The sequence below is a fragment of the Rhopalosiphum maidis genome, chromosome 4 (genome assembly GCF_003676215.2).
Source record: "Rhopalosiphum maidis isolate BTI-1 chromosome 4, ASM367621v3, whole genome shotgun sequence".
Taxonomy (NCBI): Eukaryota; Metazoa; Arthropoda; class Insecta; order Hemiptera; family Aphididae; genus Rhopalosiphum; species Rhopalosiphum maidis.
The window spans coordinates 46777554-46849642 of NC_040880.1; the positions used below are offsets into that span (position 1 = coordinate 46777554).

General features: G+C 26.4%; 8 protein-coding genes across 15 annotated transcripts in view; 5 read left to right on the forward strand and 3 right to left on the reverse strand.

Moving 5' to 3' along the window:
* Nucleotides 1–4912: 4912 nt before the first annotated feature.
* LOC113558611 (protein CREBRF homolog) lies at nt 4913–12272 on the reverse strand. The gene is given in 9 exon segments (XM_026964106.1): nt 4913–5559; nt 5562–5612; nt 6422–6547; nt 6646–6719; nt 7802–7978; nt 8041–8248; nt 8317–8418; nt 8480–9005; nt 11854–12272. Coding segments are annotated over 9 exon segments (1593 nt in total). The 5' UTR covers nt 12148–12272; the 3' UTR covers nt 4913–5524.
* Nucleotides 12273–15969: 3697 nt separating this feature from the next.
* Nucleotides 15970–24422, forward strand: LOC113558612 (SET and MYND domain-containing protein 5). Its single transcript, XM_026964107.1, has 10 exons — nt 15970–16028; nt 20552–20673; nt 21445–21572; nt 21751–21877; nt 22028–22137; nt 22353–22461; nt 22528–22656; nt 22717–22891; nt 23976–24198; nt 24263–24422. The coding sequence occupies exons 2-10, from the start codon at nt 20626–20628 to the stop codon at nt 24369–24371; spliced, it is 1158 nt and encodes a 385-aa protein (XP_026819908.1). The 5' UTR covers nt 15970–16028; nt 20552–20625; the 3' UTR covers nt 24372–24422.
* Nucleotides 24423–24599: 177 nt separating this feature from the next.
* LOC113558613 (DDRGK domain-containing protein 1) lies at nt 24600–27656 on the reverse strand. Its single transcript, XM_026964108.1, has 6 exons — nt 27349–27656; nt 27169–27273; nt 26714–26847; nt 26394–26651; nt 24895–25000; nt 24600–24831 (listed from the first exon to the last, which is right to left on the reverse strand). Exons 1-6 carry the CDS (start codon nt 27434–27436, stop codon nt 24674–24676), a joined length of 849 nt encoding a protein of 282 aa, XP_026819909.1. The 5' UTR covers nt 27437–27656; the 3' UTR covers nt 24600–24673.
* A 168-nt stretch (nt 27657–27824) lies between these two features.
* LOC113556622 (transmembrane emp24 domain-containing protein eca) lies at nt 27825–30834 on the forward strand. Its single transcript, XM_026961686.1, has 5 exons — nt 27825–28090; nt 28298–28413; nt 28499–28603; nt 28663–28809; nt 30630–30834. Exons 1-5 carry the CDS (start codon nt 27961–27963, stop codon nt 30777–30779), a joined length of 648 nt encoding a protein of 215 aa, XP_026817487.1. The 5' UTR covers nt 27825–27960; the 3' UTR covers nt 30780–30834.
* A 223-nt stretch (nt 30835–31057) lies between these two features.
* LOC113559129 (serine/threonine-protein kinase 10) lies at nt 31058–44065 on the reverse strand. 6 transcript variants are annotated; one of them, XM_026964746.1, is made up of 18 exons: nt 43518–44065; nt 40835–41084; nt 40336–40500; nt 40077–40275; nt 39668–40017; nt 39504–39608; nt 39018–39108; nt 38750–38901; nt 37993–38593; nt 37522–37697; nt 37158–37448; nt 36806–37084; nt 35102–35536; nt 34779–35042; nt 34079–34192; nt 33660–34017; nt 33492–33595; nt 31058–31433 (listed from the first exon to the last, which is right to left on the reverse strand). In XM_026964746.1, exons 2-18 carry the CDS (start codon nt 40991–40993, stop codon nt 31272–31274), a joined length of 4005 nt encoding a protein of 1334 aa, XP_026820547.1. In that variant the 5' UTR covers nt 40994–41084; nt 43518–44065; the 3' UTR covers nt 31058–31271. The 6 variants fall into 6 exon arrangements, with proteins under 6 accessions (XP_026820547.1, XP_026820546.1, XP_026820542.1 ...); XM_026964741.1 differs by lacking the exon at nt 31058–31433 and adding an exon at nt 32962–33189; XM_026964744.1 differs by lacking the exons at nt 31058–31433; nt 43518–44065 and adding exons at nt 32962–33189; nt 43364–43498.
* Nucleotides 44044–48730, forward strand: LOC113559131 (rho GTPase-activating protein 19). Of its 2 annotated transcripts, XM_026964747.1 has the most exons (10): nt 44044–44516; nt 44588–44799; nt 44864–45027; nt 45101–45310; nt 45367–45578; nt 46149–46301; nt 46374–46592; nt 46663–46734; nt 47673–47987; nt 48138–48728. In XM_026964747.1, the coding sequence occupies exons 2-10, from the start codon at nt 44669–44671 to the stop codon at nt 48525–48527; spliced, it is 1866 nt and encodes a 621-aa protein (XP_026820548.1). In that variant the 5' UTR covers nt 44044–44516; nt 44588–44668; the 3' UTR covers nt 48528–48728. The 2 variants fall into 2 exon arrangements, with proteins under 2 accessions (XP_026820548.1, XP_026820549.1); XM_026964748.1 differs by lacking the exon at nt 47673–47987 and having other exon boundaries at nt 48138–48730.
* Nucleotides 48731–51061: 2331 nt separating this feature from the next.
* LOC113558470 (neuronal acetylcholine receptor subunit beta-2-like) lies at nt 51062–57077 on the forward strand. The gene is made up of 9 exons (XM_026963930.1): nt 51062–51149; nt 51252–51421; nt 52187–52231; nt 53650–53759; nt 54877–55108; nt 55579–55753; nt 55841–55993; nt 56612–56796; nt 56867–57077. The coding sequence occupies exons 1-9, from the start codon at nt 51086–51088 to the stop codon at nt 57029–57031; spliced, it is 1299 nt and encodes a 432-aa protein (XP_026819731.1). The 5' UTR covers nt 51062–51085; the 3' UTR covers nt 57032–57077.
* Nucleotides 57078–62105: 5028 nt separating this feature from the next.
* Nucleotides 62106–72089, forward strand: part of LOC113557533 — a 13568-nt gene continuing 3584 nt past the window's right edge. The window contains exons 1-15 of one of the 2 annotated variants that reach the window (XM_026963107.1): nt 62106–62561; nt 64020–64108; nt 64174–64314; nt 64379–64524; nt 64580–64767; nt 64850–64983; nt 65052–65207; nt 65285–65360; nt 65424–65639; nt 66075–66428; nt 67181–67367; nt 69114–69328; nt 69391–69826; nt 70954–71477; nt 71582–71717. In XM_026963107.1, coding sequence (XP_026818908.1) covers nt 62352–62561; nt 64020–64108; nt 64174–64314; nt 64379–64524; nt 64580–64767; nt 64850–64983; nt 65052–65207; nt 65285–65360; nt 65424–65639; nt 66075–66428; nt 67181–67367; nt 69114–69328; nt 69391–69826; nt 70954–71477; nt 71582–71717 — 3208 coding nt within the window. In that variant the 5' untranslated portion in view covers nt 62106–62351. The remainder of the gene's footprint in view (nt 62562–64019; nt 64109–64173; nt 64315–64378; nt 64525–64579; nt 64768–64849; nt 64984–65051; nt 65208–65284; nt 65361–65423; nt 65640–66074; nt 66429–67180; nt 67368–69113; nt 69329–69390; nt 69827–70953; nt 71478–71581; nt 71718–72089) is intronic. The other variant, XM_026963106.1, reaches the window with a different exon arrangement.

Sequence of the window (72089 nt, forward strand, 5' to 3'; positions counted from 1 at the left end):
TGAACTTGGGCCCAAAAATTTCCAATTCAACCAGGCGTTTTAATGGGTGTTTTAGGTATCATGAAATCTAAAGGTAAGTAAACTATGTAATATGTCACTACTATAGTCATGGTAATGACTATATAGTCCAGCCAGTACACAGTACAAAGCTCGGAACTTTAAACAAACATGTAATCCATTTATAAATTATGATTAAAAGGAAATTAGTAATAGATACATTCGGTATCGTGGGTATTCCCATATACCTACATATATGTATATTTAAAAACTTTGTTCAATACAAAAGCAATTAATGCTATAACGTGTAGGTTTTTTTTTTTTTGACATTGATAGAACAATCGATTTTCAAACTAAGTAATAGCATATTTATAACTAATATTATTAAGCATTTCATTAGAAATTTAAATTTTAAAGTCTATTTATTGACCATAACGAAATTTCAAAATGTAGGTATGAGCTTATTTGCAGAAACCATTATGTTATTATTTACGAAATTAAATTGATGACTATAGTTGTATCTTGTATGATCATTAAATAACCTAACGGATGTTGAATGAATATTATAAATACTTATATTATCATAGTTTGAATAAAATTAAGATTCTGATCTGATCAAGTTGTAATACTAGATTACAGATTAAGCTTATAATTCTATTTAGTTAATACCTTTTTATCCTAGGCACAGTTTTAATTGTTTAGCCGAACAAATTTATGTCTAACAGTTCGTGTATGTTTTGAAAAAAAATCTTATGCATTTTGAAAATATCATACATTACATTTTAGACGTCTTAATAATAATAATTATTATGCAATAAAAATGATTTTTATATGTTTCGTTGTTTTGTCATAGGGAGAATAAAGAACCTTAGTTCCTCCTTAATTGTGATCAAATTTCTTATCATAACTGTTATTGTTAATAATCGAAAAATTATATAAATTTACCATTAAGATATTAATAAAGTAACTGTTAAATTACAATAGCAGTTTTGATACTGTAAATCATCAAATATTACTGCAGATATTTAAGATATTACAAAGTTTTGGGATTAATAATAGTTACTTATTTAATAGAACTCGAATGGTTAAAATGAAAAACGTCACGGAAATGAATGTAAGATTGAATACGGTGTAGGTACCAGGTATATGGTGTGTTAGGTCCAATTTTCTTTGTTTTATACGTATTTTGATAAGTGATTTTAAGTGAAATGGTCTGGCAGCAGTATAATATATAGATGAAGCACAACATACTTACTTATTTTATCCGACAAACCTTGTGAATCTACCAATGGTTGATTTGAATAATATATATAAATATATAACTAACAGTAAACAATGTTTATGACCTTTTCTATCTAAAAAATTAACATAAACTTAAATACATTAACAATACATAACTGTACTGGCCACTGATGAAAACAACTGCAATCAAAATAGTTGTAGAAGTATACAAGTGGTGTCAAAAACTCAATTCTAGCCATCTAGGTATTACTAATGATAAAATTCTTAAGTGAAACTCACACATCAAAAATTTAATAAGATACGTTAAATAGCTTACAAATTTACTAATGAAGGAGTTGACTATTTATGACGTTACATATATTATTTGAATTCTTTGCCATTTGTTTAAAAAAAAATGTCAAAAATATCATTTATATTTGTCTGCTATTTTCAGTATTAAAATAATTAATGTTTTTCGTTTTCTGTAATTTTTTTTACTCTATGTCAAAATAATTATATAAATTACTTTATGTTTTTTCCTTCTTTTTTTTTATTATTTTATTTTCCTTTCTATAACTAACTCAAGCTTAGCTTAAAAAACATAAATAATCATTTAATTTATATTTAAAAAAATATATTATATACTTATATTATGATTTAAAAAAAAAAATCCAATATTCTTTTTTCTAGATATCATCATAAGACCAAATCAAAATTCTCACTGTGAAACTGTAGTAGACACTGAGATCATTGCTAAACAATATGGAATTAGAATAAAAATTTTAATATTTTATGAATCTATTATAATTAATATTTATTTAAAATATATAATTGCAGAATTACCTAAGGTTAAATGTTTAAAACAAATGATCTGAAACAATCGACAGTTAAATTATTAATTTATTTGATCATTAAGATATATTCAGAAGTCCATACCTAACATCAAATTATTTTAAATTTCAATACATTATTAGTTATGTGTACCTAAAATAATAAACAAAAAAACAGCATACTAGCTTTGCATAATATTTTGACCATAGACAGCTACGTCATTAAATAACACATTCTATGTTGATAGACTTTGGACTCCAGATTGTACAGTTAGGTATTAGGTGGACAGCAATAACTGATAAGATTTATAATATCAGTAATTTATTACACAATTTTTATTCTTAAATTTTTGCATCGTTTTATAATTTAATAGTAAACTCATAAATAATAAAACCAAAATAACAAAAACAACAAAAATAATATTTTTTGTTATTATTAAATCAAAACATAGTAATATTTTCCAGCATTTTTCAGTAAATTGGAAAATTACATTGGCAAGTATTAAAGTGCGTTTTAATCTTGTAACATTTAACAAAAAAAAAACAATACATTGCATAAAATACATGACAAAAAATAAACTTAACACAATACAAATTAAGATTGTTATAAAATAATAATCACATATTATAGTTTTGCTTTTGATAGAGAAATATTTTTATGTTTTATTTTATAAACACCTACATAACATTAACGACAATTGTAGTAAATATTTTTAATATTATATCTCAATCAACTGTATATAATAATCATAACTATAATAATATTATGTATAATTCCTGTTTAAAGAATACAAACTGTTTAGTTAAGTTTAAAAATAACTAAAAAAAATTTTAAGTGGTGCTGGGTTTATCACATACTGAACACAAACATGACACAAAATTTCATATTAATGTAAATCTATATTTTAAAAATGTATAATATTCTTATTTTTAATGAGCATCTTCAATTTTACAAGGGTTTAAACCTGTAAAACACTTTTGAAATAACTACTTTTAAAAAATTATTATAAAACTAACTCAAGTACCAGATTTAAAAACAAACACTAATAATTAACAACTTTTGATAATACAAATACAGTTGTAATGATATTTACTATAAAGCTGTTTTATTTTATAAATTCCCAAATATTTTAAATGAAATATATAAAATTTAAATGAACCATAGATAAGGTAAACTATATTAAAGTAAACATTTTTAATAAACCTTAAAAATCAATAATATTAAAATTAAAGTAGACCTATAATCTGGTACAATAGAATAACTAATTTTGATATTTGTTTTTAAATTACAAGAAATTACAATCTTTAATATGTTGGAAGAAGCATAATATGTTTATAAATATAATGCTATGTGATATAAACATAATTGCGAAGCCCAATTGAATGGAATTTAGTATAATAATCATAAAAAAAGGTTTTTTTATTTGTTATTTAATAAAATGAGCAAACCCGTGTTTTTATCACATTTCTCTGAGTAGGTAACTAGATTTTTCCAACAGAATCTATTAGTAACTTAACCCTTTTGAATTAAAATTATGTACTTATTTATACAGTAAAAATAATATAAAACTAAATTAACATTTTAAAATTATTTTTATGGTTTAAGAGCAATAATACATTAAAAAAATACAATACTAAAGCAGTGATCTTTAAATGTAAAATGATCACAGATAAATATTTGTTAATTATGAAATTAAACTTAAAACCTAAATAGCATAAGTTAAATAATGTTTATACTTTATATAATAAAGCAGATTTTAAACAAAACAAACATATTCAGTGCTATTAATTTAAATCATTAAAAAGTTTGTAATTTTATATTTGTCAATATTGAATTAATATTATTATATAACTTGTAGTAAGAGTTATGTTATTATTACAATGATCGATAATTAAATTATTTTAATAAATCTCAAGTATTATTTTAATTAGAAATATACTTATATTATGTCATAATCAAACTAAACATTTAACTAACTAAAAGTCATATTTTGATTTAAATTGAAAATGAATCATTTCAAAGAATAAAAAATTAATTGTTTACAGATTTGTTTCTTGATATAAAATAACATGTCAAATATCATATATAATATAATATATTTTTTTTTTTTGTTAGTTTAGTTTAAGCAAATAAAGAAATATTAAACTGTAAAATTGACATTGATATAATTTTAAAACTGAAAATTATCACTAATATTAAAAAAGTGCCCTTTTAAAGTAAAAAAATATAATTTTGATTATTTAGTGATTTACCCACATCAGAAAATCACGGTACAATGAATATAAAATTTGTCACACGATATTTCAATCAATTCAACTTTATAGTAACTTCTTTATATTTATTATTTTCGGAGTAAAAGTAAATGATATAAACTAATTAAAAAAACTAAAAATAGCAGGGTATAACTGTAATACATGTTCAAACTAAATATTGAATGTTATCGCTTTGTTAAATATAGCCATTTAATATTTTAGAAATTATCAGTTTTATATTTTATACTGAATTTAGTTATGACATTTTAATATTAGTTAAAATTGTATTAATTAAAAAATATATTATATACATGTAATACCCCATTAAGTGTTGTCAGACATAACCTTGATGTCACATTCTTATATTTTCCAAAAAAAAGTAATTTAATAAAAATAACAAATCATATACAGAAATTTTTAATGCTTCCATAATTGTTTTTCTCTAATTTTAAATAGCAATATTGATCTAAAATTATTGAGCTTTTAAATTTAAAAATATAAACATAATTCATATAAAATATCTAAAAATGTTGTTATTTAATACCATGAATGTACATTAAATTGAGTTTTTTTATATATATATATATTGTTTATATGATTAAATAATTTTTTTTTTTTTTTAGAAATTCTTTTTGTAGAAATGTATATAAACATTTTATCAACAATAAAATTATTTTAATAGTATGCCAACTTATAATGTATTGAACAATACTGTAATGAAATGGATCTACTCAATCAAATGTACACACACATAATCATGCAGTTAAACAATATGCCTTTTTTAACAATATTAAACACATAATAATTAATAAGTAATAATTACCGAACATAGTTAAACGGTGTAAAAATATATGCTCAAAAGAGACAAAAAATATAATAAAAATAATAATAACAAATCAAAATTATTTTGACAAAACAGTTACAATTTATAAGGATAAATCAAGTCATTAAGAATTAAAGTATCAGAAATGATACTGTTAATATTGAAAAAAATAACATACTTTCTGGGAAGTAGTAGGATTTTATAATTGACTGAAAATTTATAATCATTAATCAATAGTATTAAAAATAAAAACAACAGATACAATAATAACATTAATGACTCCTTTGGTGGTCAACTTAATCATAATAAGAGTTTATTGGCAATTATCTTTAATAATATCTTAACTTAATAACTTACATAAAGACTAGTTTAATGGTACTTGATTTTTGGCAACTATAGCTCATCCAAGCCACCTCGCCGTGCACCTAATTTGGTTTTCTCCAGAACTTTGTTTACAAATTCTGTAGTTTGTCCGGCAACTTTTAATCCTAAATAATAAAATAAGAATAATAATATAAAACATTATTAGTTAAGTATATTAATTTGAAGTGTTTCAGTATTAAGTATAGATAGTGGCATAATTATGGGGATAATGTAAGTAATAAATCAACCACCACTAGAAAATTTTATTTTTTATTGAGATAACTTGTTTTTCTTTTATAATATTTATCATTTTAAAACAAAAATTAATTATGAAATTTCCTATAAATTTTAAAATGTGCATTTTCCATTATAGCAAAAAATAATAAATATTACAAAAAAAATATAAGTGTTAATTTTATTCAAAGGTAAGATTTATTAGGGTAGACAACACTTTAAAAACATATTAGGGAATGTAGAAATTAAATATTATAAAAATTCAAATTGTAAAAACTGGTATCATAAAGAAAAATTTAGGCCATAAAAGTCATAGCTACTTCCTAAGTAGAATAGTCTGTTATTAATTAGAATAGTAAACTTTGACTTCTATGAGAACAAATTTTATTTTATTATATATAACTACTTAAGTTGAGTCCAACAAAGCTAAACAATTATTATCTATGTATGTAAAAAAATAAATGAATCATTAACTTTAAGTAACCAAAAATTATTTAGTCTTGGGCATTTTAACCAAAATACCAGCCCAAAAACTTTTTGTGAGAGCGCTTCAGTAAGAGACTAGCCAAAGTGTTCATACACCATTCACCGCATGATTGAGGAATTGGATAGGAGCAATGACTCTGTCAGTTGCATGCACAAGCTAATTACGTTTCCTTGCTATCCACAAAATCTTAATATAAAATAAAAAATTACTTACTAGTAGCATTTTTAGCAATTTTCTCACTGGCATTTGTCAATTCTTGACTTTCTTTAGGAAATGAGTCACTTGTTGTTCTAGAGACTAACATCTGTTTCACTTGAGCTATAGCATTAATCAAACGCTCTAAAAAAATGAATTAAGTTTTAAACATAAATATAATAAATTTCTAAGTGCTTATTATATTGATTTGATAAAAAAAAAAAAAAAAAAAAATAAATTACTGTGTTCGGTTTCTAATCCAAAAAGTTTTATTTTGTTCGCTTCATGTTGAGCTTTTTTCTTTAACCGGCATGCTCTGTAAATACAATTATTATTTTATATTAATCAAACAAGTTATAAGCAATAATCAATCAAATAAGATAAAAAAATCTGCAAAATAAAAAATTTAACATATAAAGTACCTTAATAAAATGTCAACAATTTTAAATATTAAATTGGTAAAATAAACAAATGTGTTTAAAAAAATTCTACGTTATTATAATTTATTAATATAAAATATAAGTTTTAAGACTATTATATAAAGACTAGAATATCATAATATTATCATATCTACTCAAGTTTAGTGATATAATACAAAATAATGATGTCATCCAAAGACAGAGCCACTGTAGATTATTAATTTAATTGTTCGGTTTTAAGAATTAAGATAACATACATTTTATCCACAGAATTATTATTTTAAAATAAGAAAGATTTTTTAACACTCAATCATTAAAATTTAAGACAATCACATACAGTTACAATCTTGACTGAGTATGTTCAAAATTAGTATGAATAAGCTTTCTATTTAATAAAATAAAATAATTAGCTATTTAATATTATTTAAAATTGGAAAATTACATGTTTTATTAATAAAACCCAAAAATCTAAAATCACCTAGGGTTTTTGTAAAATTTTAGGGTGGGTTTAAATGAGTTTTGTTTTTAAAAACAAACTAATTATACCCAAAGTAAAACCCATAAAAAAAGTTATTAATTTATTAATTATTAAACTTAAATTTTAGAATATTCATTACAAAATAATCGAATATATAAATATCTACCGTGACTTTATTTAATACTTTATAACGCATAAATTTTAGAGACTTTTTAAAAATATTATGGTATAACTTAAACTTAATTCCAAAAAGTTTAATTCTTTATTCTAAATAAGTTAATTAGATCATTTTATATGTTTAGAATATAGGTGAATTATAATTTATAATTAAGTACAGTACAATATACTTCATCATTTAAAATATATTATTTTTAAAGTGGCAATTGCCTGTTTGTTTTTATTTTTACCTTCAATAACGAAAAAACATTTATTTAAAATTAAAAATAATAGAATGGGCTTAGCCAACCCTGTTTAAAAACTTATTTTAAACATAAAATGTACCTGGATGCTAATTTGTTCTTTTCTTTACGTGTATTTGGTCTAACATTAAATGGCAACTCACTGACTGGTGTCATTTCAGTTATACTTCTATTCAGTTTATCCAATTCTCTACCAATTGACTGTAATTTTTTAGGATTTGGTGTTAAATCATTACCATCTCCCTTTCTTGCTTTACCACTAAAACAATTTAATTATTCCTTATATTTTATTTAATTCATAAACAAATAATTGCAATTTACCTATGCTTAATTCCTTGTATTGAGCAATTCGGACTAAATACTGGATCAGTAACCTCATTTAAGCAATGTGGATCTTCTAGCTTACATTTTAAAACTAATCGTTGACCTTTAGGACCCTTAGACTGAACATTGTACTGCCAAAAAAATCTATCTTTATGTGAAGATGATTTAGCAGACGTGCCACCACAATCGCTATCCCCGCCTGAATCTATAAATTTAAAAATAATAATGGTAGAATATTGTACTTTTAAGTATCATTATTTATTGAAATCTAACCATTATCAGATGAATAATCTTCTTCTTGTTCTGTGTCATCATCGGAATCATCAATGGCTTCATCTAAAGAAAAATCGTAAGCTTCTGGACTTAACACACCTCCTTAAATAAATTAAGATCAATATTTTTATAATTGTTTCACTAAAGTGTATTTTAAACCAACCAGTTGAAAGCGAGGAAGTAGATCCCGCTTCTACTAATGATCCAGTGGATAATAAATGCTGTCGAGGTTCTCTACGCTGCCATATTTGTTCAAGTCCAAGATGAGTAGGTGCTGAAGATGAAAGATTTCCTCTTGATCTGCTAGCCAACATAAATCCTGATCCTGGAACACTAGTTCCAAATATAGGAGGAGATAAACACTTCTGTGATTTTGTTTCTTTTTTCAAGAGTTCTTGTAATGTTATTGAATTTGTTGGACCAGGAGAAAGTGATGAACGTGAACTGCAACTATTCGGTGAAAGTTGAAAGCCAGACTTTGAAGAACTTGGTCGGTTAACAGGGCTAGTATTAACAACATGATCTATCAAGTATGAACTCATTAATGGAACAGAGTCAGGTATTTCAGATTTTACTGAATCAGGTGGTAATAATAGATCATCAAAATTGAGGTCTTCTAATAAAGATTCACCGCCATTGGCATTTAATTCTGCTAATGTTGGTCCATGAAGCAAATCGGATTGATCTACCTGCATCAGTAAAATTACTATTAATATGTATTTAAAAATATTCTAACATAATTTAGAAAATGAATATATCTTTAAATAAGAGCTCAGATCAACTAAAAATTCAATTTTAAACTTAACACTAAGCAAGACTTAAAAGAAGTTAATTATCGAATAATACTTATAGAAGTCTGATTGAGTATTAATAGTAATAAAAACAAAACTGTTTAATATTAAATTAAGTTTAAAAACAATCGATAGATACTTGATAATTTACAAGTACATAATTTATAAGGATAAATTACCAGATATAATATCTTAGTTCTATCCAAAGGACGATCCCCATTACTGCACAAATAATAAAAAAAAAACACTCAACAAAACCACACATAGATTTTGATATACCTATTAAAGCGTGGTGGTGCAAATACAGCGGCGTAGCTAAGGAAGAGGGTGGCATGGGTATGCGAAATTTTTTATTAGCAATGTTTTAATCATGATTAACGCTTAAATAGGTAATAAATACAAAGATTTAATTTAGCCCCCCCCTCTTAGATTGAACTCCAGCTACGCAACTGTCCAAATATGTTAACTAATTTTAAATTTTATTGAAATTTTATTATAATTAGTTCTAATATCACTATCGAATATTTTCGTGAAACATGTTTAAATAAAATTACAAATTTAACACTATTTAATAATTATTAAATAATTTTTTTTTAATATGAACAATTAGTTATAATTTGAAAGAATATTTAATACAAATAATTGATTATAATTTGAAAAAATTAATCAGTTTAATTAATATGTCAATTAAATTAAATAAACATAAGCTACGAGATTTAATAAATTTGTGCAATAATGGAAAGTGTTTTATATGAAATACTCAGATACCGAAAAAAAAAATATAAAAAAGTATTGCCAAATATTATGGAAATAAGAATCATTGTGTATGATTTTTAGATTATCGGTTAATTTCATCAATCTTAAATTGAATTAGTCAATAAAAAATATAAATAAACTAAACAAGCATCATTAATGATGGAAAATGTTTATTGATATTTTAAATATTTTTACTAATTTAATTTAAAATTGATTATATACTTTTTTCTAATATTTTAATATTTACCTAGTATTTTAATAAATATAGTTGGGCAGAGGCTGATGTAAGTAATAACACATTTTACTAAAAATCCCAGTTAGCCATGTGATATTTTGCACATACCACAATTTAACTTCAATGCAAGGCATCAGATAAGAAGTCCTACTGTGTCATACTTGGACTTCATTAATAATGTATGTATATTTAAATTGCATACCATATTTTTGATTACAAATGTGGTCTACTATAAGTAAGTTAATTATAAAAGAATCAACTTGGAGTGGTATAACCAAATTCATAAGTACACATGAGTACATTTTATCCTTCTTTATGTAACTTTTTTCCTCTGTAAAACATATAGCTGAATAATAGAATGAATCAGTATATAATTTGTATTTTAATAATTGAAATGAATATAATCATTCAAAAAATATAAATAGTATACAATATGATAGGCAATAAGTGATCAACAGACATAGAAATATAGAATATCATTAAAATATAATAATTGTTGGTTAATGTGCTATCTAAACAATTAACATGAATTTATCCAAACAATTAGTAATAATTAAGGCTCAAATTTCAATTTATCAACATTTTATTTATTATAACTATTATAACTTGCCACAATGCTTTATTATACAATAAAAAGTTTCAGACAGAACCTTTTTTTTACTAATTTATACTTATAATATTTACTTATTTCTCAGAATATGAAAAAAAAAAACAAAAATAATTTTAGTATTATAAAATATTATACACCGAGTAATCTGATTTAAAAATAACATGAACCTCGAATATATAGATATTCTCATGATTACTGGTGAATTACAACCAGATTTTAAATTTAATGATTCAACATGGTTAAACTTATTTAAAAAAAATAATAAGTTTATTAAAATAGATACTTGTGTTTAGGTATTAATACTATGAATAAATGTATTGATTTTTAGAACATTAAAATTTGAGCTGTTATTATAACTAATTAAATGGTATATATATCTATACTTAAAAATAATTATCTTATAAATTCATTAAAATATTAAGTTGGGTTATTTTATCTCAAGATAAATCATTAATATAGGTATATTTTGTGTTAATTTTTAATTATATAACTAGTTATTATTATAGTCAACTGAATAATTAATTGAAAAAAAAATATGAGAGATATAGTCCTTTTAAAAACTCACAAATATTGAATATAGTATAAATAGTAGTTATTAAATATTTTTAATTGTTAAGTAACCCAATTTTAAATACTTTAAAAGTATGAATTACATAACACTTATAAGATTTTGCATACATGTTAAAATAAAAATGCTTTAACAATTGTTAAATTTTTAAATGTCCTCTCAAATTAAAGAATGAAAAATACAGTTATAAAAAAAAAACAAATATCAACTACCTGTCTAATCAAATTTACCAATGTAATGAAACAGTTTAAAAGTTGTATAAAGGCTTGCTCATAACTATTTTAGGAAGAAAAAGAAATCAGTTCTATAAAAAAACATTTTGAATGCACGTTCAAGTAAAAATAATACTTTTCTTTAGTTGAAACAAAGTTTGATATTTACAATATGTAATATTAGTAATGTTGTTATAAGGTGTAAATACCTTATACAATAAAGGAATTAGATTTTTAAATTTGTTTAAATGATGGGAAAGGAGTCACCCGAAAAAAGGATAGATAAACCAATAATTTTAATTTAAAAGAAGATAGTTTATGTCAAGATAAAATTAAAAATTAACAATAAATAATAATTGTCTTACCTGAAAAATGTCTTCATCCATTTTTATGAAAGACATTTCATCAGATCTTCCTATCCATCCAGTATCATTAGTGAAAAAATTTTGATCAGCATTATTGACTACCATAGGATCTTGAATAAGATCATTTGTTGTATCAAACAATTCAAATCCATAATCTTGTAATGAATTAAGATCTCCATTCTTCCTTATTGGTATAGGTACCCCTAATGATGAACCTTCTGTAGGATAATCAGCTTTTAATACACGTTTAGTTTCCATTGTGCCGAAAAAGTTTGTATACTCTTTGTTATTCATTTTATCTTCTTATGTAATATATACAAGTGATTTATTTTCAAAAATTAAAAATCCACTTTTTACTTATTTAAGCATTAAAGAAATTAAGTAATAGAATTCTTATTTTTTTCTCAATTTTTATTTGTCTGAAAAAAGAAAAAGAAAATATTATATTAAAACTAGTATCAAGAAAATCACAACAAAAAATGTATTATTTAAACATTTTAAAGTTTAAGTAGTCGTCTCAATATGCTTAAATACCATAATCATGATTAAAACTAGTTTTTTTTTTTATAACTTGACATTCTTATTCCAACCCTTAGTTATAAAATGGGTATATTACATTTTGAAACAACAAGTTTTGTTAAGATTTTATAAAATTAAATAAATCTATGTTATATATATATATTATTACAAACAAGACATCAAAGGTACTTGTTTGTTATAGCCCAACCACTTGGGTTTGTTATCTCCTCGCAATCCATAACAATAAAATGAATACAAAATAATGAGTTTATTTATTGATTTTTATAAATCTAATTATTCTAATAATAAATTACAAGACCCCTTCGTTGACATCATCATCTTGATTCCTTTTAAAACATTTTGTGGCCATTTTCACATGTATTTGTCATTTTAATAATATTTTTGGATTAGAGAAATTGAATTTATATAGGGCACTTGTGTTAACAAATCCTTAAAATTCATTTTAATGATAATATATGAAACATGAACAAATATGTTTTGTGAAGTATATCGGTATGAATGAAATTGTAGAGTAGTATATTAGTGGAAAAGTATTATAATATTAATGTGGAAACTAAAATAAAATTTCCAAATTTTATAGAATTAGCCGAAATTTGAAAAATCATCACATAACTCTTTTAAGTTGTTTAAATTGAACAGTGAATAAACAATTTATTTATATAAGTAAATACACTTATAATTAAGCAATCAGATGTTTTATTTGTTCATTAATTTAAAAATATTTATATAAAAACTTAATGTTCACTTAACCACAATATAATGCAACAGGTACTGCACAGTCTGCAGATGAGGACAATATTTTTAATAATTATTGTAGGCAAGTGTAGACCTACACAATATTGATGATTAAAAAATGAATCATGAATACCTATTTTCGTTCACAACAGATACAAAGTAATAAAATATTTAAGTGTGTATGTAATAAACATAACATTTTCAATTTCTATAAATATTTTGATTAGGTGTCATAAATTAAAGAAAAATGACACAGCTCGTATTGATTTAAGTGACATGTAATTAGATAAGTATATATTATTTATATTATACATACTAATAATGTTGAAAAAATAAATCATAAAATTATGATTAAATCGGTACCTAATTATTATTATTATTAGATATTTCAATAAATACCAGCATGCATCATAATAAGGTTATAGTTCGCGTATACAACTGTTGTCTACTAGTCTGTTGGTATTCACACATAGTGCATACCTCGCGGCGTAAAAATAAATAAATAATAATGTATTACTATAGTATAAAACACATTGTCGTTAACAATTGAACAGCTGTTTATAATTTATTCACCGCTGTCCACGACAGTGCATTAGAACACGAAATAACGTAGTACAACCTACTCTATACACAACGATCGGGAAGACAGAAAAAAGGATTAATATCAATCAATGTATACTTTGTGTAGCGTTCGGGCGAAAAACTTCGTTGCACGTATAAGTACTGTCCGTTGTCCCGGGGGTTATTACTACGTCTACGTTATAGGTATGTCGTCGGGGTAAATATGGGGTGGTGTACGTACCGAATAATATCGCGGAGTCTGCACCTACCTTGTAGGGTTCGGTTGGTCCTGCGTTCGCAAAAAAAATTAGCATAGCGAGCACCGCGCAACAAGTCGAGCAGGCGAAAATTATCGCCAATCATAGCGGACCGTTTCGCGCACACGGGTCCCGTCGACGTGCACGACCGCACCGCTACCACCCCGCCGACCGAAGCTCGTAAATAACCCACAGGTCGCGCGCGATTAATAAATTTTCGACAGCAGAGTCCGCGCCGAAAGAGTCGAAAGGCTATCCGATTTAAAGTTTAAATCAAACAAGGCACACACGCACACGCACACACACACACACACACACACAGACACGCGTGAAGTGCGCGCGCACTTACAGCAGCTCGGCAAACATGCACACACGTAAATACCAATACGGACACGGTGATAAACAAAAGTAGTTTACACAATTATTACTATTATAATTTATAAACATGAAATATGTATATACAAGCGCACATAATAAACGCAAGCACGCGCGCGCGTACGTGTATTTACATGTTTTACATTAGCATTTAGGCCACGCCACGGGCTCTCGGACATGACGCGTGCGTGTGCGTGCGCGAGTCGGGGCTATTGGGGGGTTATCAAGGACACGCGATTATGATAAGAGGCCACGAGGATGGATAATGATTATTGCACTACTGCAACACTACAGGCACAGTGTACAATGGTATTATATATTCTTTGTTTATATTTACCTTTTGTCGACGGGCAACGGACGACCGCGTCCAGCAGCAGCGGAACCGCAACGGCGGCAGTGGCGACGACGGCGCACGGCGCTCTAAGCGGTAGTGGGTACTCCTTTAGCGACGGCAATGACGATTCGACGCGATGACGACGACAGGCGGACGACAAAGAAACGCGCGCGGCCATGACTTTCGACGGCGCGACGTTGGCGAGCAGGTGGGCCCCCCCGCGGAATTTTTATCCGAATTCGGTATAGCACGGTTTCCCAGGGAGTCGCGTTTACGGGCACTGCGTTCGGGACGAAACACAAAAAAGGTACACACCGCGTGTCGACGACGAGCGCACAACACAACTCTCGATTAATAATAATATTTATAATTGTTCGCGGCGATGCACACTTGTTGGGCACGGAGTCTCGGATCGATGAAAACCGTTCGCGGCGACGGTCACTGTATTACTGTAATACTGTATTAATAATAGTAGTGTATTACTCAATTAGTAACAACTATAATATAATATTAACGATTAACGGTGGAAAACAAAACAAAAATATCACGCGATTGACAACGATACTATTTTTTATTGTTGTTGTTATTATTACAACGGTCTTGAGCGCGCGGGCAGAAGATTACGACGATAATAAATGTTCGTGGCGTGCGCGAGAAACCCGTTGGCCCGTGTTTACATGCATCTACAGTGCACAGTAACTAGCGCCGCATTGGCCGTGAGACGAAAGCAAAAATAATAATATTGATGATGTTAGGCCACCATAGTTTAATGTATAATTATAGTGCTTATGTGTACTGTGTGGGAAGGGAGAAACGGTTTGAAAAAAATAATAATAAACAAACATCTTGTTGGTATTTTTCGGACAAATGAAATCAAAGGTCACATGACGAAAACTCGATCGATGGTGCCTCACTTGTTTACATATAACGCCCAGCCAATGGCGAGCTTTGTCTCGGTCCTCCCCTCCACAACTATTGGTGCGGAATGTTTTCGATTTCCGAACCGATCGACGGCCAAACCGCATGGACTCATGGCATGCCTTAAAATATTGTAATTTCTACGACTTTGTCTGACAAGTGGGTCGCGGACTTGCGGGGGATTACGGGTTTTTTTCTAATCGTTTACTGCGTCCCGGACGTCGCGAGTTTTTTTAACGCAAACTACGATTTATTTTCTAATTTTTACTGTAATAACTATCGTTGCCAACCGTATCATAATATATTATAACCATTTAGTTTGTGATATGTGTTTCGTACAGAAGATTTGCAGTATGATATTGCACAAGAAAAATATACGATCTGATATTAAATTTTTTATTTTACAGATAAAGCTTTTATGATAAAATAAGCAGACCGTAGCAAGCTGAGCATAGGTAATTTATATCCACAAATGTATATAATTATCGTAGAAATAATACATAAATTCGCAACCCCTATACCAAAGAATTCCCAACTTAATAGTGCCAATATAGTTAGAAAGATAACTGTAATACCTGTGCCCTGTGCAAATTACGTATCTTTTGACTTTTTCCAACAAAACAATGTCGTTTTTGCTTGGATGATTTTATCATTATATTATGTCAGCGATATTTATTTATATATAACATGGTTATACAGTTATATTATTTAAGTCCAGGCGCGGGTCTAGAAATCTTAAATGGGGAACAAATTTAAAAAAAAAAATTACAATTGTAATAATAATTATAATATAATATGATAGTTTAATGTATAAATATATTTTGTCATGGATAAGATTTGATAACTATATTAATAATTTTGTTTATATTTTAAATTTTTGGATTTTACGATTTATGAACCATTTATACACGAATCAATAAAGAAGGGACTAAAGTCTTTACACCCCCCCCCCCACACACACCATTAGGTATCCGCACAATCATATCATAATCTATGATAGAATCTTATTGATTTTGTAAGTAGTTAGATAAAATAGAAACAGAGCCTTATCACCCACCGCTTATAGTTAGAGAGATTCTTATAAAAGCGTGGGTGGGGAGACATCATGAAGTATAACATAATATAACTCAAATTTAAAATTAGCTTATCTGTTGTTATATTATACCATTCATACCAGTTTCGTGGTATATTTTTTATGGTATCAACGGAATGAATGTAACATTAAAGATAATAAAAAATTGTATTAATTTTTTACATCTGTAATTATCACATTATTTAGCAACGATTTTAACAATGCTTATCACGCGTGAATTTAGTGATAAGCATTTAAGAATTGAGACCTATTATTTGCAATAATTCCATTGTTTAGTTTTACTCGTGGACTACATCTTAGATTCTTAAACCTAGCTTGGACTAAGCTATTCTTAAATGCTTATCGCTAAATTGCTTAGTCTATGGTTTTACTCACGATCACAATTAAAGATGTCTTTATTCATGGTTTTACTTTTTATTACATAACCGTTAACCCTAAATAGATCCATATTCCATATTGTTAACCCCTTAAACAAACGATAAAAACTGTCCAATTATCTCTCAAAAAAGTCCACGACCTCAAACGTAGTTGACAATAATGACAATAAATTAAGCTTATATTTTGCAATGGTCCTATTCGTTCTTATATTATTGATGTTTAGCTCACAATATTGAGTGTACTGTACGTGGATATAAATATTAAACTAAATTACTCTTAATTACGGCTATAGGTAAACTGGTTGCGTAATGAGCACGATTGTATACATGTATCTTAAATCGTGTTAAATAGTCTACTGCACGTCAGCCTATATTATCCTATACCTACCTCGCAATGTTTGGTAGTGACCGTATGACTTGTATGAGACACGGACTAATAAGATATAATACTACATATTATCCATTATAGGTATATCTCCCGATCATTGAATGAAAGTTTAAAAAAAAGTTAAGTTTCTTACCTAAAATTTGAAAAATTGTAGAGTTGCCACCACTGGTAACTGGTAAGCGTCCCTCATAAATGTGAAGTAGAATTGCATAGTGTATACAAAACATTGTTAATATTAAAGTACAGCAAGCAGGTCTTTAAGACATTATTTTCAGACTTTCAGTCATATTCGTGAATCATAAGGAACCTAGATGGCGCCAATACATAATTTTTGTTATAAATCACAGTAAGAAACTAAGAACCGTGGTTGTAAATAACATATGATCTTTCAATTGACTATTGAGATTAGAGTATGATCACAAAATAGATGAATTTCTTTTACCTATCAGACTTTTTTTTGGTATTCGTCTCAAAAACAATTATTCAACTATTTCAACTATCTTATTAAAGCAGGTGTCCCAAAAGGAAGTCACTCAAAAATAGAAATAAATCAAACCAAGTCCACTTATATAACTTTTACATTGCTTAATTCTATCAATCTATCTATCATATTCAATAGCAAACGAACTCAAATACCTACTGAAGTACTTAGGGCTAACATTTGATAAACGTCTTCCGTGAAGCTCGTATAGTCGCATCTAAAACAAAAATGAGAAGATAAAAATTTTAGACTGCACCTCCTAACTCCTAAGATCCCTCTTAAAATCAAAACACTATCCTGAATGAATAAACTTTACAATTTACAAGTTGATAAACCATCTGGTTTGGCTCTATGGCATATTTAACTATGGGGAGTTGCAAATCCGTCCAAGACTATAAAACCCTTCAAGTATTTCAGTCAATAAGCATACATCGCCTAATTAGGTTCACCTCTTCATAATATGTTATATGTAACTAACAAAAACTTTCATAAAGTCTTGAAATTACCAACTGTTAACGATCTAGTTAAATTCTATTGGTCCAAAATGTTTTAAAAATTAAATTTTTACTCCAATTCCTTAGATAAAAAATTATCGATTGCTTCACATTCCGAGAAAGTTAAAATGCAATCAGTCAGGGACCTATTCAACGTATACAATCTATAATATTCTTGTCAAAAGATACTGCTTAAACTAGAATCCTTTTTGTACTTAATATTAAGATTAAAACGCCATTTGTGAAATTTAGACTTACTCAATTACCCGTTATTATACCAATATACAATATTGTTTTATAATTATGGTTGTATATACAAATATAATTAGAGGTAGGTAATTAAAAAAAAAAAATTACTAGTATTTGTAATAGCGACTTATTCAATTTTATATTTGTTAAACATTTAATCTCAAGTAATATTATTAGATATTATGGCTATCTAGGGATTGAGAGGGGCAACACATAGTTTGTGACTAGTGGCCACGAATTAAGATATATCTTTATTCGTGCTAGTGGCTATTGGATAATTTTATATTTCCCTCCAAGACAAAAACGTAAATACGTTTCTGGTAACCACGCATTCAAAAGTTAGATTTATTCTGTGGGTATACTGCAATCGGGATTTATTCATAGAAATGTGTTATCTTCATTTAACGAATATAAAATATAGCAAATTTGAATTCAGCGGATTCAAATGTATGCTGTTAGCTTTAATCTTATAATCAATAATTATCAAACTTAAAAGTAATAATATTATCTAGGGACCTAGGGGCTAGGGCATCTCATAGGCTTTTATTAACAAATAGTTTTTAATTTTAATATTTTTAAAGTGAGTAATGAGCATTTTAAAATTAATATCTTACATAACTATAACTCTCAAATTAAATATAAAAAAACTACGAAATGTCTTAGATAATGTTATTGCCTTTAAGTTTGATTGTATGTCAAATCAAATGGCTCTAATATTAATGCCAACAGCATCTCTGATCTCCGTTCAGAATCGTTTTTCGTATAGTCATGGGTCTTCATCTGTTGCGAATCTATGATTTTTTGGTGATGGGGAGGGGGTAGAGGGAAATTTTTTTCATATTATTATATAATTTATTTATCATATAGAATTTTGTAAACATAATATTTAAGATTAAATGTTAGGTATATGTTGTACTGGTACGGTGTTTTGTGTTTACGAGTTGTGTAAATGTAAATGTGTGTGTAAGTACTATATGTACCTAGTAAATAATACTTTTTTAATTTTAATAATCAATAAATATATTTAACATTTTTAAAATTTGTTCTTTTTTTCCTTGGTCTTTTTTACCGATTACCTTTACAAATATAACAGTAAAAAAAGGGAGGAGGCTCCTCGACCACCTTCTTAAATTCGCTAAAGGTTTTCACAAAAACAAGGGTCAAGAATCATAATGATTTAACACCATAGGCCAGTGGTTTTCAAACTTTTATTATACACGGCATACCGTATACTTCAAAAAATTTTCACGGCACACTTACTTTTTTTTTAGATGAACAAAATTGTTTTGAATTAATTATAATTATATATACATTTAATAAGAAATATGTAATTGATGGGCTTACAAATATTTTAAATTCTTGGACGAATAGTTAACACATACCCGCATTTTCTTATATCACAACTCAATGCAATCGATAATTTATGGAAAAACCGCGGCACACTTAGTGGATACTCGCGGCACCTAATGAAAACCACTGCCATAGGCCATTGGTTATTAATTAATAATTAATATTATAATTACTGAAATGTCCAGTGGCGTTTATAGGTGGGTAGGGGTTCAAACCCTCCTTGAAATGTATGGTCGGTACGGGCATTGATTTTGATTGTATAATTAATTAGAATTTAAGAATATAAATTTAACCCCTCCTGAAATTAATTTCTATATACGCCGCTGAAAACATCTGAAACATTGTTTACTGTCTAGTAATCTAGTACTATAATATTTTTACTATTCCTTCAAACTTTTATTAAAGCTAATATTGTTATTGTTATCATGTCGATACTTGATATCATATTTACTATTTACACACGTGTTGTGTTGTGGATAACACCTACCTAACCTATGGGTATAGATTCCTTTATCTATGACTAACAAGTTACTATACTGTTACTAGTAACTACTGACTACTGACTTAGTACCTACCGGTAAAAAACGTGTACTTGTAAAATCGTCTCTTCGAAGGCCAAAATGGATACCGACGACAAAGGATACATAATTACTTATGACCCAGTAAAAGTAAGTAAATTTCACATTATACTAAAATGATTATCGGTACATTTATATTGATAATCAATCGCCTAGTTCTTATGTGGTGTAGCTGTGTCGACAATGTTTTAAGTAGTTATTTATTTAATCCCTTCATGATATTACTATATTAACTATTAAGTCATATTAAAACTATGTCTAAATTGATCTTAGGGTTCAAAATAAATTTCTGGTGAGGGGGTTTAAAAATATAACAAAAAAAGCATAGACAAATAGCTAAAAAGTGAAAAAAATGTATTTTTTTTAAATGAATATTTATTTATTAAATATCAATAAATTCTACTAGCATCATGATATTACGAGAGTAAAGTGCAATTTATTATACTAAGTGTGAAAGTGTGATGAAATAAAATTGTTATATTTTTTATTGTATTGGGTAGGGAAAATAGTTTATAGTTTAATACTAATTTCACTGTTTATTTCTTAATAAGTAATTACTAATTAACTTTTATTAATCATATTATTTTACTTTGATTTTTTGTACTTTTATATATGGCCTTTTTTTTAACATTTTCACCCTACATCATAAGTGAATACAATAACGCAATACTGTTGTATAAATAATATCAAACTAATGTAGTATATGTATTCACTGATATTTTTTAAGTAGATACATTTAGAAGAATGAAATTAATTACTATTTGTCTATATTCAAATTTAATATTAAACACATTTATCCACGTCTGTAAATTTTATTATATTAAAATGTAATTTATTATTAAATTATAACATTTATTTTAGGGTAAGTGTCTTGTTGCAACCAAACACTTTAAAGAAGATGATTTAATTTTTACTGAAGAACCATTTGTATCCTGTCAATTTTCTTGGAATAGTGTTTATGGATATCGTGCTTGCAATCATTGTCTTTGGTAAATATTACCATTTTATTATTTTCTTATATATATTGTATTATTGTTTTTTTAAAATGTATTATAAGTTATAAAACTATTTTATCTGGTGGTGATATTTTACCTTTTTAAAAAATAAAGTTTCCTGATAAAGACATTTTGTTTCTATTATAATATTTATAATATAATATATTATTAGCCCTTTAGAAACTACTTCAGAAAATATTACCAGATTAACAAATGCAGCAATTACAAAAATCCCTTTTGAAGAATATTGTCCCATAAAAGATAAAATACAAAATTATGTACAGTGTCAATCTTGTAAAGTGAGTATTGCTGTGTTCATTATTATTTTAAAATTATATCAGTGTTATATTAATTGATCTTATTTATTATACAATTATATAAACTGCTAACTATTTAACCATATAATAGACAAATATAAAAAATACAAGCTTATAATATTTGAATGATAGGTTTGGTATTGCAGTTCTACATGTTTGGAAACTGCATATAATCGTTATCACCAACTTCTTTGCAGACCAGACAGCAGTGATCCATTACATTGTTTGGAAGAATTATGGAGGTATATTTATTATTTACAGATTTTTGTACATGTGTAAATTATCTCAATCTTACAAAAAAGGATATAAATATTCTTATTAGGTTTAATAAACATATTAATTAAATATAATTTAAAGTATGACACAAATTTGTAAAATTAATAAAGCCATACTAATAATACATTTGTTTAATATACACATAATACTACATTTTTTTTTTGTTTATTATTATGTACAGGACAATGCATTATCCACCTGAAAGCCACAACATCATGCTATTGTGCCGTTTGTTGGCAACAATTGAATTATCTGCTTCACCACAACAGGCTAATCAAACAGTTTCTAATGTAAATCAATACTCTACAATTTATTCTAAGTTTTAACTATAATTATTAGATGTTTTTGTTATATAGTTTTGTCATCGGACTGAAAATGAAAATGAACATTTAGTACATAAAATGCTTGGAGAAAAGTTTGTTGAGCAAATCGAACAACTTCGTTTTGGTGTTCTTAAGTCCATACCAGTTAGAGAATCCAGTCAAGTAAAAATAAAATAATACTTGACTAATTAATCAGTTTATTCTAAAATAAATTATTTATAGTGGCTAACACCAACTGGCTTTAAATCATTATTGGCATTGATTGGAACAAATGGACAAGGTGTGGGTACAAGTGTTTTTCACCAATGGACAAATAATTGTAAAAAACATCTTTCTTCCAATCAATTGGAATTATTTGAACAATTTATAGACAACACTTATGAAGCAATGGAACAAGGTTATATTTTTCTAATTAAAAATAGTTGTTGCACAATAATTAGAGTCTACTTATAGCTAGTGTTTTATAGCTTCTATATATATTTTATCCAGAAATATTATGTTCTAATATTCATAGGTGTTGTTATGACTGAGTTGGGATTTAGGGGGTATTAACCTTCTAATATTTTTTATTGTTTATATAAAAAGAATATATACTTGTAAACATTACTCAAAATGGAAAATTTTATGAACTAGAACACTCATCAAATTAATATGTTATATGAGAGTAACCCATAATATAATGCTTTATTATTTTTTTTTCAACATAGTCATCTTTTACAATCAAAATTATTAAATATACATAGATATAGATAGTTCTCAGAATATGTTATTCATAGTGACTGCGGTCACTGGTTTAATTTTTACATGGGTACTTGTATTGTCAGACATTTAATTTCTATAAAAAGAATTATTAATAATTTTAATCCTCTTGATTGTGATACTATTGAAAACGTCTTACCAAACAACAATTTTCTGGTGCGTTGTGGTCCATTTCGCACTGCTTATAAAAAGAAAAGAAAATCAGCTTGTCATTATACAACAAAGCATTAATAATTAAATTATGTTTTGGCGATTAATAGACAAATGAAAAATTGAATTTACATTTACACTCTACTCAAAACTAACATACTAGGATTTACAAGTAACTTAAAATTTGAAACTTATAAAAGTATACCTCAATTAAAATAAAATAAAATAATTAAATGTAAATATGTTAAATGACGTTTTTTTTTTATTAAAATTGTGATTATGTGCTACAATTTGCCTAAATATTTAAATAAATAGTTACTACCAGTGCCAGTGGATTGTGGGCATTTGCACCAGAAGTCTTGATAGGAGAACTTCAAATTACCAAATTTTCTTTAGATGTACATAAGCATGTATGAGGAGGGGGCTGAATTATGACAGTTATTTTGCTCTGGATAAAAATATATTTGATCCGGTATAGATCACTACCATTAAAATATATTTAGCATTTGTATCCATAAATACTTTGCCAGGTTTACAGTTATTTAATTATGTATGGTTTTTGTTTTAAAAAGTTGTTGGAGTGGATTTTTTGGATAATGAAGGTTCCGCTTTATTTCAAGAACATAGTTCAATCAATCATAGCTGTTTTCCAAACGCAGCAAGTGTTTTTGATGGTAACCATGTTTTGAGATTGGTTGCCATTAGAATGATAGAACCCGGTGATGAAATAAACACTAGCTATATTGCTCCGTGCGAATTAGACCACAGCAGACATACTAGACAAAAATATTTACAGTATGTTTATCATATTATTATATTAACTTTGCAATTTAATGACTTTTTATTTGTTTTTATTCAGAGAAAATTATGTATTTACTTGTCGGTGTATTAAATGCGAGGAACAAATTAATGAACCAGACGTTACAAGTGATGATGATTCAGAAATGGAAGATGATTATAGTACCTGAATAGTTGTTTAAAATTTATTACTTCAAAATAAAATGTCATTAAAATAATTATCTTTTTCTTTAAGTTTTTAAAATATTAAATTATTTAGATTATCTAGGACCTAGATTCTAGGTCATAATATAGAAAATCCTAAATAATACTTTTTTCATTTCATTTAATATTTTATTTTCAATAAAAAAAATTAAAAATACTGAGACAAACAAAAATAACAAATTTACCCATAAATGTATTAACAATTACATTTTTTAATAAATAATTTATTTAGGGATTTTATATATTATCCAAGAAACAGTTTTTATATTTATGTTGCGGAAATTGGTTTATCAAGAACAATCAAATTATTGCTATGTTCAGCTAATTCTGTTAATGATACTCTTCCACGTTTATTGATAAATGAAGCAACTGCGTTAAGTTCAGATTGTGATATATAAATAAACTTCCCTCTATCATCAATTACTCCTAAAATTAAAATAATTATTTAATTTAAAAACAAAATAATAAATATAATTTAAATCAACATACCAGTTAATGAACCTTCTTCTAATAAACTTTGAATTCTATCTATTACAGCCTGAGTTTTTAATTTGAACTTTAAAGCAAGCTCATCCAGAATAATTACTTTATTTTCCTGAAATCAACAAAACAATTATTAAATCAGTTATTGTTCCCATTATTGATTTCATTAGAATAAAAATTCACCGGCTTCATGCACTTGGATTCCTGAACGAATATATTATTCCCCCCCCCCCCCACAGCAATGGAAAACTTTTATGATTAGTTAACCAATATTTTAGTCAATTTGTAAAGAAAATATTTATGCTGGGGAGAGCATGTATTGAAAACATTTAGGTTCTTGTTTGCAGCCCGTTGTACTCTTATTTTAAATGGTCTATAAATCATAAAAGGTTAGAAATTCTAATTGTGTGTAATATGCTCGTTTAATGCTTAGATCTTTATTAATGGACAGAAAAATATTTACACTTATTCTTTACTATAATTAATTAAATTGTAAAACATAAATCAGCAAAATACTAAACTATAAGATGCAAAGTATTGATATTTTATATACTATACTATGTAATGCATATGCCTACTTTCCTTGTCTTCCAGTTGTAGTATTATAAAATAGTTAGTTTTATTTAATTAAATAATTCAAATATACAAGTGCATGTAAATTTGGTGAGGCATGAAAGTTCTGTGGACTGAACGGCTCAGGTACATTTGATTAATTAACTGTGGTGCTGGGAATGTTATGTGTGGTATCCCTTCAAGTTCTTCTTCACTTAGACTGTAGATATTGAAGTGCGTTAATCCTTTGATTCTATTGCATTTTCTGGAAGCTGATATTCAGTCCTTCGAAAGTTGTTTTCGTAAGTGCAATTTGTTTAAGACAATACAAGTATTATGCCCTATCATTATATGAGATGGGTAGGTCAAACTTAGTTTAGTATAATCAAATTTGTGATTCTCTTTTCTACACATTTAATACATTATGATTTAGGAATAATAGTCCAAGGATTCATAAATATTGTGAAACAACATATTTCCTAACAATTTATATTTTTCTAGAAAAATGGTAACCTATTACAACAAATATAGTACTATAAATGATGTCCTATCTAACACTAATTATGAGATAAAAATAATATTTAGCTAAAATTTCTACTGATATAAAATTTGCTGTTGTATGTGTGTAAGACAGAGACAACATGCAGTTACTACGTCCTCTTAAGTTTTCCTGTATTTTTTCAAACTTATTTATACCCACTAGGGAATACATAAATAGTATACAGTGAACATATTACATTTGATAATAGATCAATTAACTAAATATTACAATTTAAATTAGGATAAAATAGTTGACCACTAATTGTATTATGTTGTACTTTTGGAAGATTGGGACAGCACATGCAGTTGCAGGGGGCCAGCCACTTTATCTGATCATAGCAATTTTTGAGTAAGTTAAATGATTACCAGCAGTATTTATACTATTAATAAAATAAATAATAATAGTTTCTAACCTTAACGTATTCAATGAATTGTAATAATGTTGCACCTTGATCTTCTAATGTCTCTTCATAGCCTTCTTCTACTACTCCAAAAGTTTCTTTTAATTGTACATACTGTAGATATTCTTGTTTAGCCTTTTCTTCTTCAATTTTCTTTTCTAGTGCTAATCGCTCTTGTTCTTGTCTCTTTTCATGATCTTCTTTAGCTTTCCTTTCTGCTTCTTCTGCTTCTTGTTTTTTTTTACGATCTTCACGTTCTTGTAATTCAACCTATAAAAATATTTATTGTTTAAGTGGCAAATTCAATGTATGCTTAAAAAGCATAAACCAACTTCTCGTTTGGCTTTTTTTTCTGCTTTAGCTTCTAATTTTGCTCGTTTTTTAGCTCCTAGTTTTGGATCTATGGCAGCTACAACACTAGGGTCAACTATAGCATCTTCATTCTCAACATTTTCATTTCTTGGTTCTAAATCAAGATTAAAATATTAATATTTTTCTAACAAGCACTAAAATATTTTTTTTTTTTTATTATTAATTAAAGATTTAACAATATTATTACAATAATACAATAATATTTATCATGGGCGTAGATAATAAGGGGAGTGTTGGGTGTTCAAACATCCCCCGAAATTAAATAAAACAATTGTATTATTTAATACATACAACTAAATTATTCATAACTTTATAATATTAATATAGATTTAGACAAAAACCCTCTCTGAAAATATTTCCTACCTATGTCCATATATATAATTTTTTAATAACTTGATATCATTATAAGACTTACCTATAACATTACGATTGTTTCGACGTAACGTGTTACGATTTTGTACACGAACTCCGGGTCTAGGTCTAACTATAGGATCTTCTTGAACAACTTTCTCAGGTCCACCTTAAAACATTTCATAACAATCTTATTTTACATCCAAATACATAAATATGAATTAGTACAAAGAATTGAACCCACTTTTAAAAAATTTATATCGAAATACAAAACCAAACAACCCAACAATGACCGATGCTGAAAATATCGAGAGTAAAACTAAAAGATCCATCGTACAAAAAAGTAATACGCTAAATAATTTAATTTAATATTTCGATTTGCTTTAAACTTTCAAATTTTAATAGTTAAAAACTCAAAATTTAACTTGTATAATAAAAAAGACGATCTAAGCTGTAAGCAATAAGCATTCTAATTTTTAAGCTGACATCTCACCTATTATAATACTTATTACTTCGGACATCCACCACGGCCATTTAGATATAAATTATGGTGACTTCTACAATATTATCACGATAAGATTAATAAATATTATTATCAACTTAGGTATACGACAACAACAGAATATTATCAACTATAAAATGTTACAAACGAGAAATAATTTAATGACGTGTATTCATTATTGTTCGACGGCCAACATTGTTTCTATGTTCATACTTTACACACCGCCGAAATTATAATTACTGCAATAGTGTTTTAACTTCTTCTTTATACATTTTACATGTCTTTTTTTTGTTCTAAGTGAGTTAAAGTATTATTCTATTTTAATTTGATGTCAAGGCTTAAAGTTTAAAGAAAATGATTTTCTATTCCTTTTTCTTACTTAGTGCGTATTTTTTGGGCTTAGTTCAATGTTTATACTTCCATATTGGCGAAACAGAACGCAAATGTTTTATTGAAGAAATTCCCGATGAAACCACAGTAGTCTGTTAGTAACATTAAAATCCTCACATTACACTTTTATACTGAGTTGTGAAAACAATCACTAAACATTTAATGAATCAATAGTGAGATAATGGCCCCTTAAATATTTAGTGGCCTATGATTGCTGATTGATGTATTAAATGTTGATGGACTATTAAATTAATCAATTTTTTTAATAATTAGGCATTAATATTTGTTCATTTGTTTACAGCACATTACAAAGTAGAACTATTCGATGTGAGAACTGGTGGTTTCACTCCACCCACCCCGGGTATTGGCATGAATGTTGAAGTCAAAGACCCAGATATGAAAATAATTTTATCCCGGGTATGTATCATACCTATTAGCTAGATTTTGTACAAAATACAATTTTTTATCTTAAATAACAATAACAATATTTTGTCTCATATAGGTTTATAGTTTTGAAGGAAAAATTTCTTTTACATCTCACATACCGGGTGAACATATTATATGTTTGTATTCCAATACAACTGCATGGATTGGAGGAACACAATTGGTAAACTTATAGTATTTTATTAATATTTCTTTTACTATATATTATGTTTTATTAAACAGAGAGTTCATTTGGATATTCAAGTTGGTGATCAGGCCATTGATTATGCTCAAGTAGCCCAAAAAGAAAAACTTTCAGACTTGCAACTCAGAATTAGGCAACTTGTAGAACAAGTTGAACAGATCATCAAGGAACAAAGCTATCAAAGAGTAAATAACATTAAATTTATATATTTTTTAAGTAGTTGTTTGTAGAATTTGGTACCTAGTTGAAATTTGAAAAGTTCAATACCAATTACAACTTCCAAATTTAATGGTTGAAAAATAAACCATTTAATACTTCTTTAGTAACCCCTGCCAAGTTATAAACCTAATTTACATAATTATTTTAAAGGTTGAATTCTGAATCTCAAATCAAATGATCATTTTTTAAATTTAAACAGGTGGTTGTAAACTCTACTAATTTCCTTAAACCAACAACTTTACTTAACTAGTTAAATATCTTATATTTTATAGTACAATAAAAATAATTTAAAATGACGTTTAAGGTATCATAAAAATAGGTCATAATAACCAATGGTCCTAACAACCAAAATTAAAAAGATAGTTACTATAAAACAGTACTTATAATATATAATTATGAACATTTTATTGTATTTTTGTTTCTAACTTTTCATCAGTTGTTGAACTTTATTTTTAATAATCAATTAGTGACACTGACTAAAGTATTTTGCCTTATCTTAAAATGTATTTTTGTCAAAAATTGTTGATAATATGACCCATATATTGCGCGATTATTATAAATAAAATATTTAACTAAATTCACCAAGAATTAACTTTTATAACATATGATCATAATAAGAACTAATAAACCAATAAGTAAAACATAAGCATTTTTTCAACATATCTCAGCCTTTAGGTCTTTAAAATATCATATCATAACAGTGTTTGATATGAGCAGCAATATGCGACTTCGGGTAGTGTCATAAACAATTTGAAAAATTGTTGTATTGCTATATCAGCAAGGGATTTTTATATGAAGAGCATATTTGTTTTCCATCTTAATTCAAAATGAATATTAATATACTTTAATGTATTCACACATTTTATAGATAACTTAAAAATTTAAATCTTAAAAGTAAAAATAACAAAAATTACAGAAAATAATATTTTTGACTTATCAATTAGTTTAATTAAATATTGTCTCGTACTAAAATAGTTTAAAACTAATATGTTAAACCCTTTAAAATATTGTGATTTTTAATTATTGTCATAAAAATTATATTTTATTTGATGATAAAAGTTAATAGCTAATAACTTTCTGTGAATACGTTTTATTTATATTGCACGTAGATCTAAAAGAAAAAAAACAAATATTACACGCAATGTCAAATTTTAAAATTAAATAAGTTATACATTTAAATTTATATTACATTAGTTGGCCTATACTTAAATAAAAAATTCTCATGTAAGAAAATTTTAAGCAGTATTACATCATGTTGTAATTTATGATTACAACATTTATTTTTCATCAATTTTTCAGGAGTTAAAGTTGGTTGTTCATATTTAGCTTAAGTCGATTAGGAATTTGAGATAATTGATTTACATATGGCAGGTTTTGGGGAATATCCCTCCTCAAAAAAAAAATCATACATATATATATATATATAAAAGATGTTATATTATGGGTCTCAAACTACCCATAAGAGCATGGACCTGGAACCAATGTAGTATAAAGGTGTAAACATAGTTTCATTGTTAAAATAAAGTAACCAAGTGTATAAATTATAATTATATTCTCAATGATAAAGTTGTGTATGAATATAGATTAGTACAAAAATAATTTGGATATATGCCATTAAATATAAGTAATAGAATTTAACTATTTTTGTTAAATAATTACTACATTTTTCAATGCTCTATGAATATATTTTATTTATTACTTTTGCTTTGTTTTATACTCAATTATAACTTATGATTTATCTTAGTTTATTTTAATATAATATTAATAACAATTTGTATAATTACAGTTCCGGGAAGAAAGATTTCGTCAAACCAGTGAGAGTACTCATCAACGAGTTTTCTGGTGGTCACTTTCACAGTTATTCATACTTTTGGTCATGGGTTTCTGGCAAATGCGTCATTTAAAAAGTTTCTTTGAAGCTAAAAAACTTGTTTAAATTAATAACTGTGTTCGAATGTTTTAACAAAAATACAAACCCATCCTTAAATGTATTTTTGTACATTTTGTAAATATTTATAAAAAAAAAAATTTGATGTATTCTTTATAATTATTATTAATTGATAGTTTTTCTGAATATATGAATAATTAGAATATTCTACGTTTTTATATAATTTTGTTTTATTAAATAAAATAAAAAATTTAACAGTTTTTTATTTTACAACAATGAATTTGTTTAATTTGCATATTAATAATTGCATGAATTAAAAAAACAAATTGTATCGTATAAACTCTTAAAAAATTATCTATAAATAGTATATATATATATATATTAACTTCATTCTGTATACAAAACTTAATATTTTTAAGAATAATGAAATATACATTGTATTATAATAGCAACAGGGGATGAGGGGCAATGTTGGCACATATGGCTAAAAAAATTTAACAAAAAATAAATATATGGTACATAATGGTATGTACAGAAGAATCAATCAGCTGACATAGATGACAGACTACTGCGAGTAGAGCTTCTATGATGATAAGAACGATGATGAGAAGAAGGGCTAGTATTAATTGGCAACATACTATTTGCCGGCCCAAATATTGCTTCTTGTTCTTCTAACTGTATAGCAAACTGCTCTTCAAGTTTCTGAAATATAATTTGTTAGTGTAGTAACATAGTTAAAAATAATAACACATACCTCTGTCCACAACTTATACTAGGTAGAAGAAAGTACTAAGAGATGTATAATAAAATTTAATCTGGTGTATAACATAAAATTGAACATTGTTTAGATTTCAGTTGTTAAATTAAAATTATCATTCATGCTATACATATTATTTTGAATTGATAAGATGCAAAATAAAAATTGATAGAAATAAAAAATTATTTCTTGGTAATAAATATTAAAACGTGCATTAATAGTTTAAAATTAAATTAATATACAGTGTTACTTACATAAAGTTTTTATTGCAGCAGCACTCAGGAATAAGCAAGGATAAAAGGATGCAATAATAAATTAAGCGTGTTTTTATATGGATTATAATAACTTAAATAATATATACAAAATATTGAAAAAGTCAGTTAGTGTCATTGTTTAAAAATAATAACAAAATATAGATTTACAGTATACAATAAAAAAAAGATACAAAGAAAAGCTCGAAATTAACTTCTATAACCATTAAAATAAGCATAATCAGTGCAAATAAATAATAATAAATGCAATAATGTGTTTCAAATGTAATTTATGTGTTGAATACTAAGCAAAGTTTTGTTCCATGTCATGCTTAAAATTAATTATCAACTATTTTTCATATAACTATAATACCTTGATGATTTACCACTATAAATTAAATTTAGAAAATTATCAAATTTTAAATGTAATGACAAGAAAAAATACATTTATTAAAACACAATGATGTATAAAATTAAATACCAAATAATAAAAATAATTGTATCAATGATCATAATTTCATTCATACTTGGAATAAAAAATATATATTTATTTTTGATAAATATAACAAAAAACAGAAAATCATTTTGGATAGAACTTTTTTTAATGCATAGATAAATTGATGCTCATTGTTTGACATTCATTATTTGTCAATTAATTTATAACAATTTTCAAAGTTTTTACTGAACTTTTTATACTTACTATTTAAAGTCTTAAGTTTTTAAGAAAGAAAAGTTAAACAACTGGTAAATCATTGAGATATATTTTTATATTATAAAATAAAAATAATACATTAGACTTATTATATAAAAAAAATAATAGTATTAAGTATTTATAAGAAAAAAAATGTATTTTATACATTTAAATTAAAATGTATATTGTAAAGTGTATTTTTTTTAAATATATGACATGTGCCAGTAATATACTTATTCAATTTATATATGTACAACACATAATCCACACAATTTATTTTATCTATAATGATAATATATATATATATATATATATATATATTCTGATTTATATTTAAAGGACAATATTAGTTAAAATAAATTTATTTTAAATTAAAAAAATACTTAATATATGGAATAACATAAACCAGGTTAGGAACACACTTTCTAAAAACCAAATGATGACATGTAAACCATTTGGAATAGTACTAAAATTTTTGTTCAAATGCCATCTTTTAGTTAGAGCTCACTCAGTAATCAGTATACAGAATTGTTACATTGTGGATTGGTTTGAATGATGAGGAAATTGATTGGCACATCGCCTAGGAAGAAATCCTGAACCAGGAGAACGAAAAGAAGTACTGGACAATCGAGGAGAAGAGAGAAGAGATGAAAACGAATATTCACGTCTGAGTAACGTGTTGCCAGGGGATGGAGGCAATGAATAGCGACTGTTCCATGAATTTCCTTTGGCTTGCCTCGCCAACTCCATCTCAAGGTTCTGATAAAAAATATAAACTATTTTGGTGGATGGTAAAATGTAGATTTCAAACTACCCTACCCTTTTTCTACAATGGGTTAAAAATTAAAAGTTATTTAAAAAAGTTAAGATAGTTAATTGAGATGATTAATATATTAAGAGAAAAATTTCCATGAAAATTTAAATAATCTACTACAGCAAATTACTAGTTATTAATAAGATAATTCAAACTCAAGATACTACTTCCATTGGCATAAAAAATAACTATACTAACTTTTCTGTACACAATAATATAAATAAATGTAATACTTTCAAAAAATTACCTGTTTCCTAGGTTTGAGATGAGCTTTCCATTCTCTCAACTCACGAGCATACAACTCTTCTTGCTCTTTTAACTTAGTTGTTTCATGTTCCATTAGCATTTTACCTATTATTAAAAATTAGATTATTATAATTAACAGAATTTAAAAGAAAAATAATTGAGATAGTACGTTTTTCATTTTGAAGCTGTTCAAGCTCCCTAATAGTTGTGTCATTTGCAATTCTAAGTTCTTCGAGCTGTCGTTGTTGCTTCATTTCAAATGCAAGTGTTTCATTGCGATATCTTTTTTTTTCATTTTCTTGAAATTTCTTAAGCCTATTACGTTCATACTCTGTATCTGGATTTGGATTAGATGCCAAACTTATTCTAACAGATTCACGGAACATCATCTCCCGTGCTTTCATTTCAGAACGAATACGTTTTGGCAGTGATCGTTTTTCAACACCTTGACGTTTTTGCATTTCCTCATCTTTACGTATATTCATTCGTTTCATCTGTTCTAATTCTTTTTCATGCCTTATTAACATCTAAGAAAAAACATAAACCATTAATTATAGAAATTTTAGTAAGAAAAAATTATTATTGTACTTGATGCCTCTGCAAGAAAAAACCATCTTTAAGCTGTCTTTTAGCTAATTGTTGTTTTTCATGAATTTGTCGTTCTTCCATTTCCCACAAAGCTGCTTCTCTAGCTCGCATCAACTATAATGTTATAAAAATATTTTTGAACATATATTTATAAAAATATTTTAATTGTATTTTTTTCTTAACACTTTGACTGGGGCATGGTTTGATCTGAGCGATCCTCCTATGATGAATATTTTTCGTAATAATAGTAATAAGTATAATAAAAATATAAAAAATACCCGGAATCTCAAACCACTATGAATTAACCAGTTTCAACCGTTTATCTGTGCGGTGGCACAAGCACAAATAGCTTGTTATATGTTGGTATTATTGGGAGAATTTAGAAAGTAATACAGGTTGTCGATGCCAGCCACATAGAACAAATACGATGTGCTGACGTCAGCAGTCAGTGTTAAATATATAAAAAAAATTAATAATTAAATAATAAACGTGTAACTTAAAAAAGATGTTTCAAAAAATCAATAGTTGATATTAAAAATAGATTAAAATATAATTCAAAAACGCAAAGTCAGTTATCTTATATGGTGTTCAAATGAATACTAACCAAATTACAGTCATTATCTTATACAAAAATACAGAATAAATAACTAATTAGTATAATTAAGCATCATTTCTAAATATTTACATACAAAGTTTATACCTGTTGTTTCTGTTGTAAATATTGACGTTCCATAAGTGCAATTTTCTCCTGATGAGCATCACTCAGTCTACTCAAGGAACTTTCATGATTTTCATTTAGTTTCTCGAGGAATAATTTTTCTCTCTCCTCATGTTCAGTCTCTAACTTCTCTTTTTTATCCTTAAACAAATTTTTCCGCCTTTCTTTAGGCTTTAAATCTACTTCTTGCTTTAAAAGTCTTAACTCTTGTTTTAAACCTTCTCTGAATTCTTTTAATTCTCGCTCCTAAATCATTAATAATAAATCAATCACAAAAAGTATACAAATATTAATATAATTATTACTTGTTCTAAACGAATTTTTTTTGAAGTCATTCTTAAATCTGCTTCTTGCTGGGTTTCAGCTCTCTCAACAGCTTGACGTTGCTGTTTAACCATTGTATCTAAATCAGCTTCATATTGTTTAATTAAAGTCATTCGTTCCTGCTCAAACTTTTTATCTTGTTGCTCTTTAGATATGACTGCTTTAAATGATAAATCTTGAAACTGTTTTTGTTCTTGTTTTTGCAACATTTTAAGTTCTCTTAGTTCTTGTTTTCTAAATATCTGATCATTATATCCATGACTGGAGTCTTCATCGCCATAAATTACTTTGCTAGTTGTTGTTGTCACAACTACCCCATCTACTTCAAATTTTCTAGTACGTTTTCTGGTCTTTTTTTTCATGTTTCTTATTTCCAGTTCTTCTTTACTTATATTTCGACTAGTCCTTTTCATTTCCTAAAAAATATTTACTTATTTTTTAGTATAGTAATAATTAATTTTATTTAAACAATTTTACAAAGTGTATATGGCACAAAGACGTACATAATAAAAACAAAAATAGAAAATTAAAACAGAACTATCAGATTATTGAGAAGGTTGCTAAATTCCTGGAAACCCTGAAAATATCAGGCAATTTAAAATTAGTTAATGAAATTTCGGTTAATCCATAGAAATATAAAAAAATGGTAGTTTAGTAAAAAAAATTATATTTTATAAATTTATTAGTATTAAACATAAAATAAATAATTGTCCAGCTTTATATTGCCACATTATCTATGTTATAAATGCATTTTGTTTTTATACATAACTAAATTATGAAGATTAATCTAATAATGTATGATAAATTATATCACGTATGCAATAATCTACTCGAGAAATAATTATTATCACAAAATAACAGTATAATTATATTAAATCTTAATAATTATTGATTGTTGTTTTTAGAAATATTGATTTACCTTGTAAAAATATAAAATACTATTTATACCATAAACTCCAATTATTAAAAAAAATTTATCTGTTCAAAATATTCATAGAATCCTATGAATGTCTGGAAAATTACTTAATTTGATTTTTTATACCAAATTTTTAGCAACTCTGTTATATTTTAAGATAAAAAAAAGTATTACAATAACAATAATTGGAAGTTAAAAAGGCGTGTTCTTTATATATGTAAAATAAATATAAGAGAATACAAAATGTATAAAACTAATGAAATAAATAGAAGCCTAGAAGGCTACAAAAATGACATTATAATCATGGATATTTGAAAACATTACACGTCTCCAAGTCTATTTCTTAAGGATTAATATCACATCCACATGTGTTTTCTCCAATTATTCATCACATAAAAATATCAAATATTTAATTATCAAATTTTACATTCTAAATAATCCATTTTGTTTAATTTATTTTTAAAAATTAGAGTGAATTGACCTTATATTAATGTATAGGAATCTCTAGCTTTTCAAAGACGTTTTGTATTTCAATTTTAAAGTAAGTAATGAGTATTTTAAAATTCTAAAATTATTGTTTATTAGTATGCTTGTAACTTGCTTTAAAATGAAAGTATTAAAAATAATCTATGTAGGCCTTGGATAATAATTTTACTCTTTAATTATTAATATATTTTTTTTAAAATACACTAAAATAAATTTTTTAAAAGTTCTATGTTAAGCATTAGTAAAGTTAAGTTAATAAAATCTACTTAAAGTTAATACTTACTCTGCTATACTCTGGTTTTTTACGTAATACAACTTCATCTTCATATTCTCGAGGAGGTAAATTATTCTCTTTATTACTACTTCGACTATCATGACTTATGGTAGTTGAAACACTTTCTGCATCTGATCTATCAAATGTACGTGTACTGGCAGCTGAAGGCGGAGTTCGTTGACCTCCACTACTGTATACTGATCCACTATCTGAATGTGAACGAGATGTAGATCGTGTTGGAGAAACATGGTGTTTATTATTTACTACAATTCCATCAGAATGTTTTGACTAAAAAAGAGATAACATGTTGTCAAAATTTTCCTTCTAAGTTAATTTCAATTTTTTTTTTTTTTATAATTACCGATTTATGCACATTTGTTGAATTATTAACGACTATGAATACTTCTGTTGGATCACTAGGTTTGACCATTGTAGCACGTCCATTCATTTTCACTTTATTGGTATCTGATGCTGTAATCACTGGTACACAAATAGGTTTAGATACTTCAATATCTTCTTTATCTTTCCATGGATGTAATTCTTTAACAGAAGGTTCTTCTCCTACTGTTATAACAGACACATGACTAGCATCCAGTTCTTCTTCATCAGCTTGTGATGAATTTATCACTACAACCTCATCTTTTTTCTCAATCTTGAAATAAAATATGAGTGAAAAATCATTTTAAGATTACAAATTACAAGTTATTTAATCTTAGATATTTTACCTGTGATTTAGTGTTGGTATCAGCAACTATAATCACTTGAGTATGTAGTCCTGGAGGATGTGTTTGAAGAACAGGTGGATGTGTGGTAGTTACAACAGTAACCTTTGAATCAATAGCACTCAAAGATCCCACCCTCACCAATGTACCCCCATTAATTGAATTTTCATTTTGTTCAACTAGAATCATAAGAAAAACAATTAATTACCTATGTCAGCGGTTCCCAAACTGTGAGGCCCGAGCTTTTGGCAAGGAAGGCGTGCTCCTGTTGTTAACTTATATTGTAATAAAAACTAAAATGTTTGTATATTTAAATACTATAAATTTGTAGTTTAATTTTTTATGGGTGGTGCAATTATTTTTTTTAATTTTTAGGGTGGCGTGAACTAAAAAAGTTTGGGAACCACTAACCTATGTCAAGTCAAAACATTAATTTTTATTTTATTTTTTATTAAAAAATTATAAGTAATTTACTATTATCTTTAGTTTGTATTAGATCAGTCTCATCTTTGTTGTTTTGAAGTCTCCCAGCTAATTCATTCATAACCGCAGTTGGCATTTTTCCTTTATTTTTTTCAACATTTTGATTCATTTGTAAAACTTTATCCAATGATGGAGGAGAAGGTCTTCTTTGATTACGATTAGAAGCAGATGAACTTCTTCTTCTAGTTTTTATTTGAGAGTCTTCAATTGAGTTTACAATTGGACCATTATTACTAGCAGCTATTGATATAGGTCTAGAATTAGATTTATCATGTTTGCGTAATTGTATTGATTGAATAGATATAGAATGGTTCTCATTGCCAATATTAATAGGCTCTTTCTCTATTTCAGAATTATTATTAATAGAATCGTTAATTTCTGGATACTCATTATTGTTTGATTTCGGAACTTCAAGTTCTTCAGGTTCAGTCACTGATTCTATTTCTTTATCTTGATTCGTTTCCTGAACATTTAATACAATTGGTAAATTTTCTGATTCTTCATTTGATACTAATTTAACAACTGAAGACGGTTGTGGTAGAGGTGGTGGTGGTGGTGCTGGACCTTTGTTTTCAGAATGTTTTTTTACCACCTATACAATTAAAAAGTTTATTATAATTATAAATATAAATTACTTAACTAAGTCTTATTAAAAAATGATACCGTTTAATATATAAATTTATACAACTTTTAAAACTTAAAAATATGCAATATTAAATATATAAATATATATATATAATTAACATACATTTTTCTTTGAGGAAATTTCTTTTGAAGAAATAATTGGTTCAGATTCGTGAACATCCAAGATTTTTTCATCTTTTTTGATTTTTTTAGTATCTGATGAATCTTCATCCATCTCTCGTTTTTTTTGTATTTTTGGTTTCATTTCAATTACATCTATATGAAAAAATCATATTTTAAGAATAACAGGATGTTATGAAATGAAAATATTAATATTAAATTTGATACTATAAAGTTAATCATAGTTTTATGTATATATTTTTAATTTTTACCTTTAGTTTCAGGTTCACTTTTAAGAGATACAGTGTCATCTTCGACTGCATCCAAGTCCAGGGGAGGTAACTGAGTAGATTGTGGCGATTCCTATGAAATTGTACCATATTAAAATATGTAGTCAACATTTTATTAAATCTCTAAATACTATATTAACTTCATCATTCAAAATAATATTTTATTTAGTGTACATGCTTAATCAAAAATGAAATATATAAATGGACTGTGCACACAAGGGTTAGGATAACTTACCACCAACCCTTTGATAGTGGTTCCTGTTTTTTCTGTACTTCCTATCACGTGTAGACTACGTAAGCATGGAAATAAATAGGTGAATACATTTAATTTAAGTCAATGTGAATACAAATGAATGCGTACACAAGGAATCAAATTATAAGAAAATGTATTTACAATTTTATAATAGACATACCCTACAGTGCTTGACTTAAGCTAGATATATAATAAGTAAATAAATACATTTTTACCTCAGGTTCTTCATCTACAACCTCTTCTTCAACCACCTCAGCTTTATATTCAAGTAATAAATCTCGAATTGGTTTTGGATCTATATTTCCATTGACAAATGGGTGCTAAAAAAAATTAAAATTAAAAAATGTTAAATGTAAATAATCGTACTAAAAAACATTACTTTAAGAAGATCATCTGCAGTTGGCCTTTGAACTGGATCTTTTATAAGGGCGTGTGCTACAAAGTCATTAAAATTCTTAGACCATTTAGATGGTTGTTCTAATTTAGGAGGATCAGATTTTTGTATTTTAAGTAATACACGCATAGGAGACATTTCATGGTTTGGAGGTTCCATTTGTGCTAATTCTATAAGTGTTATGCCTAAAGACCAAATATCGACTTTAAAATCATAAGGATTATCCCTAAAAGTTTCGCATAAAACCACTTCGGGAGCCATCCAATAAGGTGTTCCAATAAAAGTATCATGTTTTTGTAATGTTTGTTTATTCTTAGCAGAAACACCAAAATCAGCTGTAATATATGTTAAAAAATTAATATTAATATGTCAATAACTAATTTTAAAAATTTACCAATCTTAACACCAGCACTAGTTGTTAAAAGTACATTTCCAGCTTTAAGATCGCGATGTATAACTTTACATTTATGAAGAAATGCTAACCCTTCACACATATACTTGCATACATAAGCTATTTGTTCTTCAATTAATGCACGATCCAACTCAACCATAATTGAATCTAAAGCACCTCCATCACAATACTCGATCAGCATCTATTAAAAATATTAAAAATTAGATACAAACAGTAATACTAGCTTATTGTTATAATTTACCCAAAGTTTAGAGTTAACAAAAAATGCTTCATACAATTGAACAATATTTGAATGTTTACATTCAGCTAAAATGTCAATTTCAATCATAAAATCAGCTAAATCATCTTCACCTTCTAAGATACACATTTTTGCAGCAGCTAACTGACCAGTTTCTCGATGTTGAGCCTGAATAACACATATTAAAATATAAAAAAATATAATTTTTTTTTACTATATTTATAATTTATTTATAATTAAGTTAATTTTGCTTGATTAACTTAAAATTACATATAAATATTATTATTTTTTAATTGACAACTGCAAAGAATAGTAGATATCTAATAAACAATAAGTAAGAACTTAATTTAATTTTTATGTTGAAATATTTTTTAAATTATTTATTAGAAAAAATAAATATAACTTTATATTCAGCAAAATTTAAACATAATTTGTACATTTATTAAATAATTCTTATTTGGGCTATAGTATTAAGTAAATATATATATAATTTAAAATTTACCTTATAGACTTTACCAAAAGCTCCATCACCAAGTTCACCAATCATATCCCAAAAATCATCAACATCACAATCCATATGGATGTTATTGAATACTTTCTTCTTTTTCGCTTCATTGTTACCTAAGTGAAGCACTTTTTTGAGGCCACTTAAAAACGACATTTTAAAAATGTCTTTACACAATATCAGAATCAATCAGGATGATGTACTCGTAAGGATCGCATGACCCAACTGTTCTCAAACTTTGCATTGCCTTTTGTCAAAAACAAAAAAAATTTAAACAACATTAAAAAAAATAATGCAATATATAAAAAAACAGAAGAATACGGCATTAATATAGATTTACCAAGTTAGTATCAAACATTTTGATTTTTTTTAGAGTTATTTTCATTTTGAACATTAATCAAAAATACTATTTAATATTTAACAAATATTATAGTTAAACTATTAAGCTTAGGAAAAGTTCAAGGTTAGTATTAGTACAAATAGTATTAACCTATTTTATTTTTCCATTTAAAAAAAATCCAATCAATAAAAAATAAAATACATTTTAATAAAAATATGAAATTAAGATTTAAAAGTATAGGAATACAATAGGTTAAAACGGAAATATACATTTTAACATTGTGGTAGAATTGAAATAATATTAAAAAAATTAAGCCTACAGTTGCCATGATTTTATCAAACAATCCGGGACAGAATAGAAAAAAAAATTTATTGAATTTTATAATGAGGTACCTATATATTAAAAAACAAATGATACATTATTTTATAAATCCATAACATGCAAAAAATGTATATCAACAATTGTATTTATTGTTAATTAAATTATAAATTATAAAATAAATGCTTTTTTTTTAATTCTTAAAAACATTATCAAACATAAAATAATAAGTAGGAACTTAATATCTATTTCATTTTAATTAAACTTGTCAGAGGCAGTGCACACACACTTCTTTGTTGCACTCAAATTCTCCCAATAATATTATTTTATTATTAGCCTATATATTTGCCATCATTGCTTTATTCTGTATTTGTTAACAAAAACATTTTGACTCTCAATTAAAATTATCATTGAAAAAATTGTGGAAATTAAACAATTTAATTTCTTCCCAAAATTTATTTTAGAGACACTGGTACACCAAATCAATAAACCAGTGATAGTTACAATTTTCTATGGCAACCCTAATTAAGTCCAATTTAGTATACTACTTAGAAAGATCATTCATCAATTTATTATACAAATACTAATCTATAAAAATATAAATAACTTTACTTTTAAACTTGTTGCCTAGATAGTATAATTTATAACAATAGTTAACATACTACTGTATTCTTTTTTTTTTTAAATATTTCAATATATATCAATTGTTTAATAATGTGTGTGAAGTAGATAACTAAATATTATTATTTGTACGTCATAATAATAGGATATAATTTAAAATTTATTTAAAATACATATATAGGTATATAAAAAAGCAACAATTGATGTAGGTATGTGATAGTATCATAACAAATTATTATTAATTTAATTAGGCTAAGTGAATTAATGTTTGTTTATCTAAGGTTTAAGTAAGTATTGTTGAAATGATAATAATAATTAATAACTAATAAGGCAGCTATAGTCTTGAACGTATTACAGACATTTAAACATCAAACATTAGTACAAAATTGATTCTCAAGGTCTAAAGCCTACCTACCACAAATTCTTTACAAAAATATATACACATATCACTTACCAACCAACATAAATCAGAGATAGGTAAAAGAGATAACAATATACATTTTGAATAAAATATGCAAATATTAGATAATATGATGCATAATATGGAATAAGTACCTAGCTTATAAAATAATGTAAGCTATTGATAATTAATATGAAAAATATAACAAGAATTTCCAATGATAAAATAAACATCAATACTTCATTTATCATAATAATTGCATATTAGTCAGAAATACGACGAAAGTAGGCTTAAAACATATAAGAATAAAACAAATTATCGTAAAGTATAGATATTTCACAATGATAGAAACTAAATTGGTGAAAATAAAATAAAATTTTATCCACTTGCACACTATAGTGTAAACACACTAGATACAAGTATAATTAGCAAGTTTTAACATACCATGATCACTGGACAATATAGTTGTAAAAATTCCTCACCTGCAACTGGAAGGCTAAGAAAAGAAAATTCAAAAAAATTTGACGATATAGTATACGAGGAATAATCTAGCACACATGACACATTCAACTATACACATACATAAATCACTCAAATAAGAAACAAACACGATGCAAGCAATATAAAAAAAATAAACTACTACACAAATAAGTAATGACACATATCTTCTTATCTCTGTTACATTTACATTGGTCGTAATTAATATTATTATTATTAGGTACAATGACGATGTACGTAGTAAGAACCTAGGTGTTTATCGCACCTGTTTATTGGAAACGTAGATAACGTCGATTTCGAATGATATTATTAAAAAATTAAAATGTACGATAATATTATTATTAATTACTATAGGTATTATGATTTTGATTGTAGGTAATGTGGACCATTTATCTTCAGTACACGCCGGAATAACGCAGCAAAAAATAATAATCGTAGGAAAAATCAAAACATATAAAAAAAATATATCAAAAACGCAACTACAATATAATATTTGTCCTCACCACGCCTGGACGACGGTGCCTGTGAAAAATGACGTCAACAAGGTGAACGCGGCTTTCTGTGGGATGAGATTTCAGCAGTACCGGACGTCCTTGACCATGTTTTATTGGAAATCTCCGTCGAGATTTTGTGGCGGCCCCGTCGACTGTTTTTTTTTTTCTCTATTCCGTCCAGACGCGTGACAACGACGGATCAGCGACTGCTACAACACGATGGTCGTCACAGTGATGTGTGTGGGTCTGACCTCCGGGGGCGCACAGTCGTCTGACCCAAATGTCGAACGGGACGTCCGGAAAATAAGGACTTGGGAGCTTTTCGGGGGTTTATCACGCGGCCGGACCCGCCGGAGGACTTGCAGGCAACGTGTTACGGGCGGGACAAGTTGCAGAGGACATGTCGATAGGCCGGATACAAGCGGCGTTGGCACGTAAAACGTGTAAACAGTAAATGCTCGTGAAGTGTCGGGTCTCAACTGTTGAGGAAAAACGAAAAACAAAAACGAAAAACGCGACTTTTAAGGAGAAAAAAATAATAAATAATTATTAAAAAACAATAATAATAATAAAAATGATATTTAATAGACGTCCAGAAGTAGGCAGTGTGGCCAGACGACGGGAACGCTACGCATAATAATCCCACCTTGCGTCCACGATATTTTCCGTTCCTATCTTCTGTTTTTACTTTTTAGTAATCGGTACGTGAAAAAACTGAAAACATTAAAATAAAAACCGTTATAATTTTACAGATATAAAATTTAATTATTGTAGTAAATAGTAATATAGTTCAAGTGTTATAGAAATTCTATTGAAAAAAAATAAGAATGAAATAAAGTATTGTCAAACATTTATTATGCAACTCTTTTACTTGCTTGACTGCGTGTATTGTAGGATATCGATTTGTGTATTATTTATTACTTTGGAAATGTTTTAATTTTTTTTTTCAATTCATTTACTGTTCAGAATTACATAATGATTACGGTACTGTGTTCATTGGAAGTTCAGGTATTTAAATATTATTTCGTGTTTGCATTGTCGACTAACAATATATTCGTATTCTGTTTGTTACTACTTAGATTAAAGAAAAAAAATATTGGTACTGCAAATGAGTTCATAATTTCAAATTCATTTTTTTAATATTTTACAACTAAATAAAAATGGCTATGGAATTATTGGACATGAATGAAGATTGGAAACTTGCTAATAAATTAAGAATAGAAGATTCAGAACAATTTTATACATTGGTTCGAATGCATTTATCGTTTATACTAGAATCTAACATTAAAGAGTGAGTTAAACATTCAATTTTTCAATTTTATATGTGTACTTATGTATACTTTTTCATGTTCTAGAGGGGAATGTACAGTTGAAGAAAAATCAAAAATCAAACCCATTAAATGGTCTTTTATGAAAAAAGACAAATGTTCTGTGAAAGGGGTTATGGATGGAGCACCAATTACTCAAGAAGGAATTTGTCAAGTGTATCAACTTATTGATTTCTTGTCTCAAGAAGAAAGTATGTACTTTTATTTTACTTTTACATTTTTTTATTAAAATATTAGATACATAATGAATATTAAAATTTCTAGATGTTATGCAAGAAGGTATATTTCGTAGAAATGGTTCTATCACTCGTCAACAAGAACTGAAAGCACTTTTAAACCAGGGGCAAACATTAGATTTATATAATGGACAGTTTACTGTTCATGATTGTGCAACTGTTTTGAAATCATTTTTAGCTGAACAACCTGAACCAATAATGACAGAAGCATTTTACCCAGCATATTGTCAAATATCAGGTATCATTGAATCAAAAACTTGAAAATATTGAACATTTATCATAATTTTATTTTAGAATTATGTCAAAAAATGGAGATTAACAATAATAGTCAACGTTTACTGAGAGCATTGCAACTTTTATTATTGTTATTGCCGTTTGATAATTTAGTATTGTTAAAAGATATCATAAAACTACTACACTTCACTGCTAAACATTCAGACAAGAACAGAATGCCACCCGATAATTTAGCAACATTATTTACTGGTCATTTAATTGTTCCAAGAAAGGTATGTAAAAAGATTATGTCATTGATTCGGAAAATAGTCACTTTATACGGTCTATTGTTTAAACCGCTTAACGCAGACACTTTTTACAGTCGGGTAAAAATGTGTATTTTGAATGCGAATACTTTACTATCATATATATAAAGTACTTATTGTAAATATAAATTATATACCTAAGTAGTAAGTATGTATAATGTAAATTATTAAAATATTAAAATTAAATAAAGTCATTACAAATGTTAAAAATATAGTTTAATATAAGTAAAAATAATCAGTTTTTTAATTTTTTACTTCTATATTTCAATAGTTATGATAAAAATGTGTACAATATAAATTTAAAAAAAAAATTGTTTAAAAACTACATGTCATATATCATATAGCCAGTGTCCGTGTTCTGCTATCTTAAATTTTATTCAGTCATACAAAATGTCTGCGTTTTGCACTTTTAACGCTTGAACGTGCAAAGTAACCTAGAACCTATTTAATCAGAACTTCTTACATACATTGTTATTAAAAGTATTTGAGTAAATTAAATCAAAATTAATCTGAATAATGTGTTTATTCTATTTTTAGTTACCAGCTGAAGAACTTTATCAAATAACTCAAAATCTATCACACATTGTAATTTATATGATAAAATTAGGGTTTGATTTATTTAAAATCCCACCAAATTTATCAGTAGATATTAGAGCTTATTGGTCTAAAAAAACTTTACAACCTGTTAAGGTATAACATTGTTTTATTTATTTAATATTTTGTTTATAAATAAGAATAAAAAATTATATAATGCGTCATTAGGAGGAAGGAACAGTTGCTACAACAGTATTTTCATTCACTGACCGTACAACTACAACTAAAGAAAATGAAGAAAATCCAACAGTTAAAGCATTAGCTGAATTATATGCTCATGTGCATAATTTACCAGAATCTGCTGAAAAGCGTAGAATGTTTATTAAACGTGTTAGTAATCATAACTCTGTAATAACACCAAATAGAAGTCTTACAAATTCGATTAAAGTATGTAATTTAATTGCCACACTGAATACTTGATAATATTTGTATAATAATATTACATTTTGTATTTTAGAAACACATTTTTAAAAAAGGATCGAAGTTTAAACAAGGTTCAATGAAGTCAGCAGAAAGACAACAATTGAAGGTAATAAGTAATAAATTTTTATTGTGTAGTGAAATAGTAAAAAAAAATTATATTATATGTATTTTTACATAATTTAATAAGTAATAATTAACAAGTATATTTATATGCAAACAACTTTTAAATCAAGAAAAATATAGCTTACTTGGTGTTAATAAAAATTTATGGTAATTACAATTATTATAGCTAATAAGTAATAAGTGTTTTAATTTATTAGAATATACTAATTAAACTAATTAAAAAAAGAGATAAATCTTCAATATTTATTCTAAATTTGAATTATTTTTTAAGCTTCTTAAATAATTTATTCTAAATGTATAATAATAACATTAAAACTTCAAAACAGCAATATCAATGCAAACAACTAAAATTATATTTATCCAAAATTCATTAAATGTATAACAGTAACAAGACTAATAACATAATTTGAATAATTTGGTAAAGGGTGCCATGCATTATTTTATTTTTCATTTATTTTAAAACTAGTTATTCCAAAAATTCTACCTTCTATATGATCTAATTAAATATTAATCCTCTACTTAAAATAAAAACTATTTTTCTTGGCGGCCATCATATGTCTTTATAATAAAAATTATAATTTTTAATTTTTTGATTTTTAACTTAATTCTAGATTACAATTAGGTATTTATTTAATATATACTTTGAAAAAACAATTAACAATCAACAATAATTTATTAAATTACACTTTTCATCCATTGTTAATTTAAATTTTATTAATCAGCATATTTAAAATCTATATACAGTATTTATATTGGTAATTAATAAAAAATAAAATTGATCCATTTTAGAATTATCTAAATCAAAAAGCTTTAGTACTGTTTATGTTCAAAAAAATGCTTATGTGTTATGTTATTCCTATTTCTTAAAATTGCATGAAAAACACTAATCTGTGCATGTTGTGTCCATTGGTATGTGCTCAGCTTGCAGAAGAAAAATCCAAACCATCTGCAGCTACTTCTTCAGATAAAGAAAATAAGGATGATTCATTTAAGATTAAGAAAAAAGGCACAAAGAAATTACCAATTAAAGAAATGAAGTACTCAAAACTTGAAGATCATTGTTCACCCAAATTAGACATTGATACACCTGTGGATTGTTTTTCTACTCCTAATGTTGTTAAACGTATTAAACGTTGTACTAGTACTCCATCAGCAGTTACCCCACATCAGCAACACCCTAATGATGATATGTCTCCAATTACGCAGTCAGCTCAAAAAATGACCAAATCTATGCAGGTAGTCAAGATGAGTTTTTTATATGCACAAATGCCAAATACCAATGTATGCTTTTTTAAATTAACCACTGTTAAGTTATGTAAAGTTGTGACTTGTATTGATTTATATTATTTAAATCAATTTAAACTTATTACTCTAAACTTTTTTCAGGAAACAATGATGACTCCGAGAAGTCGTAAACCTGTGGTAGCATTGTCAAACTCAAACATACATAAAATGAAACCATGTAACAGTGATTCTAGTATTTCAAATTTGCCAAACCGGCAAAGTCTAACCTCTGTATCATCTAATCCCTACTATTTAATGACTTCTGGAGATTCACTATCCAGTTCATTTCGTGACTACTTATTCAGTCAAAGTGTACTGACTGCTAGTCCAGTAGATCTCAGTTTTGGTGATACCAGTTCATCGTCCACACAGTCATTGCTTTCAGATTTGGAGGATGACCAATTACAATTCTCTAAATGTACCTCATCTACAGAAAGTTTACCAAAAAGAAAACGATTAACAAGTGAAAATTTTAATGAAACATTGTTGTGAGATAATTTTATACATTTTATGTTAAATTGTTTTTATTTATATAAAATTAGAAAATGTATGTTTTCTTCATTTTTGTGTCTTCCATGTATATAATTTATAAAAAGATTCTTTTAAAAACCACAACAAAAATATTAAACTCTCAATTCCAAAAGTATATTCTATTTGAATTTGTTTGATTATTGAGTATGGTGCTTTGATTTATCAACAATTTAAAATAAAATTGTAGTTATTATATATTTAAAATTTGAACTTCTAAAGCATAAAATATTATACATTTTTATAAATTGTACGTGATTCATTTTTATTTATACTTGTACAGTATGTTAATAAAATTGTATTTTTATTATAACTATTATTATTTTTTAATTACTCACTAAAAATTCAATTTTAGTATACATTTTAATAAAAACTCTTATTTATACTATTGATTTCTTTAAACATTCAGTACCTTGATGTTAAATTTCAACAGTAATAAAGTTTAAACTGTTTGAAGTCATTTAGTATTTAATGTATTGATTTTATAACAATATGTGATTATTTTTTTTGTGTGTGTGTGTGTGTACTTGTTTACACGAAAAGTAGTTGAAAAAATTCTTTGATTTTCAACTTTAAAGGTGGTTTCTGATAGCACATTTAACGTATTTTGTGCTTAAGAGGACGTTATACCCACATGTGTAGTCTCTGTCTTACTAATGTAGATCATAGCAAATTTGTGTTCAGCAGAACACATTTTGTGATGTTAGCTTTAATATTAGAGTAAATTTACCTATTATCAAATGTAAAGGTAAGAATATTATCTAGAAAATGCCATATGCTTTTATTGATATTATCATTTTAAAGTGAGTTATACCTATATAAAATATTATAACTTTAAAATATTCATAACTCCCAAAGCCTTATTTTACTAATATTATTTAATATAATATTTATTAATAGTAATCCAACCATAATATTATAAATAATTGTTTGATTGTCTTCTTAATAAAGTTAAAGGTTTTCTTTTTTTTTTCTGTAAGCTTACAGTTTTCTACTAAAAAAATGTTATTCCCCCTTTAAGGAAAATTCCTTATTACACCACTGTGACTATCATGTCTCTATAGTCTATATAATATCAATGTAGGTATACAAAAAAAATTTTTAGGTAGTACAAATTTTTATGAAAAATAAATTATGACTATTAATTTAAAATTTAATAGCAACAATACCTATGTTCTATAAAACTTATTAATATAATAATTGTAATGTGCTTGGTAAAAAATATTCAACCTACCATCTTACTAATAGTAAAATAAATTACTACACCTTACACCTACGTAAGTGACAATATTAATTGAAATTTATAAATATATCATTAAAATAATAAAAACTATTAAAAATATGTATTTGTTTCTTTTCACCCCACCTAGCAGGTGAATAAAAACAGAGCTCTTAAAAAATTATAGAAAATAATCCATTAAAAGTACAAATATTTTGAAAACACACAATTGATGTACCAAAGACCCATATTTTTTTGGTGTATCGATACCCATTGTATAGATGTATAGCCCAAATAAAACAGTTTATATGAAAATCAAAGTTGAAAAGTGTTTCTATAAACCCCATTTTACAGTACCTATATTATAATATTATGTAATTCGTACTTAGTACAATACAGATTACACCTAGTCCAACAGTCTTAGCTCAAAATCGTTTTTTGTATATAATGATGTACCTATCATTTATCATTGAATTCATATTTAACACTTCCATTAGTGACTTACTTATTAATGACAATTTGACGGAGTACACTTAACACTTATACCATTGATTATATTGAATAGTCTATTCTATAATCAATGCTTATATCAACTCTATACCAATAAGGTTGACTATTCTTGCCCACTATTTTCAGTTAAATTATAGCAGTTGTGTTTACTATTTTGCATCCTAATTTAATTTTTAAATCCACCCCCTTCTTCAAAAATATGGAAATATAATTGTTATATTAGGTACTTATATGTATCTGACTCTTTGTACATTGAACGTTTTAGAAATATAGCTTTTCGCCCATGCAGTCTAACAATGTTAACATAGATCAAAATCGACCTTTTTTTAAAAAAATATCAATAAGTGAAAGATTTTAAATATGTAGAAAATAAGAATAGGTATAAAGTTTTTTTAAATACTTATATTACAAGTCATTATTTTAAATTATGCTTAAATTTAACTATGCCATATAGGTATTATAAATTATATAATATTCATGAATAGGTATCATTTACTAAAATAAAACATTATTTTATCAGTGATTATACGCAGTCATGCAGTATTGCAGTTGACAATTATTATTGAATATTGGACAATAAACACAATAAGTAGAATATTTAGATATAAAAAAGATTTTTTGTTGAGCCATAAGGTTTAAATTACCAAAAATGTCACAGATAAGCTATTATTACACTATAATTAATATGAATAATGATACTCCACAGACACCGGATCATGACTGATTAATATTTAAAGGGGGCGGTTGTGATATATTTTTACAGCTTTGGCTTTTATAGTTAGTGCTTAGTTTTATGTTAGTCATGATGGGTGTTTTTAAAGTGGCCTTATTTTATACTTTTCTGGTTTTTTTTCTTGGTAAATTATATTGTATATAAATGTTTTATTAAATTATTTTTTATACAAAAATTATAATTATAATTTATAATGATTACAACTAAATATTAATTATACTTTTAGGTGGCAATCACAGTAGTGAAGGATGCAATAATGATTTAACTAGCGCATCTGCTGCTGTACGACTATCAAATGATTTGTTTTGCGCCTATGATAGAAACATAAGGCCTGTGATAAATCAATCATCTCAAATAACTGTTGAAACCAAATTTTTCATTTTCAATGTTCATATGGTAAATACAATTTTAAATTCCTAATTAAATTTTATGAACTATACCTATGTCCTACTAATCCTACAACTACATATCTACATTGTACAATTAATTGCAGTATTTCCTATAGGTATATATAACTTGGACATGTATATACTATATTGACATATATATAATAATATATAGAAATACAGAAAACAATTTAAAGATGAGTTTAATAAGTCAACTAAAATTATTGTATTTAATATTGTTAGTTAATGATTATCATAATAGTGTTTGACATTAATTTTTTTTTTTAATTATAACGATCTATGTTGACAATGTCTATAATAAGAATTTAAGAAACATTTATTTAAAAAACATTTCGGGGAGTGATTTGAACCGGATAGCCAGTGTTTACGTAAGTGACTTAAGCTGGCTATATGTATTCATATTGGTAAATTATTAGGAATAGGAACAGTAATACCGTATCAGAGTATTCGAATTATCCCAATATAGTGATATGGATATTCAAATCCGGTTTTGTTGAATTTTAATTTAATTAAAAAAAAAAAAATTAACTTTATAAGTTTTAATAAAATTAATATATTATGTTAGTTATATCTGTCTCATATATCTATATCGTTACTGATACATTTTTGTAATAAATTAAGTATGAATTCTGACTAAAAATATTAATTCCTATATATTCCCATCGGCCGTTCCTTAATTCTATGTATTAATATATAGTCTATAACTTTTAGTTATTACTAAAACATATTAATATTATTATTATTTTTATTTTAGAATGAAAAATGGGACATTTTACAAATGAGTATTCAATTACTTATGGTAATTATAAATTATAAGTAATATTGTTTAATGGTGCAACTAGTGTAAACTCTATGTACTGTAGACTACAGTTTAGTGTAGAGTATTTGTTTTCAGGAAGCCATGGGTGTAGCTAGAATTTTAATCGGGGGGAGGGGGCAGTTAAAATAAAAAATATGTCAAAGTTTATTTAAGAAGACTTGACAACTGACGTCAAATTCAAATATGTTTCCAGAATTCTTATCGCTTTATTATATCAATCGGTAGGTTGGAAGTAGAATATGTGTATAATCCTATGTTTCACGTGTGTTAGACAAAAACAGAAAATCACCGCTTTCAATCCTCTTAAGTTGAAATGTTTAATAGGACGTCATACACTCATACCCACATGTCCGATGGCCACTGGATGTATTGTCTCCGTGGCCCGCGCGTTTTACACGCGTAGTACACGTCATAGATAAAACGCATTTACGCAATTTGATTAGAACTCGCTCAATTTAAGTTCTAGAATAAATATACCTATAATAAAATTAAAAGATGACAATACAATGAGGTTTTCTTCAAAAAATTAATTCTTAACGATTATAATGAACGTTGTATTGGGAATAATGGAAAAAAATCAACGTTTTACCCTCCGAAATATTGTCTTCTTTCAATTTTATAATAGGTATAGGTAGAGTAAATATTCTAGAACCAAAATTTATCGAGTTTTACTCATACTGTGTAAACGCGATATTATCTAAGACGGAGACAACACATGTGGGTATGACGTCCTCTTAAGCAAAAATCACTCGTTCAAATTCTTATTTAGAAGAATCAACATTAAAGAAAAAATTATCTAATTAACATCTTATAAAGTTACAAATAAAAATAAAATTTGTAACTTATTTGTATTGTCATCATAGGCTATTAAATATATGCTATAAAAAACATAAGTAATATAATGTATTATTATGCTTAAAAATTTTGAAAACCAGAATTTTATTAAATTATTTGTTTTATTCCTTAAGTATAGTGTATAAAAGATAATATGCTTAGGTAAATGCTTCCCAACTCATATTTGCATAAATAATAGAAAACGGTTTTAAAATTAACTATCCTAGTTTCTCCAGACTCCAAGTATCTAATTTATTTCACTATAATCGCTTGTAAACTATAGTTGTTTAAATTTTAATTTTCTTTTATTAATTAATCACTAAGAAAAGAAATATATATATATATATATATATTAATTTATATAATACGATGGTAATAATTATATAGGTAGATATCAATTTTTCTATTATGTACCCCCCCCCCAAAAAAAAATATTATAATATATAATTTATAATAAACATTTTTGATTTAGTTGCAACCTAGTTGACCTAGTCATTCATCTTTATACTAATTCTACTATTTGTTAAAAAGTAATAAAATATACCGAATATTTTTCCATATAGGAATGGAAAGATGAATTTTTAGTTTGGGATCCTTCAAAGTATGACAATATTGAAAGGATGTATGAAGAATCATCTCATGTTTGGATACCTGACATTATGTCATATGATATGTAAGTCAATATTATGCTCAATTATTATGTACCTAGTTGCCAGTTGAAAGGAGAAGAGGTAGAATTCAATTTCGTACGTAAAAGGTACAATTTCATTTTTTGGGGACATGATGATTGCAATATATTTGTTGTAAAACAAAGAAACCTCTTTAATATCACATTATTTCGTATTCGTGAAGGTATATTATTTATGGGTATTAGTATACTAAATAAGCACAAATGTTATTAAATTATAACAGCATAATTTTTAAAATAACAATCAAATTTTATGTTTTTATGTCAGTTTCATAAAAATCTAACAATTTTAAGGTTAAATATAAATTAAATTAAATTGTACTCAATTATCAATAAAATATTAATAATTAAAAATCATTATTGATGTTTCTTTAATAATAAAATAAAAGTTGTTATTCAATATTAAGAAAATCGAAAATGGTTAATTATTCAATTATTATGGATATTATATAATATAATATGGTAGTTAGCTCATCATTTAGTTTATTTTAAATCTAAATTTATCTTGGAATAATATAACCAATTGAAAATAAATAAATTATATTTTTATTGTGAATTTTATATTCAAGTATATTCAATTATAATAATGTTTTTATTAAAATTTGAAATTTGATTACAGTTTCAAATAGGTTAGAGTCATTTTCTTAACAGTAATTCTTGACATTAAACATATAATATTTTGTCATTCTTTCCAAATTGAACTCAATTAATATTGACAAATAATCTTTGTGATGAATAAAGGATTACCATGACCACTAATTATAATTTATAATCATTGCTATGACTATTATAGTAATATGTAATCATGTATTATGTATGGGTACTTTCTGCACCATTCATTATATTTTATGTTTATTTTATTGTCTAATATATATATAAGTATATAATTATTAATTTATTATTGATATTTTATATGGTTCGTTTCATATTTGAAAATTATAAAGATTAAATGATCTTATAATATATTTATTTTATAATACATAAACTTATTATGTATATATTTTGGAGCTATATACTATATTGATTAACGTATAAAAAATAACCATATATAATCAAATAATAATTTTTTATTTAACACTAATAATTTATTAAAATATTTTAGTGGATTCAATGGTGATGATAATAGAGAATTCTCTTATTTTTTACCAACAAGTATGGTGAAAATATCTAATAAAGGTTGGGTTAAATATAATCACCGTATAACTCTAAATGCTCAATGCACAACCAATATAGCTAAATGGCCGTTTGATTCCCACAACTGCACTTTTCTTATAGGATCTCCTGTGTATACCACTTCAAATGTTAACTATACTTTTCCAAGCGGATATTCTGCTGTAAGTATATGTTTTAATATTATTTTTAAGTATCAAGTGTAAGTATGTGGTTGTTCTATAAAAATAAAGATATCAAAGTTTCAATTAATAAATAGTAATAATAGAAATTACATAATAGAAATAATATTTAATTCTTCAATAGGTAATCTAAAATGTTACTATCTTTAATATTTTATTGTTAACTCTCTACTCAGGCTACTCCATCGCAACCTTAGGCTTACAGGAATAGATATATTAATATTTATTTATACGATGTATTGTACTTGTACATCTAGATTCTAAAGAAAAAAATACTTCTTTTATTTTTAACTTTTAATATGAACGATTATACGAATTAAAAAAATCAAATCTGTATTATTATATAGTTACTACATTTATCATTAAATAATTCAAATGTACAAAGTCAACTATTACAATATTCTATTTTAATACTTATTTAATTTATTTATTTTTATTACTTATTTTTATAGAATATGTTTTATTATAATCCTGATAGAGAATGGGAACTAAGTAAGATAAATCAAGAGTGTATGAATATTGTATATACCAGTTCAAATTCATCTGTGCACTGCATTTTAGAATATGATATAAATGTAACTCGATTTTCAACCATGTACTATTCATCCATTGTAATCCCGGCAGTTGGTATGAGAAATTATTTAATGTTCTGTAAAAATTACAGCTTTATATTTTTAAGTACTTATTAATAAGTATTTTTACTTGAAATTGTAGTGATATCATTGATGAAAATATTAACATTTTTAATGGGTCGTGAAACCAAACTTCGATTTATTTTATTAAGCTTAATTTTCATTTCCGAATTGCTATACATACAATTCTTGGACACGAAATTACCAAATAATGGCAAAAAAGCAGTATACATAGGTAAGTTAAATATTTACATTCTACATTTATAGCTGTTTTAGGTCCTTATCTCAATCATATATTCATATGTACTTATACAGAGACAGACTTCCAGGTGGGACAGTAGAAATAATACAGCTCTACTGGGTCGCAGGCTTTCTAAGGCTGCTAGAGAAAACCATGTAAATTTATAGCTTTTAAACTTTATATTAATTAAAATAATATAATATTGACTATAAAAATTAATATATTTAGATTTTAGGTATATTATAATATATATATACTCTTAAAATGGTCATAAATGTAGATTGTCCGTATTCAGTTTGTCACTAATAAACACTAATAAAAATAAATTTCATTCAGCTATAAATGTAATCTATACATATATTTTTAAGTAATAATTTACAATATTAATTTGAGATTTTCAAAAAAAAATTATTTATATCAATGTATTTTTTTATTTGTGGGGTTTTTATAACTTTGCACGGGAGAGCTAAGTTGTTTCCAGTCCACTTTAGTTGGGCCGGTTAACCCTGCTTTCCCACTGAGCCAGACACCTCCCTGCACGACTTTGTGTACCTACCTATAAAATATAAGTGAAATATAAGATATATATCAATACCGTGTTTTATGTTTCAGTTCTATTGTACCGCAACTCTTTAATTCTAACATCAATAGCACTTGTTATAACTGTTATTAGTAATGCATTGTATAAACATGGTACCGATGATTTTCCTCGTAATGGTCCCGAATGGCTCAAGTCTGTATCAACATTTCTTTTAAGCAAAAAACCAATTGCTATGCTAACTAATTTTAATACTCGGGTAAGATACATTATTTAATCATACTTTAAATGTTATAATGGTTCTATCTTAAAAAGTGATTGAATTTTAGGGAGCAGAACTTTTAATAGAAAAAAATATGGAAGAAGAAACGCCTAATACTCAGAGAGATGAAAATGCTTTATTTTGGAAAACACTGTCTACCTTATTAGATCGTCTATCGTTTGTGATTTCTCTAATAATTTCATTGATAAATTTATGGTTTTTAATACCCTAATTAAATTTACTTTTAAATTTAAAAAAAAAATGATAACTTTATTTAATTTCTCTTGTAATTTAAAAAAATATTATACAAGATAAATGCTATTATCTATGTATTTATATTTTATCATACACAATATACCAACTACAATAATAATTGTAATGTACTTATTATTGTTTTTATTTTAAATTATTGTAATGGGTAAAAAATTACAACTAATAACTATAGATACATATTTATATACAATCATGAATTATATAAAATATTTGCCTAGGTTCCATGTTTTTATATTAGAGTTGACTTTTAGAACTATTCGTAGAATTATAGTTTTTTGTTCATTTAATTGAATTTTTTTTCCTATTGTTCTTTAAGTAATTCGATAAAATTATAAATTGATGGGTGTGTAACTTTATAGTGTAACGGGTACAATATTATATCAGATCATACAATTTATTTTTGCGCTTTTATCCCACTACTAAGAGAAGGGATTACTGACACCATAAATGTAAAAATGGCAGAGCCCAACTTAAGAAATATAGGCCCGGCCGCGCTCGGGGCAATATAATTTTAGAGGTCTTTATAATATTTGTTTAATGTAATTTAAAAAAGACAGTGATCATGAGTGAACAAAATGTTTAATACTTGTATAATATTACGAAACGTGACTAATTTATATAGTTAATGTCTAACGAAAGTAATAATATCATAAAATTGCACAGTGTTACTTTAACATTAAATTATCAACAGGGACCCGGGGTTGTAGCTTCAAGCCCCCGCCTAAGTTGGGCTCTGAAAAATGGTCATGAAAAATTTATACATCAGGAATAATGAAGTGTTTTGGAAATGCAACATTAAGGCATGTCAACATAAAAGTAAATGTGTATTGGTAATTGGTTTGAAAATAGTCGTTTGTCTTTTTTAACAATATTTTTATGTATTGATGGAGTGCAGAAATGATCTCTATATAATTTTGTAAACAGCATTTGAATATGAATCATGGCATTATATTAATTATATAAATGACAAATTCATGTTATAGTCGAGACTTTGAGGAGGTAGTTCAGATAATGGAATTGAGACTCGTTACTCGTGGTAATCGGTATAACGGAAAAGTACCGTAGTACCGTACAATTGCATACGCTATTATTAAGTACCTTTTATAGTCATAAATAAAAAAAAACCGATGATTGCATAGTAAAAATATCATATAAAATAAAAAGTTTTTTGAACTAATTAAAATCATTTGCTGTATTTAATTAAATAATTTCATTGTCCAAATAATCAATCTATTTCATCTATGGAGAGTCGCTTGTTATTATTTCCTTAAGTCTTAAGACAGAAAATTCTTTATTCGAGCTTAGTGTGTTTATTGTAAATTTGTTTAACTTGTTTTTCACATTGGAAAATTTTCATGTTATCCTCAATTTCAGAATTCAGATAGTATAGTATTAAAATGTAGGATCATTTCAAATGATAAATATTTCACTGTGTTTATAAATCACAAAATTCATAATTATGTTTTAATATAAAAATAATTTGAGAATTATGCGTAAAATGAAACTATTGTAATTAATGTTGTGCTGTTAGGTCAATTTATCTATTATCAAATCCTAAGGTAATAATATTATCTATAGGGCATCTCATAGGCTTATATTGATATTTTAATTTTTAATTAAGTATTATATTATAATAGACCATAGACCATAGTTATATAAAATATTAAAAACGTTAAAATGCTGGTAATTCACTTTATGCGGGTATGACATCCTTTTAACTGTATTGGACGTGTGAATTTAGATGTAATTTACTATTTAGAGTAATAGCAATTGGGAAGACATTCTGTTTTAGTATATACGTTATGTGTTTTGTGAATTGAATTATTTTGGTTGATTTTAATTAGCCATTTGGTATACCTACCACTCGAACATAAGGTTAAGGAGATTTTGTTGGTTAAATTTGTTTAGTTTTTTTAGTTAAGCCTTGACAGATTAATACAAGGTTATTTTATTTGAATTTAAAATTATTATTGGTGGGTATTTAAAACTTTCAACGTATATTATTATATCTTATATATACAACAAATTTTTGTGGTTTCAACAAAATTAATTCAACCTACAACCAGGTAGGTTAGGTTATACTGTAGTCCTCGATTATAATAGCAATATAAATATAATATAGGTACCAGTTGTTCAATAAGTTTGAAAATTCTTAGTTACTGTTACTATAGTGTTACTGTATTCATATTTTAATACCTATATATGATGCAATAACAGATAACACTGCTGTATAGTGCCGTACATTTATAATGTAAAATATTTAATAACCTCATTAATTGAAATATTATATTATCGTTTATCAGTTCTAATAAGTCTAATGATTAAGTAATTACCGTTTCCAAACTTATTAAGCACTCTATTTATTTAAATATACTTAGTAATATGGTCAATATGGGCTGGTAGACCGTCTCTTTGCTTAAAATCGTAGGTGGTAGGTACTATTACTTAGTGATATTATACCTATATATAATATCACAAACCTATGATTTATCTTTGAATTCAAATTTAACACTTAGATTATATAGTGACTTCTTCTTTATTAAATGGCAAGGTAGGTATACACTCGACATTTACTGTTTGTTACTTAGGTAGGTACTTTCCCATATTTTTTTTTATTATGAACTCTCATTATGTAGTTAATATTATCTAACAAAATAGCCATATGGTACCATGTTTTGTTTCCAAACCATAAAATGAGTTTCAAGATCTGCGTGAAAAGTAAATAACATTTTTTTATGGTTTTGAATTTGGTGAATAAATATTAAATCCTTCTAGTAATTTATCTATATAGTTACGTCACCTCATAGCACGATATTTGTTCCAAAATATTATGTTTTTAAATTAATATAATTATTCAAAAATTCCTAGTTTCATTTCATATTCTAAAAAAAATTGTTCTAGCAACCACTTTATTCACAAAACTACATATTTTGTTCCTTACATTTTTGGAACAAAATATGTTTTGTCGCGGTACTAGTGTACTACATATATTGTAACTCATAAAAACCCATTGTTACAAATCTAAGATCATATATAGATTTAAGAAGTGCCGAACAAGGACTAAGGTCTAAGGTATAAATGAAATTTTAAATAAACCAACATTAGAACTTGAGGTTTAGAATTAAAAAAAATTAGTGGCATTACTACAGCAGACTACAGGATGAATGTCAGCAATGGACAAACAATGTCCTAGGTTCTTTTACTTGGAAGAGCCATCGTCTCTCGACCTTCGTAAATACAATTTGTTCATACAAAAATTCACATCATACTGTTATAGAGACCAATGTGTGAAACATATCATGTTACATGTAAGAGTATGGTTTAAACTGGGCTTTTATAGTGTTATATTATTAATTATTGCAATAAGCTAATAAATATTGACAACTAAAAATGAATCAAAGAATTACATTAAATTGTATTTTATCAATAGTCTATGGTAGTACTGTAAGCAGTACTTTAAGTATACTTGTCTAAATTGTCTATGACTGTAAGTGTTAGACACCATATAGTACGTATAGGTACGTACTATAGTACCTACGTATAATATAAAATTGCATTAATTATATAAACTAAAAATAAATAATAATAAAAACTATTTGTTTTTTTTTATAAATTAAAAATTGAAATTTTGGTAACATAAATTGATGGGGGCTAACACTTAATACTGCCCCGGAGACTCGCATTTATAGTTGCGTACCTAAAATAAATACTTATATATTGGCTACTGGCTAGTGAATAGTGATCATTTATATCTTAAATCGTGTTACTGTGTTAGTGACCAAAACTTATAGAATATAAGTACTATCTAAATAGTATCTTTATTCTTTAGCCGTGCTATAGTAACAATATGACATGGATAATTGTGGGACAAATGGTGTTTAGGACAAACATTTCTTGAAACAAATGTACATTTTGGATATTAATTCGATTTGAACAAATTGGGTTTGGAACAAATGGTAATCCGTGTCCTGTGACCACTTGAATAGGCCAAAGGGTTTAGAACCATGAGTATAAACTATAGACCATGTCACTATGAACATTATAATATGATGAATAATAAAAAACGATTCATTGTTAATTATTTAATTGTTTCATATGTCCGGTATAGACCATGTAAACTGTGGCGTTGCAAAGGACCTTTATTTTACATTTATACAATAATAATAATTAGTATTTCGGTTTTAGACCTTATTTGCGTAGGTGGTAGGTAGTAAGTAACTATATGTCTATTAGGAATGTTAATTAATTTTAGCAAATTAAGGAGTTCGATAGTCGACTAGCCGAACACTGACGGTCGAATTGTTTGCGTGTCAACTCCCAAAAGTTAACGATAACATAAAATATATTATCGTAACTTATTTCATAACACCTTTATTTGTGCAAAGTCAACGTGGCAGCAGGGGCGCCATTTCAATGAAAAAACTGAGGGTGCTGAAGCTCCTCTATCTTTTTTTATAATGTGATCTTGAGGGTATGGATACCTGTTACTATTAAAATCTAAATTAACACGAAACAATTTGCTGATGCTAATTTCAAAATTGGGGATGCACCCAAGCCCCCTCTCTCAAATTGCGCCTACGCGTGACAGACTAGAGCGTGATTGTGATTACCAATAATAACGTTGCAATCGAAAATTATTATACAGATAGGTTTTCGTCCGGTAAATATCACTGACGACATAATATTAAAATTATTATTTCTCTGACCAGTTGCTTTGTGTTCTCTCGTGTAAAATAAGCTGACAAATTATTGCATCACGAGTATCGTGTAGAGCGCACGGAGCCAACAGCCACTGGCCATTGCAATTTGCATTGTCAGTATGCGCACGGCGCACCGTCTGGCTCTCTGCACTTTGACGATGCCGCCGCCGGGCGCATAAAATGCACAATATCACCGCCGTCGTCGGTGCAGCACCGTCGTTATGATGTTGTGGAGGAGGAGGAGGAGGAGTCGTGATGTTGTTCCAACAACAACACTACTACTACTGCTACTACTACTACTACGCTCCGCCACCACACGACTGCCGCAGACGCCATCCGCTCGCTATATCTCCGTCTCTGTTATCAGGCGTGCGACGCGTTGTTGTTGTGCGTGCGTGACCGATCGCGTCCATTTACCCCGTGTGTCCCCGAGACGCGATATCATCATCATATTATACATATCCACCGACCACCACACATTTACGCTCACTCTCGCACACATACGCGCGCGCGCATACGAGAATCCTTTTTTTCGTTACAAGAGATACAGTTTTTTTCCCTTAAAATTAAGCGAAAACCATGAGCATTACCGTTGCGGTGAACGCGACCGACGGTGCGAACGGCCCGCAAGCGGCCGTCTGTCAATCGGCGGCGCAGCACAACAATTGTGGCGACTACAACGGTGGCGGCGACGGCGGCGGCATCAGCATCGACGGCGGCGGAATCGGCAGCGTCAACGAAGACACGGCCGTTTTCAACCACGAAAACAAGGATCAGCGACACGAACAGGTACGACGCGTTCGCGCAGTGATGTGGTTTGTCGTTTCACAGGACGAGAGTTATCTGTTGAGCTGCGACCGCTCTTGTCTGGCTCTCGACAACGTTTGTTGACGAGTTGTCCATGTGTCGCGTGCCGGCGTCGGGTGCGATGATTAATTCTTTGAACGGCGACTGTTCAAGTTTTACTTATTGTACAATCGTTCGTTTTTGTTATGGGTACTGTTTGGCATAAGGTGGTCGGGCCTGGTGACGATAAGTACTATTGTTGACGTTACCATCGGTTTTGCACCGTACTTGTGATTTATAAAAGTTTAACATAATCTATTTTTTACAAAAATCAATCCTATGTTTATTAATTATTGCAGGATTACATTTTTGTCCAAAACATTACACACATATATATATACGTGTATTTTTTAAATTATTTGAATGTGTTATGAAGATGATCTGTTCAAGCGTTATGTTTCTATTATTGTTTTAAATTTAAATTCCCAGAGTTAATGAATGAATCGTAATAGTATATAGGCTTATATTGTATTTGTAGCTCATTGGTTCCTATACATTTTGTATAATAAATGTACATAAATAGTTATTTAAATATTTAAACCTGTTAAGTTTTTTAATCCTGTGATTGTTTCATCTTATTAGTTTGGTTCATAATAGCTTTTAACATTTCTATATTTCATAAAATATATATTTAATATATTTATATATATTCGAAGGATACAAATTAATGTTGAGCTATTACATATTCACAAATTTCTGACATTTTTCTTCTTGCACTTATGTAAACTGTAACATGTTTTTACAACAGCATGCAAGCAACTAATACTCACATAACTATTAGATGTTTTTCATGCTAAAATTTAAACATATTGCTATTATTTTATTTAAAGACATATATTTTAGAAATTTAGTTTTTTGTATATCATTAAAACTATTTTCAAAAATTTGTTTTTAAATAAAGCCATAAATTAATACTGATAAAATTGTACACTTCCAAATCCAAGTATAATAACTTACATTTAAAATATTTTGAAAGCATTAAAACTAAAATAGGTTTTTACTCATTTGTCAAATTAAGATTAAGTGGCAATATATGATATTATAATACATAAAGTGATTACTCAAAATATGAATAATTTTATTCATTTAATTGTATTTAATGAGAAATGATAATTATTAATTTTTACATAGGTATTTTTCCAATATACCAGTTTCAAAATATTAAAGATTAAATATGTTTGAATATTTTAATAACTTTTATTGCTTGTTAATAAAAATACATCAGTCAATACAGGTACTATGATAGTATGATGAATTATGGTATTTTTATGGTTATTATTTATTATTCAATACTAATTAGGTACTTTTTAATTTATTTTAAATTTTGTATTTATAAATTTATAAATTATTTTAATTACCTATATTTTAATAACATAACTAATTTATGTATTTGGGTTTCAGCTTGAAAAAGATTGTAGAAACCTTTTAAATCAAAAAGACAAGGCTTGTTGCTATAACTTTCGTGATTTTATTAGAAACAAAGAATCAAAGTAATAAGATAAATTTATTTTCCAATATGTTATATGTTACTTATATAATTGTTTTTCACCACTAGTGAAGAAAATGAAGTGCAAAAATGGGAAACAAAATGGAATTCTCTTATGTCTTACATTCGTACAGTATATCGAATGGCTATGGATGGTGTTGAGGTTGAACGCTATCCCCCCCATAATATATTTAAAGAAGCGGCTTATGAGTAAATTTATTTATTTTTAAAAATATAATGTAGAAATAATGAATTATCATTTAAAATTTTCTAGATCTAAAAGTTGTGATTCTTATCATGTATTTCAAAATGTCGAAAACCTTGTTATGGAATTTGTATTAGAAGCAAGGTCTAGGCAAGTGCAAATACTAGAAAAAAAGAATAAAGAAACGCCAGAAATGCCTCAAGTCTTTGTATTTTGTAAGTTATTTTAATTATTTTATTAATTTCTATTAATACTTTATTTTGTCATTAGGTTTATTAGACAGTTATCGAAGATTAATGGCTGCTACTGATCACTTAAAAGATGTTATTAAACCTATTGAAGAATATCATTTATCAAAATTTAATTTATCGTGGCGAATGATGAATCAATATTTGTATCATAGTAGACTTTATGCTGATAGAACGATATATCATCTTGTTACTACGTTTATAGAACAAGTATGTTCTAAAATCTAAGATAAATTTTATTTTATTTATTTATTTATTTTATAAAATGGTATTCCTTTTTTTTTCTTTATAGATCTTATCAATACCGATTTTGTCAAAGTCTTTATTGAGTGCTAGTTTAATCCATGATTATACAAAATTTGTAAAGGAGGTAAAACTTAATATATCAGAATGGGCAGAAGCAAGGACTTGTATTCATAATATCAAGTAATAATTTTTTAAAACAATAAATGAAATTTAAACAAATACTATTTAATATTTTTCTATATAAATAGATGTAATGAAGTTTGGGCTATGGGTGCAAAAAAATATAAAGAAACTATGTTAAAAGAAGAAAATGGCTTGTTTTCTTCATCACTGCCACCAAATGATGATTTTGTAATAGATCTTACCATCCCAACTCCACCTCAATCTCCAGCTCCCGAGTATCAGTTAGTTTTAATTTAGTTAAACTAAATTGTATTTTTGTACAATTTAAAATAATTTATAATTATTTTTTTTTTTTTAGGGAAAGAGTAGATAATGATAATTGTGAAGATATTGATGATGACGGGGTTTCTAATTTTTGTGATTGCATACATACTGTAATGAATCAATTAATACATTTAATTTGTACAAAATAAAAATAACCAATTTGTTATATATAGGTGGAAACTCGGAAAAATTCTTCTGTTGATTTTGATCAGTATGTACAGAATGGAAAATGTACTAATTTACAAGAAACCGAAGAAATCAATTCAATTACTTTTTCATACTCTAATATGAAAGAAAAAATGTTATGTTTTTATAGTGGTGAAACATTTACTGATGAAGATGAAAAACCTGTATTAACAGGAAACATAACTAAAAATCTTGGGAAAAAGGTAAAAATATTTTTTTTTATTTTCAATTGTACATACATTTTTTGATGAAGTCAAACCTATTTATCTAAATAATATTATATTTACGTTGAAAATGGTTTTAGTACCTATTACTAGTATTACTACTTATTATTTGAATATATGTTACAATTTATTTTGTTAAAATTATAAATGTAAATTTTTTTTAACTATACATATTTGAATAGATAAAGAATTGTTGTAAATATTATTGCAACACAAGGTGGAAGCTATTGTGTTTTTTTCATTTTCATGTGTCGAGCTTATAAAAAAACACAGTGTTTCACTGTATAAAATGTTAAACTAATATTTACATTTTAAACAGAAATTTGTAATGTTAATTTAATTATGATTTTAAAATGTTTTAAATTTTGTTCGATTCTATTAAATTAATGTAAAAACATTGATATTTTTTTCAAGGTACTTAATTCAGATGCTCAAATCAAGTCAAAACCCGTAGTTAATGTAAAATGTCCTTCAACCATAGACAGAAATGTAACATGTAAAGTAGAAATAGAACAGTTACCTAAAAGACGATACCCATATCCACAAGTAAATAAACCTACAGAGCCAACAGTTAAATCAAACAATCGTCCAGTACATGGTCATTCATGTCATAAACATAATGAACATGTAAAACGTATGCATCACCATGATGAAGCATCAGAATGTAGTTCAGGCCGATCAAGTCAGGATGATAGCTGCTCAGAACGTTCTTCTTCAAGTCCAAGGCAATGTGATTGTTGTTATTGTGAAGTTTTTGGTCATGGAGTTGTAAGTATTTAAATGATAATAATGGTGTATATTATATCTAAAATCTATTAACATTTTTCAAAATATTTTTTTTTATTAATTAAAAATTTGTTACTAACAGTTTTTATTATTATTATTATTATTATTTTTTTGAATGACTACATTCAGAGCCGTACCATTAAGATTTGGCTTCCAGGGCAAAATTAAAAATATTCGCCCTTTATTTTATTTATCATTATGCATTTAAATTTTTTTGGCGCCCCCCTTTAAACCATGTGTCTGCCCCTTAGCCCCCCCCCCATGGCACGGCTCTGACTACATTATTAATTTACTAATTTTATATTATTCTTCTAATTCAAAATATATGGAGTATTTAAATTTATATAAATCAAACTTAGGATTTATTTATTAAGAATATAACTTTTAATTGGTAGAACAATTGACCAATATTTGTTGGAGTACCTTGTTACTACCTTACCTTATTGAACTTAAAATAATTATTAAAACTCTTAAAATACTTTCCAAAAAATATTCTGATTTGGTATAAGGAACTAATAATATATTTACCATTGATAAAATGTAAAAATGTTATGAATTAAAAATAATTTTGAATAATATCGTATTTGTTAAAACTTAAAATTAAGTGAAAAAATTATATTTCTAAAACATTTATATTTTGAAACAATAAGTGTTTTTAATAAAATAATTAAAATATCCTGATATTTTTTACCTACATATCTAATCAACAATTAAATATTTTAAAACAATTTCAGCCTTCTGTTGCACCAGTTAGTCGTAATTACCAAGAAATGAGAGATCGATTGAGAAACCTTTATTTGTTAAAAAAAGCCAAACAAACTAATGAAACAATTAAACAAAAACAAAAAGAACCTAATGTGCATAGACCACTTCCTGTTCATCCTCCTAAAAATATTCCTCAATCAGTTGCTGATAAATCTGGTAAGTAGAAATATGTTATTAGTGTTACTTTTATAAACATTTTAAGCATATATTATTTATATTTATAATTTTATTACTTTATTGTTTTTATATTTTAAATAAAAATCTAATATATGCGGTCTATTTGGGTATATATATATTATTATCATTAATATTTATTGTGTACTGTTGTATAAAAACGATTAAAAAATAATGTACTATCTTATCTAAATCACTAATCTTGAAAATAGTTCCTAAAAAAATTGTTATAAATACCTGAAATTCAAGTCTATATACATTATAACCATGTTAAAACAATTAAACAGGTTATTTGTTAGCATAGATAGGTTTAATTTGTTTGTTTGAAATACGATAGAATTTGATAGGATAGTACATAAATAGCAGACTGGGTGGTACATATGTATTGGTAGATTAAAAGAAACATATCCATGTATACTTAGTATAAAAATACCAGGTCTTTGATCACAATTAATTGAATCCAGAGTTTTTGGTTTACAATTCTTTTAATACATTAGTGTATTAATACCCTATTAGATATATCTGGTGTTGAATACAAAAATTAAGGTTTAGTCAGTGTTAGAAACATTCACTAAAAAATGAATTTGTTCACGTTTAGAACAAACGTGTTCACATTCACATTCTATGAAAAATGAATACATTCATTTCATTTTTTTAAATATTTTTTTTTTACAAATCGTTTACTTGCAATGAACATAAAAATCCATTAACATTTACGACTTGTCCCAAAAATAAAAAAACAACTTAGATTTAGACTTTAGAGCATAAACATATTATTAAGTATCTTAATTATATTTTTAATAATTATCTGATATATTTTAAAATTTAACAAATACTAGGGCACTAAGTTTACAGTCATGAGATAGGACTGGGTCAAATAAAATCTATAATATATATATTAATTAAATGGTAAATAAATTGAGAATCTTAAAAATCATTCAAATTCATTAAAAATATTAACATAGTTCACATTCACATTCTATTTGAAAGAAAAGAGTGACATTTTGCGTATTGTGCACTAGTGCATGAATATGTGTTCATAAACGTTCTTTTCAAACATTGAGTTTACTTATTAGGTGTATATCATGCATACAATTTTAAATTATAGTTTCTATATTAAAATATTGATGAAATAATAATTATAATAGTTAATTTAGTATAAAAATAATAGACTACTTTTTTTTGTGTTCTCTGATAATCAAAATATTTCCAAGATTTCTGGTATAAATAAACTATAGGATTAAACAAATATATTAATTGCTTAATTGCTACCAACTCTTATTTTTTGTTTCAAATATTATTGAATATTTTTGGTAATTAAATAATTTTTTTTTTCAAATACAAATAACATTTTATTTAACAATAATTTTATATCTGATTAATTCAAGTTTTGTTACTATTTTTTTTGGGAGTTTTTTGGGTATCTAGTTGATGCAGATCAAAGCCTACATAAAAATTAATTATTTTGTACATATCTAGATTAAATAAATTATTAAAAACAAGGGGGTTAGCCCTTATTAAAATTTTTTTAAATATTAAAGAAAAAAAAAACAAATTATAACTAAACACTTGTTTGGGTTTTGCTATTAAGTATTAATATATAATTTAAATCTAACATTTGATGTATTGTATAACATTTTTCTTTTTTTGAAGATCATTAAATGTAACCAATATTTAAAATTTAAAGTTATTATTACTAATTATACATTTAATTTAATTTATTTTTAGGTGCTGTAACCGGAGTTCAACAACAAAAAGTAGAGCCATTAATTGTAACCAAAGTCATTAATGAAAAAATGAAATATAGTAGTGAAAATGTACCCGAAAACTTTCTAAAAGAATTATCTGAAAAGCCTATCGATGAAATAGTCAATTTTATTGAAGGCAATAAAGCAATTAATGAAAAAAGAGCTGCAAAAAAAGCTAGACGTAGAGAGAAAAAAGTATAATTTTAAAATATCTTAAATTAATGAAAGCTGTATTTAATTTTATTTATTTTAACTAGGAGGAAATGGAGAGAATAAAAAAAGAAGAAGAAGAGGCTGAGCGTAAAAGAATTGAAGAAGAACATAAAAAACAAGAAATAGAAAGACTGAAGCGTGAGGAAGCATTAAAAAAAGAAAAGAAAAAAGGAAAAAATCAAAACAAACAGCAAAAACAGAGTCAGCAACAAAAGCAAGTTACTAATCCTAAGACTCAGCAAATAACTAAGCAACAAGTACAGCAAAATACTCAATCTTCTAAAAAGAAAAACAAGCAATCTCAGGGAAATGGTAATAAAGAAAATATATCAACTAAAAAAGATGAAAAATGTAAAAAAGATGATGTGGAGAGTGCTAAAATGGTAACAATAAAGAGGGATTCAGATAGTTCTAAAGTAACCATTACTTTTAGAGGAGCAGTTGAAGATGATGTTTTATGTACTTTATATGACAATGAAGGTGAGAACATTTTTAATAACTTCTTTTATACATTTTATTTATTTTGTACAACTGAAATATCAGTTATTGTTTATTTTGACCATACAATATTATATATATATAACAAAAAAAACAATCCCAGATTCTGATCAGGAGATTTTACAATGATATGTGTTTTTGGCGGTAATCAAATAAAAAGTCCAGGTCGGTTTTTATAGTCAAACAAAAAGTCCGAGCACATTTTTAGTATCAGACAAAAAGTCCAAAAATACAAAATATTTTATATGATTTATATTTATTTTAAAAATTTAAAAATGTTTGTAGACATTATATATTATTATACACATTATATTTTTTTCTATTTTCTTATTTTCATTTATAATCATATAATTTACTACAACATGTTAGAACAACAATAATCAAAATTTATTTGTAACTAAATATATTTTAACAAACAATAAATTTTATTTTAATTATAAATGCGTCAATCTAAACTAAAACTAAAAATAAAATTAGTATGTCATAATGATATAAAAAAATATAAATTTGCCATTATTATAGGTACCTAACTATACTACTATAGTGGATTTCCATTATATTTTTTTCGTACGCGATTTATTTTTGGTATATATGTTTCAAATTAATTAAATTGAAATAATATTTAGTACTAAGCCACTAATGGGGTAATAGTCTTATGCTGTTCCCTAGTATTTTTTCTATTATTGAAAAAACCATCAAAGAACTGCAGCAAGAAATATTTGTTCAATATTAGTTCCCAATTAAATTTTTTTTATTGTTTGTTGTCATTCTAAAAAAACTTAAAATAAAGACTGATAAGAGGCTAAAACCTTATTCTCAAAATTGTTTTTTATTTAATATTATATTTAAATTCAACACATCTTTTACCTATTTAATGAAAAGTATACTTAAAACTACTATACAGGTGGAGCAAGATTCCCTGTTTTATTTTTCTTTGATTGTATTGTCTAACAATTATTTCTTGAAATTATAATATTCTTCTTTCACAATACCATAATAAATATTGTATTTGTATTGTGTATGTCCTTAATTAACTTTTCATTTTTGCTTAAGGTGTACTATTTATTACTTATAAATTAAACTTATATGTTGTATCTTTTTATTTTTAGCTATTAAAGCAATCCAAAGATTGTGTGATAAAAATAAACAGCCTCAAAATAAAATAGAAGAAAAACCCATTAAAAAGAGAAGTAGAAATCGTAAAAAGAAACAAACTGAACCTGAACCTGATCAACCTGAAACTCAACTTAATTCAAAACCAGTAGAAAGCGTTTTAATCACTAATAAAAATGCACCAAAGTTACCAACAAATATGAAATGGTATTGTTCGCCAGATGTTAACATTACACCAGTGCCAAATACTTCAAATTCTGTTCAGCAAAAACCTAACACAGTGTTAATTAAACGAAGTAATAATAATCAAGTATTTACTCGCCCTCTACCACCACCATCTCAACCAATGCCACTTACAAGTCCAACTGCTATACAAATAAATGAAGCTGTTAATAAAATATCTTCATCATCAGCTCCTATTGATATTGATAAATTACAGTTACCACCTGGTATTACTATTACTAAACTTGATCCTTGTGATTATAAACCACCAAGAGATATACAACAGTCTACTGAAAAGGTTAGTTTTATAGTTAAACTTGATTTATACGATTATACATCTAATACATGTATTATATTTTATTAGCATTATATATGTATTTTACTTTTTTTTTTATGTTTTAGTCTAAACCTGCATCAACATCACAACAATTTCCATTTGCCTCGCCTGCTGCAATGACACCTTTTACTATGCAGCAAAATGCTCAAAATAATGTTGTTGTTGTTAAGACTGATGGTTATGATTATGAAGGATCAACTGGTAATTTTTTTTTTAAAAAATCTATTATTTAACTTTTAAGTCATATAGTAATTTGAATTCCAATAACATTATGTGTTTTACATACAGTAGTAGTGTTAAAAATTATGTCTCTTTTAGAGAACGTAATACCCGCATTTGTTGTCTCCGTTGTATGACTTAGCTGATTTTCGTTCACTAATTTCAATAGTGTGCTGTTAGTTTTGATATTAGAATAAATTGACTTGTTATAAAATTTAAAAGTAAGATTATTATCTGTGACCCCATATATCCTTTTATTGATATTATTATTTTTAAAAGTTATGATATTTTTGAAACTGTTTATTTTTTTAAAATTATCATAGTTTACTTTAAAATAATAATATAAATAAAAGG

Bases quoted from the DNA above. Each gene is read 5' to 3' on its own strand.
- LOC113558612 (XM_026964107.1), top strand. From the start codon at position 20,626: ATGGATACCGACGACAAAGGATACATAATTACTTATGACCCAGTAAAA. The intron at 22,462-22,527 runs GTAAATCAATAC...TTTGTTATATAG, and splicing joins CTAATCAAACAGTTTCTAAT to TTTTGTCATCGGACTGAAAA. The intron at 24,199-24,262 runs GTATGTTTATCA...GTTTTTATTCAG, and splicing joins ACTAGACAAAAATATTTACA to AGAAAATTATGTATTTACTT.
- LOC113558613 (XM_026964108.1), bottom strand. From the start codon at position 27,436: ATGGATCTTTTAGTTTTACTCTCGATATTTTCAGCATCGGTCATTGTT. The intron at 26,652-26,713 runs GTTGGTTTATGC...ATATTTTTATAG, and splicing joins AAAAAAAAGCCAAACGAGAA to GTTGAATTACAAGAACGTGA. The intron at 25,001-26,393 runs GTTAGAAACTAT...TGTTGATTTCAG, and splicing joins AATTCATTGAATACGTTAAG to GAAAATAAAGTAATTATTCT.
- LOC113556622 (XM_026961686.1), top strand. From the start codon at position 27,961: ATGATTTTCTATTCCTTTTTCTTACTTAGTGCGTATTTTTTGGGCTTA. The intron at 28,604-28,662 runs GTAAACTTATAG...TTTATTAAACAG, and splicing joins GGATTGGAGGAACACAATTG to AGAGTTCATTTGGATATTCA. The intron at 28,810-30,629 runs GTAAATAACATT...GTATAATTACAG, and splicing joins AGGAACAAAGCTATCAAAGA to TTCCGGGAAGAAAGATTTCG.
- LOC113559129 (XM_026964745.1), bottom strand. From the start codon at position 40,993: ATGTCGTTTTTAAGTGGCCTCAAAAAAGTGCTTCACTTAGGTAACAAT. The intron at 35,043-35,101 runs GTAATAATTATA...TTAATGATTTAG, and splicing joins AAAAAATTCGTTTAGAACAA to GAGCGAGAATTAAAAGAATT. The intron at 34,018-34,078 runs GTACAATAATAA...GTTTTTTCTTAG, and splicing joins TTTTCTTGCAGAGGCATCAA to ATGTTAATAAGGCATGAAAA.
- LOC113559131 (XM_026964747.1), top strand. From the start codon at position 44,669: ATGGCTATGGAATTATTGGACATGAATGAAGATTGGAAACTTGCTAAT. The intron at 45,028-45,100 runs GTATGTACTTTT...TAAAATTTCTAG, and splicing joins TTTCTTGTCTCAAGAAGAAA to ATGTTATGCAAGAAGGTATA. The intron at 46,735-47,672 runs GTAATAAGTAAT...GTATGTGCTCAG, and splicing joins CAGAAAGACAACAATTGAAG to CTTGCAGAAGAAAAATCCAA.
- LOC113558470 (XM_026963930.1), top strand. From the start codon at position 51,086: ATGTTAGTCATGATGGGTGTTTTTAAAGTGGCCTTATTTTATACTTTT. The intron at 51,422-52,186 runs GTAAATACAATT...TTTTTATTTTAG, and splicing joins TCATTTTCAATGTTCATATG to AATGAAAAATGGGACATTTT. The intron at 55,109-55,578 runs GTAAGTATATGT...TTATTTTTATAG, and splicing joins TTCCAAGCGGATATTCTGCT to AATATGTTTTATTATAATCC.